Source organism: Haliotis asinina, chromosome 12, assembly GCF_037392515.1.
Source record: "Haliotis asinina isolate JCU_RB_2024 chromosome 12, JCU_Hal_asi_v2, whole genome shotgun sequence".
Lineage (NCBI taxonomy): Eukaryota > Metazoa > Mollusca > Gastropoda > Lepetellida > Haliotidae > Haliotis > Haliotis asinina.
In genome coordinates, this window is record NC_090291.1 from 3,066,816 (window position 1) to 3,138,904 (window position 72,089).

Consider the following 72,089-nt stretch of genomic DNA (forward strand, 5'->3'; position numbering starts at 1 on the left):
CCAACTTCTGCAGCACTTTTACAAAAGCGAAAATGTTAGGGTGAGCCCTTTGCACAGTCTTGTTGAGGTGGGAATGCCAACCCTCGAGATGGTAGTTGTTCCTCGGGCCTTGCGTCTCGTGGTGGTTCCATATTCCGGCTCGGAACTTGGCATGGTCATCAACCCCGGTGCTGGTGACGTAGTCGTGGAAGCCGTCCTTCTGTACAATAGTAGGGGCGTCGTTCATGATCTCTATCCATATCCATGTCTTGAACCATAATCTCTCTCTCAATAAATTGAACATTTCCTTCTCACTTTGTTCTATCCCTAAATATGTTGTCTACCCTTCAACCGTGTGAGATGGAGTATAACCTCCGCTAACTGCGCTTTGACCCTACTCCCCTAATCCCACCGTAGGCATTAGTGCACACTAACCGGTACAGTCCACGCGTGTGCAGGTAAGCGTATCGCTGTCACAACAATTTTTGTAGCTATTATTCACTGTAGCTATTTTTCCCCGTAGGCATTAGTAGACCAAACCCTACTGACATGTTTCACTGGGGGTTCCACGTCATGGAGGTTGTGAGTCAGTCTTTTCTGAAAAGTAGAGAGTTGGTAAGCATGGTTACATGTCGCAAGCAATATGCAAACAGTATCACAACGTGTAACACCAGAAATGGGCTTCACTATTGTACCCATGTAAGCATCTGAACCCGGGCTCTACGCTCTAACCGCTAGGTCACCCCACATAAGTGTAAACAAAAAAGCGACAAATAGTTTCCATAACCACAATGACGGCTTTGTGACACGCAGGCGGGTAGAAATCAGAAGCATATGGTGATGATGCCTCATAGAGATAAACAATATCGTGCCGAAATACATAAAGCGCTATAATGAATTTCTTTCGTTTTAGAAACAGGACCGTGGGTGGAAGACATCAATAAACATTCAATTACAATGTAATCACAACCCGTCCATTAACCTCTCAATCCTTGACAGGAATCGAAGGTGATTGTCAGGATGCACAAGTCTGAAGACGCAGATATCTATCTCCAACGCTTAACCCAGGCTTGGTAGGGAATTGACTACTACTGGACAAGGTTCTTTCTGTACAAAACCCTACCACCTGAACATATGACAAACAGTTCTGTAAGGAGAGTCAATTTCTTTCGCTGTTGTTACCCAGCCATTAATTTCTTTGCAAATTGTACGTATTAACTGAACAACTGATTAAACTTATACACTATTTGACACTAATCAAAATAAAGTTATTGGCACTTGCATACTTTCTCATTTCTGAACGCTTTTTACGAAGATAGAGAAATTTGGATCATTTCGCACCTTATTTAAACGTTAAAGCATGAAAACAGTTGGCGAAGATCCAGGACCAACACATAACCGTGCTACCGTATCAAATGCAATGCCATGAAATAGCCATTTTTGTTCATTTTTTGCATAATCACACATGGGTGAATACCTGGCCTCAGTATATATAGTTTATATAGTATATATTATTATTATATATATAGTTTATATGTATAGTATTTATAGTGACATATATTGTATGGTGACCCACATACAGCTCATGAACAGCTTCATTTACAGTTATTTTGCTGACGGAAGTCACTACTTTCTGAATCTACCGTTCACGCAAGCTGTCTGGTCTGTCGCCAGGAGTAGCGTCAATCTCGAGGGAGGAGCACACTTGGGGGAACACAGATATCGGTCATACGATGTAGGGTAGGGAGAACGTCACTAGGACACGGTACGTAAGGGTGAAATTGTCTCAGAGGCACGTAATACCACAGGCAATCTGTTGCGCTCGCTTCCCGAGCACACATGCCACCTTTAACGGCGGCAACAATGCAGCCTATCTGAGCATATGAACAGAGGGAGAATCGATGTCGAGGAGTGGCTGCGACAAAGAGCATTGCAGGACATACCTATAGTGTTGGACGGTGGCGGAGCAGTGTGCAGTTGATGCATGAACCTGGAAGCGACCACACTGGTGTTTGGTGGCAGCGTTTGGAATGTCCCGTTCCACAGACACGTGACAGAGCTGAGAGGATCGTTCGATATTCCCCTGCTGAGATACACGCACCGGAAGCAACGCGTTAGTCAGTGCGATAGTGTTTAGTTTTTGAGATTTTGGAGATAGTTGCTTCTTTTTGCACAGAAGTCAGACATGTGTCTGAGAGTGTGTGCCTAGGCTGCTGAAGGTAAGGCAGCTGTGGGATTAACGTGGGAGACGTTATGTGACAAGGCTGTGTATTAGGTTTGGAATTGCTTGTAAGTTGCCGTCTGATGTGTTGTGTTAATGAGGACCGTCACATTCTATACTGTGTGTCACTGTGACAAGAACAGATAGCATGAACCATGGCCAAGCTGTGTAGGTTTGTTAAGCTTAACGACCGGCTGAATGCTCAGGTCTTCACGTTCGTCTTGCCTGGAAGGATTGTCCGGGAATTTACGCCAGACTGTTACGCTAAAGACTTTGTGTATGGATTTCAAAAATGGAGTGTTAGTTTTGTTCGAAGTGACCGTCACATCGGGGTGTTTCTGAAGCTGCTGACGACCTCTCAAGGCATGAAATGTCGCCTTGATTTCACAGTGACGATACTCAATAGGGACCATTTCACCAAGAATGAACACTTCATTGAAAAGAGCTGCGAGTATACTACCGAGAATAATGTGTTCGGCAGGAAAACTTTCATTGAGATTGACGAACTTTTACAAAGAAACTTTATTCAAGAGACCGGGGATGTCATGTTTGAACTGGAAATGCGAAATGCAGTTTGTCAGTTTGAATGCTTCATGAAAATTCCGAAGGACACCCATGCGTCTAGACAAGGATATAGCGACAGATTAGAGTCAACCTATTACTCATTTGGTCTGTTTGACTGGAGTGTGTCCTTATTTCCTGACAGTAGTTCTATCGAAGCCGACGGCAGTATTGCGGTCCAACTGCAAAGACATACGAGTTTTGACCACCTGTGCAGTCTTAAGTACAGGGTCATTTTGGGAGAAGAAGGGACGTTCGATTCACGGGAACTGGTTCAAATCCTGGATACGTCTGGTATGGGCGAACCGTTCACTGTTGGTACCTCCATGTTCAGACTAGCCCAGGGAAGGTCCACGTTGCGTGTTAAGGTGGAGATGATTTCAGTGGTGTCCGTGAGTGAGGTCAACGTCCATGCCTTAAACAGAAATCGAAGTCGTGCCCACCTCTACGACCGAGACAAACAGGCCTGGATGCTGGAAGCAGACACCAGCGGAAAGTATCTCACTTTTAAACTGTATTACACGGATATTTCCCACGTGCCTCGAAAGTTTAGCCGCTACGTGGCCTGGAATGTGAGGATCTTGACAAAATCACAGTCCAAACCTCTTACCGCTTTGGACGGTCCGTTTGGCAAGTATTTCGTACAGCAGGACCTGGATGAGGGCTTTCAAATGCGAACAGACATCCCTGTAGATGAGGTGAGTAACCCTTGATTAATCACATCCATTACTTGGCAAAACGACTAATGGAGACCTCGGACGTAACAGTGTGATCGTGCAGTTCTATAACATACAGCAATCCTGATCTATCTCCTGATAAGCACTACCGAGAAGATCTAGCTTGAAGCTTGTCTTCAGGAACAAAGGCTTGTCTTAAGAGGCGACGCATGAGATCGGGGGATGAGACTCGCAAGCATAGTTGGTACATCGTATCGATGCTCATGTTGTCAATCACTGTATTGCCTGGAAAGAACTTGACACAGACACAATCGTCATGCAACTAGAATAATATTAGCAAGACGTTAAACAACAAAACAGGCAAGAAAAAAAAACTACATAAAAATGGTGATATTGCAGATGTATATTAACATATCTTTTTAGTTGAGATGAACACATTTTTAGGGACCAGAAATCCAACAATATGGACACAGTGAAACAAAATGAGGTTTACGTGTGGGTTCTCCTTTGAGACTAAAACAGCTGTCTTCACATTCACACTACATTGTTCACATAGGACTATAAATATATTTCAACTAACAAATATATTTCAGTTATAAACGCATTCATATACAGGTAGCAGCAAGAACATATAATCTTTGGGAGTCGAACCTCGGCCTTCTGTTCTCTAGGCAGACGCTCTGTCTACTACACCAAGAGAATCTTTTGATGAAAGAATCGCATATGAACTCATCTAAACTCGGAATGTGTGCCTGACTGAATGTCCTTCATTCACGAACACCCTGCTGTGTAGCACAATAGAACGACCTTGGTTGTACCTGCATTGCTCCCCAAGTAATTGAGTTGATAATGCATACACGGAACAGAGGCTATGGATTTGCAATAACATTACATCACATCATGCAGCGAACCCGGCTGTGACGGTCTATTTCCTTCGTTTCCTTATCAGCGAAATGTGGATAGTCTATACAATGTGTGTGTGGACTGAAGGACGACTTGATTGATTTCACACAATCCCAGGCAACTATCCCCCGTTGGCGGAGAATGGTTTTCTGTAGTGACTGATTGGAGAATGTTTCTTGTGATCAATTAGCGCATATAGTGTCCAGAGCAGTCACACCCCACAATCCACCCCACCCCACACCCCATCACAGATTACATCGGTCTACAGATGAGATGGAATTCCATGAAATGCATGAAGTTTATGAATGAAGTATATGAATTGTTGTTACACAAAACGAATCGAAATTGATGGCATTCTTAGTCATTTCACGAAATGCCTGATTTCAGAATCTGACTGTAACATGTACAGAGCAGTGTGTCCTCGATAGCCATTTCATGATTATAACATTTTTGCTACTTGCAATAGTTGTTCATGGTTGTAAATGTGCTACAGTGTTTGTGACGATAGACCCTGGTATTGTATATTTTGCAAAATGTGTTCAAACTGACATTATGAGCTATGCACTTAAAGAATCCTTAGTTATTCATGAATGACTGCAAAAGTGATATTGACACACGCAGAGACATTTGTTAAGCGTGAATTCAAGACTGCAAGGTTGCAGAACGCGTGTCAACAAGTATACACTTCAGCCTAATGCTATTGTGTGAATAGTCTCTGTGGAGCTTAATGGTCACAGCACGGGATTGATGGACTGTTCGTTGTGGAGCAGGGAGGTCATCTGGCAGAGAGGTCATTTAGCAAGGCAATCGGTACTGAGGTGTGATACAGTATCCAAACTGATAGTCCCATGCCATTAATAAAATCTAAGTAGGGGGAGCCTGGTGGTTAAAGTGTTTGCTCGTCTCACCTACACCGTGGTTCTGTTCCTATCATGCAGGAATTGTGACGGCCGAGATGTCAGTCCTCAAGTGACTCGGTGTTCAAGATCCTGTGTTGAATGATTGATAAGGAGATCTGACAGGAATACTGTTCGTTGACACATTAACCAATGTGATATGGTGTATTGTTTAATCAACATAACGACAGAATTGCAATGAATATTTTTGAAATCTAAATTATCATTTTGACGAAGTTGGTTTCCTGTTCGTTATTACTGTTTACGGACTGTAATCATTCGGTCTCATCTTCTACATACACTACGTGTAAATTTGGAGCATGGAACTTCAGGGCTAAGATGACAGTTCGTGCTGTGTGATGCAAAATGCTGAATAAGCATAATCTACTGTCCGCAAGAAGTCATATTCCGTCTGAATAACATTTAGAATGTTAATCAGACGGAAATAGTTGGCGTGCATGTGTATCATAACGGCAATATGTGAATATACAGAATGTATTATCAAGACGGATCTGTATGACATACAAACATAGTGCTGAATGTGGAATACGATATCATTAAAGCTCTTTGTTAAGTACATGCCTTATACTGAACGTGCAAAATGTGTTATTGTTGTCAACACTGTATGACGTAAACGTAATATGCCTAACATGGACATGTAGTGTCGATAAATCTGTATGTTTCTCTATCTGTGTGACAAACATACAAATGCTGAATCTGTAGACTATAATGACGGCAGATACTGGTGTATCAGTTAAATGCCAACAATAGTTAATTCATTCAATTTACATTAATGTGACCTTCATGCACGACCTCCAACACCTTGATACAAATACATTGGGAGCAGTGGATGCAGGGCGGAATGGCTTGTCACTCCCAAGACCTGGGTTAGATTCCTCACATGGGTGTCCCCCGCGGAGATAAAGCTGGAACATTGCTAAAAACCGGATTAAGCCAAAGTCAATCACTCACTCACAAAATACTCAAATTGACTTGAACACAAACAGCTATTTGTTGTCGTACTAAATCAAAATGTGTGTCTAAACGGATAGTTTATCCATGTGGATTCCGTTTCCCGCGTCATGTGTTATATGGACGTGCCTCTGTCCATCTATATTATATACAACAATACAATGTATTGCTCACACGCACTCGCCGCCCATGGGAACCCTCCCTCCAATGGAACTCTTCCTCCCATGTGTGCTCTGCAATCGATACAAGCACTTTGTTATATTTGATGCAAGGAAATACAAAAATGTCTGCATTCGGTCTTCTATACCATTTCAAGAATTAATGGAACGGGTAATAAATATCTTCAATGCCGTTGAGTAATAATTAGTTGTCAAGTATTGCAAGAATTGGCATCAATACATAATGTATGGGTAATTGTAATGGTGCTGTTGGTCGTCAGAAGTAGAACGTTACCAAAGATGATTTGACAGATGGGATAATCAGACTCGTGAAGTGTGTAGGATAAGTGGTTTAAGTTGCAGACTCAAACACATTTTGTTATCAGGGACGGACTGTGGAAACCATTGTACTGAATGTTACATGTGACTGGAACTCGGGATGACTTCGACCAGAGCCGAAGCCATGGGAAGGACAAGTCAACCATCCAGATTCACGTGGGTGACAGGCGCTCATCCAGTTTTCCGTGCCGAGTAGTAATATATCATCTTCCTTAAATCCGGATAATGTGTTTGTGGAAACCTAGAATTCTATTGGATTTGCTCCCGTCAGTGTCGATAACCATACAGGTGCTTATCAATTTGTAAATCTAAACAGGAGGTGTATGGTCCTGAGAATAGAGCTCAGGGCCCTGATTTTCAAAGCTCTTTTAGCGCTAAGATAGTCGCAAGTTAATGACAATGTATGGCACTTGCGACCGTCTTAGTTTTAAGAGAGCTTCGATAAACCAGGCCCAGGTCCCCAGTTGGGTGGGCGCAGAGTTCTTGGATGGGTGACCGTGCATGGCACCTTCACTCAAGAGGATTTCCAGGGATAAACCCCTTGGCCTAGATTTTTCGAAGCTCTCTTAGCACTAATCGAACCCGGTTCTTCGGCGTGATGAGCGAACACTTTAACCGTTAGTTAGGCTAACCCGCCACCCTGGCCATTTTCTGAAAGTAGTCTTGACTCGAATTGTTTTTTTTTCCTGTATTTAATCCGTGAGAAACATCGGTTTAACATTTGGAAAAGAGAGCTTCTCATGCCTGAACATATACGTATAATATGTGAAGTCTTACGACAGAAACATTCTTGGGTTGATTTCTAGTAAATATTTGATTGTCTCTAATGGAGATGAACACTCATATCCTGTCTTAACACGGTGATCTGCATAACAGAATAAGTAGGAATCTGTATCAGGTGTGTTGGATACGAGTATGACGACAGCTTCTGCATCACAGAATCAGTAGTCAGTATCCTGTCTTCCTTCAAATATTGACACGGCGTTTGTATAAAACATTGTCTATAATGGGCCATTGTAGACATATCAAAATTGGATGCCGTCTCTGGACACTTTGTCGTGTAACTTTCATGTACAAACACTGCCATCCTTGTGTAAATCATTCGCGATATATCGTGAATATTTGAAGACGTGCTGCGGACGAATACTGGGTTGGTGTGGAGGTTGCTTGGCAACCAGACGTTCTGTGTGCTCATGCTTCTTGTTAGGCACCGCCATAGTGGCAAATTTGATTGCATGATTCCACACAGTGGAACCGATGAAGAAACGAAAACACTACAGTCTCAACTGAACAAAAATGAAGCCATTTACCACTATTTAACACGATATGGTTTCTGTCAGTGTATCTCCTAATGTAACGCCGCTGAACAAATGCATTACAAACTGAAAACAGCTCACAGTTCGCATGGTGTATCTTTGTAATAACCGATTTTGAATGACATCAACGCATCATGTATGAGAAACATGGCTGGCGGTTGTATAACACTGTAACACTTAGCTATCTGACGTTATACGAAACACATTCGGATATTGATGTATTTCAAGGTTATGAATTAGGAACAAATAATCTAACTCGTTACCAGGAAAGGCGAGCAAAGCATACAGACACTTGTTTGGCGGTTTTGACTAAATATTGTTCGTTGTGGATGAATGGATGAAAGATTGAGTGGACATTGTTTGTTGTGATGGTGAGTGGGAATAGCTTGTTTTGGGGGCAGTGGATATTTTGTTTGTTATGCTGGTGAATGCATTGAATTCTCAAGACAGGTAAGTAAATACTTGAATACACATCACATATAGAAACTTGCTGAATAGAGTAAGAATGATATGGGGGTAACTCTGCCCTATCAGCAACTGAAAGTGATGTGGAGTACTAACGCTGTAGAGACGGACTCGACAGATGGCACTGCACAATTTCCATGATGTACATTACGTAAGGATAATCCAGGCCAAGGCGATGCATATTTTTAGCTTTGTGCAAATATAGAAAATCTGTTTCAGCTGCTTTGTAACGATGGATTCATTTTGATGGACCTTAACATCAGAGCATCCACTTTGTGAAAACATTTTTTCATCTTTACACACAACTTGTTCTGTCCGAAATCAGGGGCGTAGCCGTCTTTCCGGGTTCAGCTCCCTAAATCAGTACCTCTTAGTATCCTAACTCTCTGTGATATTGCAACGAACGGAAGATGATTGACTGGAATGCTAGCAGGGTCTTCAAGACAGGATAGTTTTCTCCCCTTCTCTTTTCCGCTGACTTTATTGTGTTCATTGATTGGATGTGTGTGTACACATTGTACGTTAATGGTGTGGTGTGAACTGACTTAGGAAGATGCCAGCATGGAAGCGGTCTGACACGCTCGGATAGTGTCTGCATTATGTATAGACTATATTCAGTAGTGGGAGCCTGCATGGTGTCTGGGAGTGGAAGAAGGCGTAGTGTGCGTGTCACAACATCCGGTGAAGTGCAGTTGTCAAACGTGATGGATACTGATACATTTACAAACACTGTTGCCGTGCGCCTGCACATTACTACACTGTACCGTGACACCGTGCATCAATATTTATGTCCCCCACCATGTTACAACAGCCACTACAACCTCTATAATAACCAGTACATCTGCACTATAATTATCACGCCAGTGGTACTATCACGACCGCATCCGTTAAGTGTTGTTTAGAACGTCCGCCTGGGGGGTCGCAGGTTCGATCCCCGGCCGCGTCAAAAGACGTTAAAATATGGTACTTGTTGGTCCCTGGCTGAGGTTCAGCATTATTGGTACACGGACGCGCTGGCTGTCTATGCACCTGCTACCTCTTCGGCCATTGCTGCTCAACAATTACTACTACACCTTCTGCTACTGCTGCTGCTATCACTGTTACTACCACCATCGCCACCACCACCATCGCCACCACCACCACCACCACCACCACCACCACTACTACTACTACTACTACTACTACTACTACTACTACTACTACTACTACTACTACTACTACTACTGTGTATTTTATTCATTGAGCTACCATCACTGTGTTTGCTTAACTCTACAATTGCTTTCAAACTATGTTATGCTCAATTGCTATTAAAACACGTGTCTGCCACAATGTAGATTATCACATTTACATCAATGCAGATTATCACATTTACTACAATGTAAATGATCACATTTACAACAATGTAAATGATCACATTCAATAGCACTATTTACATTATAGACATAACGTTGATCGTCTTCTGGAGGCGCACATCTCATTGTAACCAGGGAAGAAGACGATCTAGAGACACAGAACAATGCCCCAAGGGAACGCTCATTTGCAACTACCTACCATGCTTTTCTCGGTGCTCCTCTATCGATCTGGTCTAGGAATCAGATACAAGACTAGTCGCCCGAACTGCCTTACAGGCTATCATTAAACCATTAGCAAAGATAGCTTGGAGGGCGTGAAGCTTGATTTGCTTGAAATTGAACAGATCGGTGTCACGCGTCGCCTGAAAACACAACTGAGGACGACACTTGCGAGGAATAGGAACTGCAAAATCAGAAAACTTCAGCTGTAATAGTATTATCTCATTACACATGCTATGAGATCCCTATGCTTCAAGATATATGGGGCGCTATGACAACACGTTGTAAAGTGATATTAATACGTTATGAAAGGTGATATGCATACATTATGTAAAGCGATATTAATACGGTATTTTGTTACTGAACAGGACGCAGTAGAATCAGTACTGCTGACTGAAGGTTTCCGAAAAGGTTAGAAAAATACACCCAAATTACATAAAAATACATCTCCTCATTTCTCCAAGATAAAACCAACTTTAACATGTAATGGATCACATTTCCTAAGAGGATAATGCGAGATATCTTCATATATCGACTTAAGGTGTACCCTTTAAGCTTTACGTACACAAATGAACACAGAAAGAATTACACGCAGAATTGTACTGGAAGATTTGCATGGTGTTTTGCCAAAGTAATTGTTAAGTTACTGATGGGAGGTAATTTATTACGTGAAAACCGTTCTTGCCTTAACATATTGTAACTACAAAACAACGATCAGAACCAAGTTAATGCATTTATCCGCAGAGTAAACGAGATGAATTATTGAACGTGAACGATTTGTACAACTGCCCTGGAAGGAATGCACTAGCTGCTCCTGAAATAGAGTGTAAAAAGATCTTAGCTGTTAGTACATACATTTATGTGGAAGACACAGATACATGCATGCAAAGATACACGAGGGACACTTGAAGGATTCTCAGCTGTAAAGGATATATTGTTCACTGTTAATATTGAGGGTAGGGTCCCCCACTGCCCAGGACGGTTTATCTACATCACGGCCTGTCGGGTCGGGTTAAAATATAGGCATGTATAATTTTATGGAGATATTCATTATATTTCAGGATAATAAATCATTATTAATTCACTCGTTAAAAAATGATGAATTCCAGTTGGATGATAAACTACGGTGCTTGTAAATTATTTGCGAGCAGGTATGCTTTGGACAAGGCTGGCAAGTTTCATGTCTAACCAGCCTTGTGTTCTGGCTGCAACATTCATACTCTGCTGTAAACCCAAAACACAATGAGGCATCACAGGTCTGCATCACCAACCTGACCAGGTGTTTTCATTTGATGAAATGGCCAAAACAGGCTATTGTCCTTCATCATGTTCGAGAACGACAATATATGATGAAGACAACTGCCGTCAATAAAGAGCATGTTGGATAATAAAGTGGAAAGATTCATGGTATGATCATATGATCCAGGGTTAGGATCTGCCGTAGATATGCTGATTTATATCATTATTATTTTCTTCCCCACCATCAGACTACGTATCAGTCAAAGCTGTTAGAACTTCTAAAGTTCCCACCTCTTTAAAAGAAAGAATAATCTATGGTTGTGCCTTCAAATGGGATTTAATTTTTTTAAGAATCCTAATGGTGGAGTTTCGCCCAACTGGTTATTTCCATGATGTGACAAATGTATTAATCTGAGCAGGGAACGGCCAGTAAAGACAGCAATGGTGTATGATTACATGCTAGTTTGTAACCAGCATTAGTGATAGGCTAGATATTTTTCAGTCCTTTGACGGCTGGATATTATAGCAACAACATGTATTTACAGTATATCCAAAACGTTTGAAGTCATGATATGGCTTAAATACTACACACACACACACACACACACACACACACACACATACACACGTTGTATGTATAGCCACCAAAGGTTTATACACACACACACACACGTTGTATGTATAGCCACCAAAGGTTTACACACACACACGTTGTATGTATAGCCACCAAAGGTTTACACACACACACACACGTTGTATGTATAACCAAATCTACTCCTACTGAAATAAGACAGAATCAAAACTCCATTTTCCTAATGATATCCTGGCCACGGAAATGAGTTTGGTGTTACGTCAAGTATTATTAACGAGCTGCAGAAATCGGGATCTGATACTTTCTTACGAAGACTTCAATTGACGTGTTGCCTGAAATATTACTTCAGCCTTTTTCAACCACAGACATGATCAGCATTCTCCTCTGGTTCAACAGGCACGTCACACTGCAACTCAAATCATTGTTAACACTTTTCGTGACATTTTCGGGAGTCACAGATTTTAGTAATTGAGAGGGGCGCCGAAGTTCGTTACTTCTATTCTGCCAATGCAGATGGTCTTATCAATAAGCAAAGTGGCTGTACCAAATGGGAATTCTCGAATTGTAATATCAATATAGAACTAGGAGGGATTTTAGACTATGTTGGTGTTAAACCGTCGCCATTCTCCCTCGGGATTCTGTCTCATCACATATAGCTAATGGTGTTTTTATTTTTAGATGAAATCAAAATAGATTTTTATTTAACAGGAAAGGCGTCGCTTTGTGTTTCATTGAGATGAATGCATGCAATATTTAGAATGAGAAATTTTAGTTTTACGCCACTTATAGCAAGATTCCTGCAATATCACCACGGGGGACAACAAAATGGACTTTACACATTGTATCCATGTGGAACATCGAAACCGGGTCTTCGGGTGAAGAGCGAACCCTTTTTCTATTGGTCTGTCCCACCCCACAAGAATATGAAAGGGAATGACGTGCTGTTCAATTCAGGGTTGAAGATGATCATTTGTTATCCATGTTATCTAGTATGCTTGTCCTTCTTAATGGCTCAAAAGGCACAGTTATCTCACTTTTCGTTTACTTGAAATGTAAACTAAAACCAACCAAGTGTTTATATCAATTATTGCATTCTTTGTACAGATATACTGATATTCTCATATTCTTCTGTTCTTGCTGGACAGGCAGTTTGTAACAACCTTGTCAGTAGGGCAAAGTGCCTTAAGAGAAGAGAAGGGAGCCAAAGAGGCCGTGCGAATAATGCCATGGACAAATATTATCATCATCATCATTTGGTATGTTTGATAACGTGTTATCGTGCTCAGGTTTAACATGACATGGTTTCCCATGGTGCCTATACTATAAATGCTATTTCAGCGATAGACAACAGTCGCTCATAGCCACGAAGACGACAAATGAGACACAGGGTTTATCAAGTTTAAATAATATGTATGGTCCACCACGGAGGGACGGTTCAGTTTGGAGGACATATTTCCTTGTGCCCGCCATACTAAGTTTTTTTTATGACCCTTTATACATGCTGCATGTCATTTGCATGTTTTGATATAACTGACATCAAGCTATCAAAACAAACATACATTTGGAACATGTTGTATCAGGTTTGAAAATACACAGAAATCTATTTCAGCTGTCATTAGAAACGTGAAGTAAAATACACGATGATGTTCAGATGTCTCTTTATCATACGTCATCGTCATTTGGAACAAATGCCAAATGCCATGAAATGTTGGAATAAGATTCCTCAAATATTTCCAAATGTTGCGATAATGATTATCATGAATGAAATCAAGATCCCACATGTCTTATGCCCAATATGTTTGTAACAGATTAGTCTTGATTTATCAGTTTTCCTAATTAGCCTATGTTAAAAATGCCCTTTGTTCTTCCAAGGAGGAGTATTTGATAGCATATTAGCCAGGATGTTCCATAAGAGGAACTCATCAGCAGTGTTGACGTGTCTCTGAGGTAGTGGTCTGCAGCAACACATGTCAATTTGTATCAGTGTAAATACGGTTATTAGTCTTAATGAAACTGGTTCACTAAATCAATCAAACTGATCAGGTACAATGATTATACTTACAATGAAACGTTTGATGGAAAGATTATTCATGCTGACAGAAATGGCAAGGCATTAGCTGGCGTCTGTTTAATACAGAAGGCAAACGAGAAAAGTGCATTTCCGAATATAGCTACTCTTTTCAACCAGAGCATACCAGGTTTATACACGTCATGAAATATGAACTTTTCGTTTGTTCGAGCGTATTCAAGAATGGGAGCTTATTGTGTAGCTTGTTTTCTGGCCCGTTGTTTCAGTTTCAACACGTCATACATTCTGTTACAAATGATAATTTTATGTTCAGATTGTCAAAATGGAAATCCACCTAGCACTAAATGTAAGTAATTTGCACGTTCATGTCGCTCTAACAATGGAAAGTGGAGGACAATACACGTGCATTGATGCTTTTCACTCTTGTTCAGTGTTCGTGTAAGTGTTTGAAATCGCAGATTAAAAATAAGACATGTTTTGACACCAACAGGGTTTTGGGCCTCTTGGGATCGGGTCAAACTAAGTGGGTGGATACTGTCGTCCATTTATGGGGAGCTTTATAGAATATGGCACAAAATCAACGCTCATAGATGTTATCTGTCGGTGACGTTTAGCGTTTGAATCCTGGAGAATGGCAGAATTTCTGCAGGGAAAAACTATGATATGCAAAGAAAATTTATAAAAACATTTCATACTTTAGTATTGCTGGTATATCAACAGGAAATCACTTCTTATGAACAACGCTCATTGATGTTATCTGTCGGTGACGTTTAACGTTTGAATCCTTGAGAATGGCAGAATTTTTGCAGGGAAAAACTACGATATGCAAAGAAAATTTATAAAAACATTTCATACTTTAGTATTGCTGGTATATCAACAGGAAATCACTTCTTATGAACAACGCTCATTGATGTTATCTGTCGGTGACGTTTAACGTTTGAATCCTTGAGAATGGCAGAATTTTTGCAGGGAAAAACTATGATATGCAAAGATAATTTATAAAAACATGTTCATATTTCAGTATTGCTGGTATATCAACAGGGAATTACTTGTCACCTTGTCTTCCAAACATGTTTTATTAGAGGAGTTGTTGTTGCCATGTTTAACTGCGGTTAAACCATGTTATAAGCAGGGCTCTTTGTGGCCATGCTGTGAGAGTAGCTCCTTACAGTCCTACAGGCTACATGAGTATCGGGTTTTTATCCTGAGTAGCGGCTCTTTTACTCCCTCAGTACCTCCACCTTGGTTTTATTAAACATTAGGCCAAATCTCATTATCTTGATCTTGAATAAACATCAACATTAATATTGTCATATATACTATAACACTGGTGAGTGAGACAGAAGCCAAATTGCAAAGTTTCGGGATGAAATATGTGGTCGAGACGACGGGTATTAATATAATAAAGAATTATTACTCGTGAAAATTGGATCGCGATACTCGTCGATCAAGATTAATATCCATCATAGCATTAGACGGAGTATATATAGCGTTGGTGTTTAAGGAGGATCAGCTTACCAATATACCTAAGTCTTGCAAAGTGATTTTGTAGACCGTGAGTGTTATTTATTTTCTCTACGTTTTTTTCGTTTGAGTGGGAATGTTGCCAGAGTAAATATGTGCAGAATATGAAGAGTTTTCTGTCAGTGAATATCATCATTGGTGATGATCACCTGCGATCTAATCATAGAATTTTCACTGATACTTTTCCACCCAAGTTAATCTCTAACGACAGGTAATCGGGTAATCGACACCCATTGTTCCTTGATGTTAGCGCTCCATATTCAGTTCCGACTTTCTCTTTTAAAGCGGCAACAATCATATTTGACGGAATATTCGATAAAGGATAAAATTAAACTCTCTGATGCAAAGAATAGAACTGTTCATGTGAAAAACTGAAAGAGAATTCTGCCTTTAGAGACAATGAAGTTAGACTTTGATGATAGATTGCATTTAGGCTGAAAACACCTTGGACATTGGTTTACAATCTGAGCTTCAACATATGTACATGATGACGGTCATTGAGGAAAACAAATGATTGATATCAGTTGATATCACCTTCTGACTGCAGCGCATTACTCACTCTCTTCTATTATGTACATGCCAAGTGCATTAGAATTTACAGTCCCATTTACATGGATATTTTTACGACACTAACATGAGGCGAGGCAAACACTACCGAAAACCGATAATCACATGTTCATTCTCTTTGTAATATTGACGTTTCAGTAAGTAGTCATTTATATTTTCAGAAAGAAAAACGTTTAAGCCAATTCCTACATCGTCTTAATGGAAACAGATGCTTCATCATATGCAAAATGAACGGGTCTCTACCTTTTGTTGGGCTGTTGACTTCTAGTATCTACAGCTCATCGCCTGAAATTGTCATTGAACTGGTTCTCTTTTGTCACCGATATCAACTGAAACTCGACAGTTCTTGTAAAATGTCTTGGATAAGAACGTTTGAAATTGGGTGGAAGATTTAAGACTCGGATGATTTGGAACTGGCATTATAAGATTACGGTGTAGCATTATTTTATATACATAAAGAATGGAACACTTTGAGTAAATGAACAGAATAAACAATAATGGCGTGTCTACCAAGTCGGGGTAATGAGAGAAGACATTTTAAAGTGTCGTCCTCGTCGAAGAAGTTTTGTTTGCTCGTGTTCTCGTTGCCACATCAGACCACGTTGCAAGTCCCTGTTCCAAAATGTAGCAGACAACGTAGATAGACCCTCTTGTCACATCTACCATATTACGTTGCCAGACCCCCCACCCCAACCTCCTCCCTTACATCTAACACACCACATTGCCAGTCCTTCTGCTAATATCGGACGCTGCCAGACCCCCCACCCCAATCTTGCAGACCACATGGCCAGTCCTTCTTCTCACATAGGACGATGCTAGACTTTCTTTTCACATCTAGCCTACACGTTCTTAGACCTCATTCCAAAATCTAGCAACCCACGTGACATGTGTTTTCGATTATTTTATGCATATCAATATCCAATAAGTTCATTTGAATATTACTGTATAAACAGACCAGTCGTTCAGGACGTTTCAATATATTGCTGCCTAAGGCTATCTCCGACAGTTAAGATAAGCAACCACTACCATACTGTCCAGGACTGAAGTCACGTGCCTACATATGACGTATATGCTATGAAACGTGAGTTGCTGAAAGTAACTTTCAGATTTACTGACCGCCTCTGAAGTATGTTTGACATGTGCCTTTGATTCTGATATTTGAGAAAAATGGAAAAGAGGCTCGTCGACTGAATGCAGTGCTGAACAACAATGGATGTTATATTGAGATCGATCGATCAGGGAGTTTATTGCCCGTTCCAAGTGTTGTTTATGTCTGCCTGAAAGTCATCAATAACTAAGCAGCTTTATTGCACTTCTCAAGGACAGACGTAGTCATACTTTCAACATTTCAACTTAACGACATGTTTGGGCTGATTGCACAGCACCCAAGTATTACTAAGATCATTATTTAAATCGTCTTTGCCGTAAGTAATGGTATCATATAACATCTTATAATCAAAATGAAACGGACGCTAATCGAAAAAAATGAACACAAGTGCCAACATTAGCATTGCATGCCAATTCAACGAGTCATGGTATAGTGATCAACCATGACACTTGTCTTCGTGAACATACTTTTTCTTTGAGAGCCTCGTTACGGTCGTTATGTACAGCGTCGTATAATAGCTAAGATGGGTGAAATTATCACTAAAACGACCACACGTTATCAGAAATAAACGGGCCACTGAAACATGATAATGCCCGCAAAATGCTTGACGACTGGCCATTACCAAGCCCATTGTTATGTGACGTCATAAGTAGCTCAGCTGTTGTTGTTCAATCACTTACGGCTCTATTAAACTTGGGTTCATTATTGTGGATATTTCTGACCCACATGTATCTGTGCCGTTATGCACTTTCTTACCTGTGCCAACCATAACAATTTACCATAAATTACAACAATTACGAATGAAAATAGTAAAATGCTTCAAAACCGATGTCGTTGTTCTTATCCTTATTTAAATAAACGTTTAACCCATTTGCACTTAATGAAAGACCTCGGACTTCTGCAAATGATAATACGCTGGAAAACAGCGTTACCGCAACGAAGGCTCACATCTGATGCTTTTTCAGTATTGTTACTGAAGAAACCAATCAAACCCCTAGTTAAATATTTTAGAAATTGCGTTGCCTGTCACAAACATCGTGTATACTATACCAAACATCACAGATTTCCCTATAGTCCTATAAGAGGAACATCATGAAAATAATTATTGTATTGAGTTTCACGTGCATGTGTATGCACCGTCAGGTTAAAAGACAGTGGTGTAGATCGCTGTATACCACACATCAACATGCCAAGATTGTCAGCAGGGAGAGGGAAACGAGCCATTGAACCGTCAGTACGTACAAGGACCCGTGAAGATCCCGGTGTAGAGTAGGCCTTCAGTATCCCATGCTTGCCATAAAAGGAGACTGTGCTTGTCGTAAGAGGCGACTAACGGGATCGGGTGGTCAGGCTCGCTGACTTGGTTGACACATGTCATGGGTTCCTAATTGTGCAGATCGATGCTCATGCTGTTGATCGCTGGACTGACTGGTCCACACACGATTATTTACAGATCGCCGCCATATTGCTGGAGTATTGCTGGGTGCGGCGTAAAACTCACTCACTCACTCAACTGTACAAGGCAGACCATGATTAGAGTGATGAGACACATCAACCAGACTGACCATGCTTCTGGCGGTCACCTGAAGGCCGAGAGTGACCACCCACAGGATGTCCATTGTATGTGCATTCACCATCTGCATAATTTCACACCGCCTCAGCAGGAACACAGTGTTTTGACGACTTCGTGCTGTGGACATCCGAATCTGCTTCCAATTAAGCCTACGCCGTTAACCTGCCACCATCGACTGAATCGCTTACGTTGGGGCAGGAATATCACTCTAGCAACGCCGCAAATTTGTACTATATCAGTGGTGTTTTGGCAACAAGAACAACATGTTTGAATGTTTTTTACTTGCATTTTATAATCAAAGCACATTTCAAGCTATTTATGTTGATGTTTTTCAGAAAATTATCTTAAAACACCAAATATATGCCATCTTTTAAACTTCAGTGTATATTCGTTAATAAGGACATCACTTTACGTTATTTCTACATTTCTGATATGTGATATTTATTATTTAGTCGCTAACTCTAGGCACGCAAAAGCGCTGCATGGATACTGAGACGTGCTGATATAGAACGAATCTGCCACATATGAGGGTTGGCGTCACTTCTTCGTGCAACGGTGCACAATTAAATCTTTCCAACTTTAATCATGCTGTTTCAATCACTTTGTGCCTCTGGCAGTTACAAAAATACATAAAGGATTTTTATCAGTCAAGGACTGACGCTGAGTGTGGAAATGACATGAAAGTAATTTTGAAACGTAAAACACGACTGATCTGACAAATACCGCTGTGTGCCAGGCTGAGTTCATTAATATATCTCACGGGGATCTATTTACGGCCTTTACTAAGAAATTCCAGATTTGTAGGATGTACAAAAAAAGGTAAACATAATTATATATTTTATGAATTTTCAATGCTTATATTTGTTTTCTGGGCAGGATTGAGGCAATTTTGCTGATGTCAGCACTCTTTGAGGTGCATCTTCACAACCTACGGATCGTTTCTATTTTCTGTCTATGCCAACGTTGACGTTATCTTCTTTTCTTTCCCATCTAATTTAAAGAGTTTCAGTTTCAGCTAGAACATCAAAGTCTGAGCTTTTAGGTCAAAACGACAGATCGATGTGAGACAGACTGGGCAGTAATAACTGGCATTTAACTTTGTTATCCTACCTTGTCAACGGTACAAGAGATTATACCGAAACGTAGCATCATAAAATAATAAATAAGTTGTCATCAATAAAGTATCGGGTGTTCTTTGTTCTACCTGAAGATTTGTGGAGATCCATGTTGGATATAATGGCTCACAGGGGCAAATATAGTGTAGGGACGGGTGTTGCTGGGTTGAGGATTTGTAGATAGGAGGTTGCGTTTGGTTTATCGTATGATGAGGAAGGTAGATGGAAGTTACATGCTTCAGTCAGTAGGGAAATTTAACAAGTCTTAAAGTTTTCACTATCTACAGATCGTTTATATTTTCTGTGTATGTCAACTAACCCACCCGGCGTTAGTTTCAGATACCTGTTTATCCAACAGGAATACACAGTATCGAAGTTAAACTGTTTAAAGTTGGCGAATAGAACACAGAGCTCTCTTCTGGAACTGGGCTTATTTAACGACGTGAATATATAATATCTTCAAATATCACCCTCATTAGCCTCAATCCCACGGAGATTCAAAGGCTTCGACACAGGGTTTTCGTATAAGGGACTAGTGGAGCCGGTAGGACGGACAAGCTGTAGTGGAGGTAGTAGGACGGACAAGCTGTAGTGGAGCTAGTTGGACGGACAAGCTGTAGTGGAGCTGGTAGGACAAACTGTAGTGGAGCTAGTTGGACGGACAAGCTGTAGTGGAGCTGGTAGGACAAACTGTAGTGGAGCTGGTAGGACGGACAAGCTGTAGTGGAGTTGGTAGGACGGACAAACTAGTGGAGCTAATAGGACGGACAAGCTGTAGTGGAGGTAGTAGGACGGACAAGCTGTAGTGGAGGTAGTAGGACAAACTGTAGTGGAGCTAGTAGGACGGACAAGCTGTAGTGGAGCTAGTAGGACGGACAAACTAGTGGAGCTAATAGGACGGACAAGCGGTAGTGGAGCTAATAGGACGGACAAGCTGTAGTGGAGCTAATAGGACGGACAAGCTGTAGTGGAGCTAGTAGGACGGACAAGCTGTAGTGGAGCTAGTAGAACGGACAAGCTGTAGTGGAGCTAGTAGGACGGACAAACTGACATGGTTCATGGCGGCCATCGTGTCTGAGTTACACTTCTTCATCTTCTTGGGTTATGCAGCCAGATTCAATAAATCTCAAATTAACATTTCAGTTCCTTTCATGAGGATCGTTACACTCTCTCGTTACTGGTTGCTTTGATGCCCGACGGAGAACAACGCCGACAGACTTTGCAGAATTTACCGATAATTTGCTTTGCGGGGGACTATTTTGAGACTTAAGATACTGCTACAGGGACGTGCTAAATGTCTTCAGACACGTTTCAGGTTTGTGTCTGATGTCCAAAAACATTATCCTTTATATATTTTGCACTTATGGATGGGGAATCAGGGTCTCCAAGAACACATGCTTCTGGAATGGGGTGGCTTAATGGAGTGTCAGACTTGGATAGGTAGTTGAGAACATATAATCGTATCTCAGTTTACTTTGAACGACGCTTATGATATCAATCGCTTGATTGCCTGGTCGAGATTAGTTATACAAATAATTAATCGTTAAACAACAAATAGCAATTTTACCAAACTCACTAACTTAAATCTCTGTCTCATTTTTAAAAAATCCATTTTTAGTGAGTGGGTTTGAATTTACGTGGGTGTGAACAATATCCCAGCAATATCACCTCGGGTGACTCCAGAAATTGGCTTCACACGTTTTACCCAAATAGGTAATCGAACGGTCGTAATTAGCTACAGTTTCAACCACCAGGCTACCCCCCCCCCCAACACCACCCCTGATCCACTTAGAGACAAGGGGCTCCTTTCACAAAGCAACACTTACTGAAGTTAACCATAACTCCCATTCTTCAACACTGCACTAAGGTTACCTTAGACCCGAAAGGAGCCCAAGGAGTGTTACTTTGCTTTGCTTTCATCAGTCAGCCGTCTTGTCGTTCTCTCACGTCTGTGTTTAAGTGCTTCAGCAGAAATCATTATACACGGAAATTGACCAGGACGAGATTACGATTACCCAGGACTGACTTTTGTATGTTTTTGTCATTTACTATCGCTTCTAAAGCCCACGTGGTCTATGCTGACATCCACTGGGCGTCAGGGATCGCTTGCCACTTCTAATGGACGCGAGATAATCCCGAGGAGAAAGATGCCAAACTGACAAGTGTTACTGAATTCTGCAGCTTGGTGTTTGACAGCGTCTTCTCCATACTCTGGTCTCAGGCACATCACATCCGCCCTGTAAAGACCTGACCGCCCTGTAAAGACCTGACGCGGCGGGACATGTACATAATGGTCTCTCAGAACCATTAGTGTAGATTAGTTGAGGAAACGAAGAGTCTCTTTCCTCGGAGTCAATTTCTTAATACTCTCACCCCGTGCTTGGGTAATGCCGTCAAACAGTTCGGTGTTCACCTCTATCAGATCGAGCAGACGAACCATCACTTCTGAAAATCACCTTCTGGACGTTTAGCAGCAGAGATGAGGATCATGATAATTACTATTTCGCTACTGAACACACCTTCCGCTTAACTGTTTAATTCTCTTTTGTCAAACCTTCCTTCTGTGCATTTTGGGCCCAATAGGTTGTTTTGTTGTTTAACGCCCTACTCAGCATATTACAGGTAGATGATGGCGTTCTGTAAATGGAGTCTAGACCATACCGTCTACTGGACAATAGACTGAGGATTGAGCAACATGTCATAACATGTGCCAACCAAATGTGACCAACCAATCCCGTTAATCGCCTTTTTCGACAAACATGGGTTGCTAAAGACCAATTCTAACCTGGATCTTCACGGGGCCCAATAAGTCCATTTAAGGAGACATGTTTCTGGCAGGATGAACTCCAACACAGAACTTCTTGTGCTTCATGAGCCAAAATGAACTTCCGCATAGTGAAGGCATATGATTGTAGCCACCTCCTCAAGTTACTATGAAAAAAGATTTTTTTGAACGAAGTCGTTTTCGTCTGGAGACTAGATCGTTGGACGCAATCAAAAGCGACAAGGGTGAGTCCACACAGGTGTTTTAGTTATGCGATCCATCGTTTTAATAAGGTATGTCAATCAATGAAAGATTTTCTCAATAAGCGTTACTGGACGAACGTCTGTATAACTTTCGGTTAACAAAAGCTGAAGAAACATTGATAACAATAGAAACTAATTTCAGAGGGCACGACCCATTCTCTTGGAACATGATGTGAAACGTTGCGGAAATAAATAGCTTGACCTTTAACATTGATGATCCCGTTAGTTCCAGTTGTAGAGCAGGAATAGTGACTTTAGTTGTCACAATAAATTACCTATCGACCAAAAGCGTCTGTTCGCCATAGGCTAATACACTGGCAATTCTTGCAGGCAATTTCACCACAGGTTTCTCTGGTGACCTGCTGATTGTTGGATCAAATATGATATTGAACAGAATACGGCCATAACCCCTTTGTGTCATCATGATTGCCCAAACTGCCAATAAGCTAAGATGGAAACTGATAGATTTTTATTAACTTCAGCCAGGAACAATATAATACTCTTAGTATTACCGCCAAACATTGACGGCGGTCGTTGTTATAACACTAAACGCTTCATATAAACCCATAGACCACTGTGGTCGTTTAGAATAAAAGCGACCAAAACCTTTCCATGTTGATAAGAAATCCCTGTCTTGAAGCGAGTCGATAGCAGTTTTCCACTACCACATGAGAATGATATCTTTCCATCATTGCCGTCTAATGCTCATGCTCGGTATTTATGAAAAGGTGAGCGTATCAAAACCCACCCGCGATACCGGTTACACAAACGTGTAAAGGTAAGTCAGTAGTCCACCAAAAGGCACACACGAAATGCATAAGACTGTTTATTGCAGACGGGCTATATTTGTAATATTCTTCAAAGGTTCCCAATAAGTTTGTTTGAAGGTTGTAATTAGGCCTGCAACCTGTGATCAAAGAACTTGTGAACAAGGGCTGTATGGCACGCACTTAACTATTCATTGAAAGAGCACGTCCGCTTATACTTCAAACATTGTGAACTGCAAACACCAAAGACCGCATCTGCTGGTTCTTACAGCGCTGTGGAGACATGAGACACCGTCACAGCAGTGGCCAAATCTCTCCAGTGCATAACAGTGAAGTGTCCTGTGGAAATGAAACCATTTTCCATACATTCCTATATGTAATGCTATCTAATGCTGATATCATTTGACACAGGACCAGTACAATTTGAATATCGTCCTCAAGCAAATAATCGAATCATTGATGACGCTGAGTCAATCATTTCAGCTAATGAAATAGTATTTCCATAGGGTAGAGATAGCAATATCGTCGGTATCCTTTGCCAACTCTCAGGAGGCAATTAATCGCCGTTTGCCTGTCTTCTATTGATCGCGTGAACTTGCTACCGGTGTTGGTTGATCGTGTTGACACAGAATAAATATTACTAGTAAACTATGTCGGAGGTCAATATTGAATGGGGATGTGGGTCAAGGTAAGTGTTTACATTGTGTACTGTTATGCAGGTTCCCTGTTGCTCCATTGTCACACAAGGCTGTATCTGATCATGGTGATGGTAGTTCTGTAGTCACTAGGACTACTGATTGCTCGTTGCTCCAATGTCACACATGGCTGTATCTGATCATGGTGATGGTAGTTCTGTCGTCATTGGGACTACTGATTGCTCGTTGCTCCAATGTCACACATGGCTGTATCTGATCATGGTGATGGTAGTTCCGTCGTCATTGGGACTACTGATTCCCCGTTGCTCCAATGTCACACATGGCTGTATCTGATCATGATGGTGGTAGTTTATGTTGTCACTAGGACTACTTATTGCTCGTTGCTCCAATGTCACACATGGCTGTATCTGATCATGGTATTGATAGTTTATGTTGTCACTAGGACTACTTATTGCTCGTTGCTCCAATGTCACACATGGCTGTATCTGATCATGGTGATGGTAGTTCTGTCGTCATTGGGACTACTGATTCCCCGTTGCTCCAATGTCACCCATGGCTGTATCTGATCATGGTGATGGTAGTTCTGTCGTCACTAGGACTACTTATTGCTCGTTGCTCCAATGTCACACATGGCTGTATCTGATCATGATGGTGGTAGTTTATGTTGTCACTAGGACTACTTATTGCTCGTTGCTCCAATGTCACACATGGCCGTATCTGATCATGGTGATGGTAGTTCTGTCGTCATTGGGACCACTTATTGCTCGTTGCTCCAATGTCACACATGGCCGTATCTGATCATGGTGATGGTAGTTCTGTCGTCATTGGGACTACTTATTGCTCGTTGCTCCAATGTCACACATGGCCGTATCTGATCATGGTGATGGTAGTTCTGTCGTCACTAGGACTCCTGATTCCCCGTTGCTCCAATGTCACACATGGCCGTATCTGATCATGGTGATGGTAGTTCTGTCGTCATTGGGACTACTTATTCCCCGTTGCTCCAATATCACACATGGCCGTATCTGATCATGATGGTGGTAGTTTATGTTGTCACTAGGACTACTTATTGCTCGTTGCTCCAATGTCACACATGGCCGTATCTGATCATGGTGATCACAGCAACAACCATCGTTTCTGTCAACTTGTAAGTAGATACCATCCACAGCCTCTCACCAGATTCTTGTGTTTCATGTTCACCATGCAGTAGTCCAGAAATATTCGGCTGGGACTGTGAGTGAATGAGTTCAGCAATATTCCAAATATATGGCGACGATAGGTAAATAATCGAGGCCAGACGAGACAATCCAGTGATAATCAGCATGAGCATCGAGCAACGCAAACCAACTCAGAGAGTCTGACCACCCTATCCCATTAGTCGTCTTTTACGACAAGCGTTGGTTACAAAAGAAGCCGGATCTTCACGGGTCTTCAGAGACTGTGTTGAGTGTCCGAGATAATATTGCTTCTAGTTATCGTGTATACTTAACACTGATGAGTTTCCGAGTAGCACTTTTAATACAGACCTAGAGTGACATAAGAGGCACATGACCAAGGAGGCCAATGTCGGTGAGTATTCGGCTTGGTGGAAACCATGACCAGACCTGGCCGAGTAAAATCTCCTTGTAACATCACAACATATTTGTTTCTTGATGCCTAAATCTTATTTGAACATTTTTTCCCGAAGTTTCCGAAAACCAGGCCTGTGTATCAATGGCATACCAGTTGAACATTTTAGTCTCCAGAGCATTTCATACACACATTTGGTAACTAAACTAGCGTCCAAAGGAAACGCCACCAACTAATTTTCTGGTCGAAAACAAAACGATACTGAGGTGCCTTATCCAGAATTCGATAACCAATACAGAATCGTCTGGAAGCTTTTACCATTTTCTGGGCAGCACATATTGTTCAATGCCGGTTGTAGCCACCTCTAGCAAGGTTGCAGGGCCGAACCCGGGGTTGAACTGAATAGATGAGACTTCTTACGTCTTTATTAGGGGTCCGACGCCATTCCGTCAGCAGAGCAGCCCCCAAAGGGTTCCACGACAGTGACTGATTTTGGCGTTTCCAAATTCGACGTCCCAGTTATGTAAACACTTTCAAGAGCTGTCCCAAAGGTGTTCAAATGGGGACAGCTCTTGAAGCGCTAGAACTTGCTTTCGTCACAAAATTTCAGTCTTCACCAGCTTCGTTGCTGCCAGTGTGGCACAGTCTTGGTTCATCTCAATCTGGCACGTCAGTGTTTGCAGGTCAATGTCATGCCCTTAAAAAGTCGGATCGGCACAGAGACCATGAATGCGAAGTCGCTCTATGTCTGCTGACTGGATGTCCAACGTTGTTGACACTTGATGACGCCATAGTGACGCATCGGTTCCCCAAACGCAACACCCTTAAATACCGGTCTTCATGTTGGATAGAGATCTTCAGCCTATCACTCTTTGGCCTGCATGCATAAGTCAAAACACCGATTACACAAGTCTCGGTTCCTGTGAAGTGGGTTCCGTCCAGTAGCGCAACATAGCGTGGTAACCAGTCCAGACATTACAGCCTAATTCATTTAGCTGGATGCATAAATATTATAATCAATATGATCTGACACGTCTAATCATGTGTATCTTGCAACGCCTCGCTCCTTCTAATCCTTGCAAACACGCCGTACAGCGAGCTCTGACAAACAGAAACCTGGAAATCACGTATATCTCTGTCGCTTTGAAACATTGGGGGTCTGGTACGGAATTGATATATCAATCTCATTGTGCGTTACAGACATTTACTACACTAAATAAGCGCGAAAAAAACCCAGGTGTAACCAATGAGCCAGATGCATTGTGAATCATTTCTCAGTTAAGGAGCGCGGCCTAAACCTCAACATAAAACATAGAAATACCGTGTAATTAATGTTTAGAATTAAAATGCATTTGAAACAACATTGTCTTATGAAACAAGGAATTGGAATTCAGTGTAGCCAGAGTTGTTTGTGGTGTTTATTTTCATTTTCACTCAAGAAAATTCCGATCGGCCGAAAACACTGTCTGCATAGATTAATGAGACTCATGTTTCTGTATGTAATGCCAGTCTGTCGTAGACGTGTGACAAATCTTCCTATTGTGGGTTTGCAGGGTCCCATGACCCTAACCACATGCTCTTGTGTCTGTTCAGTCTGTAACAAACCGATTGCTTTCTCCCTCTGCACTGGTGTTAACCGAGGCATGTCCCTATTTGTCAGTCGATAAAAATGATGTAAGAGAATAAACCTGGTTAGCTTTTATACCCGAATTTGATTCCGGTAACCTTGTGCACAGTTTCCTTTTTATTCGAGTAAATTCTTTTTTTTTCACAAAATACGAATTGCAAGTGCAAATGTTTACTGGGAATATATTATGATGTGGTCGAGATATGTATTTTTAGCTTTAAAAAAACCCAAGTGACAATTATTTGGACAATTTTACAGTGGTTTGTATTTTAGTGGCATTTTGGGGCCGCTGGTTTAGGTGCATTTTCTGAAGCTACTGTGCCAACAAACGTCATGAAGTAATGATTTTAATTACTTTTATGCGCGTAACATGTTATATCTATGATGACATGTTATATCTATGATGATATGTTATATCTATGATGACATGTTATATCTATGATGACATGTTATATCTATGATGACATGTTATATCTATGATTACATGTTCTTAGTAAAGAGCAGCTTGTAGTTTTGTGATGCTGACTCCCATCTAGGAGTCTAACGCTCAGTCACCTACTCGCGCAATCAGCTCAGTTTTCGTGGGTTCCACTAAAACTGAAGGTCGGACAAATGTAGACCATGGAGTTGGTGTAACCACTCTGATGAGAGTAAACTGAAACGATTCCAACGGCCGACAGCTGTGAACACACAATGCCATTCAGAAAGTAGTTCATTGCGTCATATGGTATATTTAGGATTACACTCTCTTAGTAACAAATGTCCCAGAATCTGTTGCATGTAACTACTTTTAAATACCAGTGCGTTTTCATACAGTTATAGCTGTTTAACAAGAAAATAGTGTATAGAGCATGATACATCTATGGAATCACTTTATTTCAGCTGTCACTGGAATGAAAAATACTTCAAAACCTAATCTTCAATAAGATTTAATAAGAATACGATGTCTTGGCTTGTGCACATGAGAAGCAGGGGCTGTGGAGACACGTCAGCATAGCTGAACAGATGTAGGCATAGAGGGTAGGATAGAGTAGGTAGACACTTAGTCTACACAACCCACAGGCAATGTAAGTAGTGTACGGGTCTCGAGGGAGACATGGATCGATGTACCCTTGATGCTTGTTTATGAACAGAAACAAACTTCAAGAGTACATCAACCCATGGGCTCTGAGGAACCAGTGAACAACATATTTATCTCACCAAACAAATCAATATCAATTCTGAATTGTTTGAAGCACGAGCACAAATCCTTTTGTGGCTATCGTTATATTTTGCAGATAAAAAGAAAGGCAGATTTAGAGTTATCTCCCTTTCATCGATTTGCATTCGCAAGATTCGGTAATTTCCGTACATCATACGTGATTCAATGTGATTCGAGATAACAAATTACTGCCACCAACTGAGTCCGGCATTCCAAGCAGGGTATATAGAAATGTTACTCGTTTACAAGAAAGCGGGTACATTGAAAGTATTAGAAGAGCGCCCCGCCATTCAGAAAAAAAACATTTATGTGTGAGGTAGGATGACAAGTGATGTGCAGGACCACGAAGAATTCCAAGCGGGTTTTACCGCAGCTCTACAAGCACGCAAGGGTCATGCGTATTGTCGTATCCATCCTTAAAAACATGCTGGAAGGCGAGATAGCGTAGCTTTAGTAATAACATAAAGTACACATCTCACCAAGGTTTGACTGCCAATTACTTTGCAGAATGTATTTTGCTTGAAGTTTAGACACTATACATTGATTATCACGATATGAACGCATTATAAAATACATTCCTTAGTAGATGCACGATGGCAGTCATGAGGTCGCGACAGCACAAACTAACTTAATGAACTTGTTCTGCCGGTATTGGCTTTGCAGTTGAACTGTGTATTTCATTTGTGCCGCTTCCATACATGGAATCCGATGTATTTCATATGTGAAAGAAATACAATTATGAATATTGCTTTACACATGTCTCAAGGGAAATGTGATTTATTGCTTTTGTCGCATTAGCTTTATCATGTAGGACCGTTGTCTGCTTGGTCCAGCCGTTGACTAGGGTAGGATGGGGCAGTAATGGCTGAAGTATGTGAACATACCGACAGAAAGGCAGATCTGTGAATTAATGTTTGAGATGCAGTAGTTGTGTACATTTGTGATGGAAGTTTGATTATGTAACTTCTAACAAAGATTATTTGCAGTTGAGAACCTGTTGGGAATATTAACCAGTGCACTAGCTTTACAATCTTGGAACAATTAACCAAAAGACGTGCTTTCAGTAGGGTTCAACCATCAAATACATAAATACATACTGTTTTAACGCATGTGTTTATGAGTGAGCGTAGCGAGTGTGCGTGTGTGTGTGTGTGTGTGCGCGCGCGCGTGTGTGTGTGTGTGTGTGTGTGTGTGTGTGTGTGTGTGTGTGTGCTATCTTTAGGTGCAATTGCATGTAGATGTTATGTTGATATAATGTTTAGGTAATGTTTTAGGTAGGTGAAACATCGAACTTAAATAATAACATATACCACGTCACAGGGTTCAGCACCTCATTTGAAAAGCCTGCATGTTATGGTCTCGCCATAGGCTTTGGTCTTCCATAATTAGTATGGTCTGAACGAATATTCCATAAGTACTTCCCCTTACCATAACAACATCATAATCTTTTAACCACACATAGCTATTTATTTCGTTAATTTAAGAATTTTGAACATCTGAAGTGAAAAAAACAGTAATGCATCCGTGGACATGTTATAACAAAATGAATGATAAACATTTGCATGGCTTAGGTACTGTTTGAACGATTATAGAATATACAACGATCTATCTAGCAGAACCTTGTAAGACAAGCGGGATAAATAAACTATTGATCACCTCGTATTGTATTATAAATGAACTTGGTCTGATAAATTGTCCCTTCCATTGTGGCAATCACTCTTTACGACTGGATGACAAACACCAAAAGGGACACATCTCAATGCGAAACGTCGGTGACGTATGCATTCTGAATATTGATGAAAACTGCCGTTATTTGCCACCTCGTCGGAGCTTCCGGTTTGGGAGGATAATATTCTTTTATCACTATTTCTCAGCCCTTGGACAGTTTTTTTTCTGAAATTTCTAAAATGTGAGTGAATAAGTGGTTTAATTTTACGCAGCACTCAGGCATGTTGCAGCTTTACCGCTTCGGTCTGTATATACACTAATCTGGAACAGACAATCCAGTGATCGACAGTGTGAGCATCGGTTTGCACAATTCCTACGCAGCGAGCCTGACCACCCGATCCCGACAGTCGTATCTTATGACAAGCATGGGCCACAGGATCTTCGGATCGGATCTTCTAAAATATGAAGTCGATACTGTATGAAATTAAATCAGTTATCTAGTCTACGACCTGTTCGGATTATTACGATCTGGACTAGCTGCCATCTGAAGGAACTCAGCCGTGAGGAATACTTACACTGAGTGAGTGAGTTAAGTTGTACTCCGCACTCAGCATTATCCCAGCTATATGACGCCGATCTGTAAATAATCGAGTCTGAACCAGACAATCCAGTGATCATCGTAAGCAGTGATCTACTGGAATACGATGACATGTGTCAACATAATCACCAAGCGTGACCACCCGATCTCGTTATACGTCTCTTACGTATACAAGCTTGGGTTACTGAAGGTACAGTCTAACCCAGATTTTCACGGGTGAGAATTCCCACTCACTCACTCACTCACTCACTCACTCAGTGGATGATATCACTAAATTGATTGATTGATTGATTGATTAAATATGGCTGCCAAACAGCTGATCGCATTGAAATTTTAGACTTGAAGCATACAATTATGAGTATAAACAGAGCAATAAATTGTCGCCATAACTCCTATTTGTTTGTGTCAATAAAATATAAGCTAGAATGTTTCTGCATATCACTTCCGTTTATATAATAATAAAAACCTCAAATTCAATCATTTTGTCATATACCAAGCAATCAAAAGCTATCTGTTTTTGAGGTATCACGGACAAATAGTGGCGAAACATTTTGCGTCTCATTTTTTGGATCTCGTCTTTTGGTTATTTTCTGTTGGATGCTGGTTTTAAAGATACGCTAAATACAGAGATCTTAAGTGTAATACATTCGTCGCATGATGTGTTGAAACGGCATACATTTGTAAATTTCGTATTTCGATCCTGTGGCTGCGCTGCGAGGGTCTTTGAAAAAGGCTGTCGATAGCATCACATTTAGTGACCATATTAACCCCAGGCAATGAGGCCAGTGTGACCTACCTTATGACCTACGTCCAAGAGTACATGCACTGGCATTACGTGTCAGTTCATTGCCATACGACATCCTTGATGAATGCTGATCGCTTCTAGTGCACTTTGAATGGGTTGGCTCATTAGCTGAGTTGGCAAGTGCGATAGGCCTCGATTCGCGACTCTTTGTCATTACGTCTGCTAAGCCTGTTCGTATCCTGGTAATCTCACCAACGCCCGAGAAGATCAGGAGAATTATCGATCCTGAAGCGGCTACAGCTGTGTTTGTAGGAATAAACAGACCACTTGCCGCTCAGTTACAAATAAAGATCTTATTGTTTTAGATGCAGCATTATATTCGGGTAATATATCACAGATACAGAAGCAGTACAGAAAATGCTTCAGACATGTTGTATCTGAGGACTGTCTGATAGACACTGTCTCTCCAGAGCAGAGGCCATGTTCTTTATGTGTATCAGTGTATCAATGTGGTGTACAAATTACATCAGTTGTTCCAATCCATTTTATATAAAGTTTTTGTAGCTCAGCGACACCACCTTCCAATATAGAGCAATGGAGCACTCTTTATCAGTATTGATATTTTAGAGGAGGCAGTTTGTAATGTTTTAAGAATTTCTTGGTGTCGATGAAAACAAAGTGATATACTTCATGTATCCCCGGTGGACATGTTTTCTCAGAAATGTTGTAAAATGGTAATTACAATGTAAACCGTTTCCATAGTTTCCAGGTAAAGTGAACCAGTCGACTCTTGTAATCAATTGCACCCAGTGGCACAACCCAACAACCTTACAATTGAACCCGTTAATACCTTCTCAGAATCATGTTAAAGCACATCAACACAAATGGTCCTATTGTTTTGCTGAAGATCCTCATCGTATGTGAAGGACATCCGCCAAGTTGGACAAAGAATGTACGCATTTGCTGTAAACGAATGGACTTGCATACTCTCTGTATTTTATTCCCAGTCTTAATTACCGTGGCAGGGTATTGATTAAGACGTAAGTGGCACATATTGTATGTCCAGCTGTTGTGCTACATTCATGGATATAGTCACGTGATTATGGCCTTGTGACACACGAGTGACACATGCCTTTGTAAAGAACGTCACATATCCAAAATAGCTGCAAGATTCAAAATCTAAATATTTCAATAAAAGTTTGTCTACTTAAGTATACATCTATATTCTTACGGTTAAAAATTTGCCATGACAAAGGGTGTAAGACATTTTCCCAGAACTAGTAACATATAACACAGTCAAGTCTAAAACATTCAATATTTTTGTATTGAGCAGATCGCAATAGAGGTTTCATGTACAATGCACCTGAGTCAAATCTGAAATATTTGGTAACAAATATAATATCAACTAAACAACGTCTTTGCTTCAGAGTGAGAAAAAGTTATACTGAATGTAACACGGCGGCGGTTATGTAGGTCAAGCGCTGACAGAGAGGCAGGCAGATATATTTACTCCAGTTAATCTGTGTGTGTCGGTGTCGTCAGCACGACAGCCAGCCTTTATACAAAGTCACTGATTCCTGAACATTCGGGTACAATACGACCATCGCCATTAACTTAGAACCTTTTCGCAGTCTTCCGGAAGTACGCACAACTAAATAAATAAAAACGCATACTCAAGGAGAGGTAACTCTAAAACGCAACGTTAAAGCCTGTTGCGAAAGTACGAAACCACTGAACATTTATGATACAAAATGCGATCCATAACGACAATCACCCAAAACATTTAACATTGTGACCCAATAATAATTATCACATAATCAATTTCACAATTTACAGATAATACACTCTCGTAACAATATCAACCACATGGTTCAGGTGCCAATATTTGTACATATTAACAGTGATTTTCGTGAACACCTGGTGTCATTTTTTATATTCGATGATGTATTATGGTATATTTTAACCAACTTTTTGCCTTAAACGTCAAACGGCCTGAGTCAAAGCTTTAAAGAGATTGATGATGTGTCAGAACTTTGAAAAAACAACAACATGAAGTAGTTAGAAAATACTCGAAGTAACGGGGGATTGGTCGAAGCAAAGGCAAATCAGTCGAAACAAGGAAATAATATCAGTTTTTCGAGAAAATAATCGAAGTTGCAAGAAAATAATTGAAATAACGTGTAAATAGTCCCAATCATCAACAAAATAAAGAAAACGAGATAATGCTTTATACTACAAAAATGTTATAATTAGCATTGGGCTTCTATACACATGTCCACTCCCGATGAAGAAAGCCAGTCACTGTACTAAAAGGACTGGAAAGAATATTCGTAAACAGGGACACTTCAAACATCAAAGTAAAAAACACTCAGTGACGTGGTATGGCTTGGCGTCGTTTTGCAGCAATATTCCAGCAATATGGGGCCGGTCACACATTGTACCCATCTTTGGAATCAATGCCGGGTCTTTGGCGTGACTAGCAAACGCTTTAACCACTAGGCTGCCCCAAAGTCACATAGACAAGAACACTGGTAGATATACTGACCTTGCACCCAAAGAAAAACAGAGTCTGATTAAACGGACCAGTAAATTATATTCTGGTTCTCCTATAAACATATTTTCAAGTATTGCCATGTACTTATCAGCTACTACCTCCTCCGTGATGATCGTTAACTGACATAGCCTCTGTTTACTGCACTAGACAAACCCCTCTTTGTCCAAAAGATGATGGACTATTCATTATCTTCCGCAGCTCACGGATCCAGACAGCAGCCTCCTGGATCCAGAAGACCGGAAGTTGACGGTCCACATAGACTGGATCGACTCCCATCTGCTGGTACTTCCCAACTACAACAGCCTTGATGACGTCACGCGTCTGCACAAACAGCAGATGTGGTGAGTGGTTGATGACGCACGCCGGGATTGCGCACTACACTACACACATCTCCACTGACGCAATTCAATGTTTTTTGTTACATGGTTTAGATCATTGTGCATTTGTACGATATAAACTTATTTTTACGCATGTGAAAGTAATCTTAGTTCAGCTGTACATTTATGTCAGAATATATTTCAACCGTCTCACAAATCAATTCAGATCAATATCAATATTTAGTTGGAGACATTTTCAAACTACATGTACCAACAGGCTGCCTATTCTTCCTAGCTCTAAGATTTCCTAAGTTTGATAGTAACTAATGTCTCAATATTAAAGCAAACTCATCACGTCCTCTAAAAAGGATAACTACAGTAACATGAGTTATAGCAATACGAAAGCGCCGGTTGTTCTTAAACTTATCAAATAGTACATTCACGTAATACCCATATGTCTCAGTAGTCAACGCAAGGGTATAATTCGGAACACTGAACAGAAATGTATCATTTACTCTAACAAAAAAATACATATTTTCCATTTCCGCCTGAAATATTTCTTACATCTTTATGACAGTTACAAAACTTTGTTTGAGATATAAAATAAGATATGCTCTTGCTCTCTCTCACAAAATACATGTTCCTGCTCTCTCTTACAAATGGCTTTTCAAATGGATGGAAGAATTGCTTCAGGAGACTTCGATTTTTCATCAGTGCCAAGTAGTTTTTTACGCCAGGTTTTCAATGACACTAAAAACGCTGATTGTGTTATGTTCCCTTAGAGATGCTGTTGGTGGATGTGGAAGCCCATCTATGCTAAAGAGTGGCCTGTCATCTACAGAAATCTCTCACACAAACATAACTAATAACCACTAAATATTGATGACAAATATCAATGCCAAACGCCAACAAACAGGTCTTAGTCCGCCTGATCTTATCGGTGTAAGCTACAAAATAAATATGCAAAGACTAAAATTCCTCAGGTTATGCAGTCAGCTTCAACAAATCTCACATTAACATTTTAGTCACTCACACGCTGAACGCTTCGCTGTCCTTTTTCTGATTCTTTGATGACTGATAGAGAATAACGTCAGTAGATGTTGCAGATTTCACAGAATATTTGTATAAATTCTGCAAGCATTCACAGCTACCCTATAGGTGGAATGGTGCAGGGTGAGGCGTACGGCTAAACTCACACCCACCCACATACAAACATAATCAGAATAATTATATAACGATTATAAAGCGCACAATAACACTATAGAAATATTCATTTCAATGCATCCGTGAGTATTATGAAGTTAATAATGTTAGCATACGTAGAACTGTTTGAAGTATCCTGACACTAAAAATATTTGTACAGCAACATTACTCAGGTGCAATATGTAGAAAGCATGTCATGGATCTTGCTACTTATATGAACTCCAATAATATTTGTCGAAGAGTTAGCTATAATAATGCAATCCCCAAATTTAGAAACTGTGAGCTTCAGTCTAGCTGTAGCAAAGACATGATACCAACTGCAGCTGTGACACCAAAGTTACCCCATCTTCTGAAGATAAACGGCAGCTGTAATAAATAGTCATCCTCTTTTCGAAAGAACGTGTTTTTATGGCAGAACTGCACAGAGATACTGCTAATCCCTGTGACACAGGCCAAGTCACTTAATACGTAGGCTAATCTCTAGAACATCATAAACGTTATACCAGACACGATGTAATTATCTGCGCACAATACGAATGATTTGCTTGCCCCTCGTCTCTCCTTACTCGCTAATATGTTGACATTAACATCTGATAGGGCTTATGACCATCAAAGAGAATAAACGAAGTTTTAAATGAACATTTGCTGGCCTATTTACAGGAGAGAGATTATGGCCCTCCAAGCTGAAAATTACGCCCTTGAGAAGCAGTTGTACAGTTACCAGCAGAGCATTGCCAAGACCAACTCTAGGGGAAGATACGATGTCGACCAGTTGAAACCACAGCAGTCTATATGATGGGGCACAACAACATCACCGATAGGATTCAAGGCACAACAGTGATTTTCTCGAGATACACGACGTTCTGTGATACGATACACCACAAGTCACGACTTCGATTGAAACGACAGTTTTTTTTAACTCTCCATGATATGAAGTACAAGAGTGTGAACTCTCCATAATCTGAAATACAACAGTCCTAATTATTTGTAAGATGGAATACAACATTTTGAACAGTTTGTAAAACAACGTTGTTAGTACGCAGTTAGGACAATGAGTTTTTAACTTTCCATATCATAGAAAGGAGTTATTGCTATCATATTGAGCAGCTGGCATGCTGGCTGACACTATGATGCCTTCTCATATGAGAGGGTGTGGTTTACTTATATAGCTGAGTACAATGTCAGTCTGAAAACTTATAACTTTGAAAATCGTTCATATGTGATGTTTACAGGAACGGAAGTAGGCACTTCACGATTTTACATGTGAATAGAAAATGTAAATGCTGTTAACAGAAACAAAAATGGGCACTTCACAATTTTACATGTGGATGGAAAATGTAAATGATGTTCCCAGGAACGGAAGTAGACACTTCATAATTCTACATGTGATCAACTGAATCTAAATGATGTTTACAGGAACAGAGATAGACACTTTTATTTACAGGAAGGGAAAGTATGCTTGTGAAAGTGTGAATACTGTTTACAGGAACGAAAAGTATCCATGTGAAAGTGTGAATGCCGTTTCCAGGAACGGATGATAGTGTATGTTTCTGTATGAGTGAGTTTAGTTTTACGCCGCACTCACCAGTTATATGGCGACTGTTTGCAAATAAAGGAGTCTGGACCAGACAAGCCAGTGATCAACAGCATGAGCATCGATATGGGCAACTGCGAACCGATGACATGTGTCCACCAAGTCAGATCCCTGACCACCCGATCCCATTAGTAGCCACTTACGAAAGGGATAGCATGAGTTGCTGAAGGTCTATTCTACCCCGGATCTTCACGGGTCGCATGTTTCTATATATGGACCAAACGTATAAAATGGTCTTAACGGAAACCGAAGGTCCAAAGTACATAACGGCACACAGGAGATGCGTGTGTCAGTAATGTGTGCATTAAGATGGAGCGTTAGTGACGTTCTTATAGTGAGGATTCCATTCTAATGATCAGCATTGTTATAATTTCACCCGCATATGGCGCCATTGCAAGTCGAGACCCAATCCTGATTGTGCTGTTTGTGACATGCGTGATACACGACAGTATTTAATGCCCGCACATCAACGACCAGGCCATGAGTATGACACACATTGAGTCACCCCCGTGAAGGACCTCAGCCAAACGTGATCACATTGTAGACTTACCCATGACAACTGTCCAGTGTGATTTTCAAGAGACCTATTTACGAATATGTACATTGTTTTGGTTTCATATGCCGCCTGCGGATATGTGGAGACACAGCTATGTGTGTTGTGTGGTTCTTCCTATGCAGTTTTCCCCATTATTTGTTCGTGAGTGTCACACAAGTTGTAAATGAAGATGTCCTATCAGAGCTCTATGATATATGTCTTGTTCTTATTGTGCTACAATGACATTGTCTCAATGACACTATTGTATCTTGAACAGAATTTAGCTTGGCGTTTTTTTCCACGCCTAACTCCTATCACTGAAAATTGTTTCAATTTTCCTGTATGTAGATACTCACTGGAACGACAGCTTTGGAAGTCTGTTCTGTTCAATTTGACTTCGTAATTGTTCCAATAGATACAACTGAAACACGTTCCTCATGAGCAATCAATGGGAACAGTCGATAAGTCGTCACTTACCCTGTAATGCTTGTATAATTCATACAGAATATATATTTTAAACTACCTACATTCAGATAGGATTTCAGAAGCGTTACTTATTGCTTCGTAAGATCTGAATGGGAAAGGTGAGATGTTGTTAATTTATAAATCCAACCAGGCTTAGTTGCTTAAACGCATTTCGTGTTGAAACTACATTTAAAACTTATCACTTTCAGTTCTCTATATGATGAATTTTCTAAATGTCATTTCATGGCACCTCCTGTCTGTTAGACTTCACGTGAAGTCCGTTCGGCAGCAACTTCCAGTATAAAGCAGCTGAAAACTGACACAAAAGTAGCCCACTGACCGCCATGGAACATGAGTCGACACATTTCCGCCATTCTACTACATTCTGTCAAAGCAAGATATACCAAAAGGTCAATTTATAAAGTTTTTTTTCTATCGTTGGATTTAGAGTACCGGCCGAAGTAGCCCAGGATCTGCAAATTTCTTTGGATCTTTGACCCGTTATTCCCGTGGGCTTCAGTGAAAGCTTACGTCCTTTTCTAAGGTGCATCCCCCATACAAATAACGTGCTGACAGGTAAGGTAAGTATCAGCTGAACTGTCCATTATTGGACATATTATTGGTGCATATGAATGATATACGGACGTCCTGTATTGAGAATGGCAATGATCAGTTATGCAATTGGTGGAGAGTGTAATTGTATGTAGACCTAGCGTTCATTCCACCAGATACGTTTTCCTTATTTGGTGGAGAGTGTAATTGTATGTCAAATATATCTGAGAAAGAAACTGTTGAACAATCCACCAGATATGAATTCTTCAATAATCAATTAGTAACGACCAAATTCTTATTAATTTAAGCTTTCCTCAACTCCATATTCATTAATATTACAACAATATGTCCGCTTGTGTAGATTTCTTTTCGTAAGTGACCGTGATGTACATAGTGATTACTGCACTCGGGCCTCGAGTACCATTTATCTAACAACGAGTTGTTTCAAAACTCATCAAATAAGTAAAGACAAAACACACACGTGTGCAGTAATTTGTTCCTTACAGATCCTCAAATCTCACCGTTTTGAAATCGAATCGAAAAGTCACATATTTCGTCTGTTCTCATGATCACAGTTGCGCATTAATATATAGAACAACATTTGTGACGTCATCAAATTACGTAATACTCATAGTCAGTGTTATGCTCCACTGCAACGTGTCGTTATACCTATACTAGAAGCTAGATACGACCACAGAAGATGTAATCGTATTGTAATGCCATAAATTTTCAACACAGACAGAAACGTATCAGTACATAACAATCTGTACTTAATCATTGCGTATCCATCCACGGACCTTGACTGTTTCCAAAACACACGTTTAATACCAAATATCTCACAGTGGTTTCTCATCCTTAGGCGTGTAACCCATGTTATTCTGGAACTGCATTCACCGACTTGAGTATGACTTTGACGCAATAGTTTATGTAGCATTATGATGTTTTAGTGTTCACTGAGTGTTCTGATAATGTTTTGCAATGTTTTCACATCCATATTTCAAACGGATGTTTTCATTTTTTTATTGTTTGAACATTTGATACAGCATAGGTTATTTTAAAATGGATTTTATAATACTCCTCGTTTATAATACAGTTAGATTATGCTGTTGTTTCTCTCCCAATAGTCTTTTATGACATGTTTATGTGATAACCAGTTTTGTTGATTCCAGCAGACACATGATGTAATGGTTGTGAATGTGACACAATAAATGTTTCTTTACGTAAATAGCATTTGTTTTTTGTTCCGAATTCTTTATGAAATGAAGAAAAACAACAAGTTCTTTGGATTCAACCTCTTTATTGCAATGAGTGCGACGTGTCGATGTAGATGCTAACACTGTTATCAAGCATGTATCACAAAGTGTCTACACCCAAACATCGCACTCATTGTAATAAAGATGTTGACTATCTATAGAACTTGGACTTCCTCCACCTTTACAACTAAATGACTCTCAAAGACGTTCTCGTGCAATCTTCCACACGCCCATTCCGTATAAAAATGGAGCCTGGTGCAATTCCTTATTTTGATTTGCACAAGACGTTCCCTGACCTATTCTAGTGTATTTGATTTACCATTGTATGCCATCGTTATAGGTGTTTACCACTGTTGCAGAGTATGCCCATGCTTTGGCTAGGAATTTGCGTCACAGTTGCCGAATGCTGATTCATAATCATATGCTCATGTTTCAGTCGGAATCGAACAACTGACTCTTGTAAAGCAATCTTATGTATAGGGCTTTGTAATTTCGGGGCCCCTAACCATATAAGTGCGACTCCCAAAGCTACAGAGAACAACCCATACTGTATTGTTCTCTTGCATGTCCCACCATGTATCTACGACTCCCAGAGCTACGGAGAACAACCATACTGCATTGTTCTCTTGCATGTCCCACCATGTAAGTGCGACCCCTAGAGGTACAGGGAACAACAGATACTGCATTGTTCTCTTTCTGGTCCCGCCATGTCAGTACGACTCCCAGAGGTACAGGGAACAACCCATACTGCATTGTTGTCTTACGTCTCCTATCCGGGTCACGATACGTATGAGCACTTCTTTAACGTCACAATACATGAGTTGAACGATTCCCATGATGTCTTTTCAGAAACATTAATCCCACGATATACCACTCTCGTATTCCAAATTACTCTGTATTTCAACTGTTCTTGCCGAAAGCTGAACAGTTTTCATCTTTCCTGGGTAAGGGTGAATTCGACTCAGACAATACGATCTGAACTTAAATCCTCAGCACGTGACACATATCACGTTTCCAATTGAAATTGCTGCGTCCATATTTCCTTCTTCAGCCCTTGTCCAGTGTTTCTAACTGAGAAGAGAAAATCATTTATAAGCTGGAAAATTCAGCTCTTGGGAATGAATGACAGGAATGTGATGGATACTATTTACACAGCTGGACGATATACAATGATTAATGACACCGTATAGCCTATACTGTAGGGATTTGCTTGGTAAAGATGTAGACTCGTCCCACAGATCATGGGCATTACTTCCTTGTTCCTCGTGCACTTTCACTCATATGATTGTTTAAACAGTCTCTTTTCCGAGGCTTAAAAATCACAGAGGCATAAGTTACATAAGGTGCATGTGTTTTGTCTGTGGACAAACTGCTTAAAACTTATATACATTTAATAATTTCACTAAACATTTTAAATCTATTAAATGTGATTCCCCTTAGCCGACTTCCAACGCGACACACTATCCAATCACTGAAATATACAATTCAAGGACCTTAAAGGCCGTAAACTCTTTCAGTTGTGAAAAAAAAAACCCAATTCGTCTTGAAAACTCTTATGTGACATTCAAAATGACGCCGTATGGCTTCCGTGCTCCTTGTTACTGACAATTTGAGTTATGCATAATTCAGTGACGTAGACAGCAACTCACAATTCGATACACTCTTCCCACGAATCGATGACACTGACACAGTACAAGGTCCAAACATACTAAAATAGCAATAAAGAGGCACTAATTTTGTCAAACGAAACGACTGTGTGGACAAATCAATACAGATTAAATAGACAAATTAGATTTGGAGTAGGGAGGCAATAAGTGTGAGAAATCTAGGTCCTTTACCTTTATCTGAAGTATGCAATCCTATTAATGAACTCCATCTGTCTCTTGGATTTTCCAAATACCTTGACTGAAACAGTAAACAACGACATGTGATTGAGATATTAAAAACCTCTGCGATACTGTCAGTGCCAGTTCTTTCTCTCTGCGAAAACTGCAGCTTTAGTTTCAATGTTTTAAAGAACCGTTAAGTATTCCATTATGATGCTGGGTCGGGATTAATGCCAGAACAACGCTATAGGTTTCGCAACCCAACCTCTTGACAAGAGGATGCAATGGCTGTGAGCATCATCCAAATGTAAATGCCATGTCCATGCTTGTTTACGTAAAGGTATCAGTTGTACTGTTTGTGTTTGGTAGCCTTCAACAAAGCTCCCTTCCTCACTCACTTTATGATCCGTTGGACATCTAGTGACTGAGAGCTTCATGTGGGTTATAAGCTGTTAGTTGTTGTCAACCATAGACCTAAGGTAGATCTGTAAAGCAGTCAGATTGTGGGTGACAGACATTGCTGTAAGGTGTTTGTTGTTGTCTGCAACAGAGACAAGGTACGGCCGTAAAGAAGTCAGACTGCGGTCGCGACCGCCATTGTACCACGTGGAGGTATTTCTGGACCAGGTGAGGGTTGGATGTGATGTTGACAAATGGGTAAAACACGGTGTGTACAGAGATAAATACACCTTTATGTCAAATATCAGCAATTTAGAAAAACGGCAAATGCGTGTCACCGATGATGTGACAACTCCAGCAACACAACGGAGGTTGTGCGTTAGCATTTAGCATATCATTTGTGAGAAATATATCACTTCCAAAGAATAACGGGGGATGAAAAGGAGGGAATCCGATCTCGTGGGGTCTCCATGTATTTGTAAAACAAGGCCGAGAATTTCGCGGATCAGATATTCTTAAGTCGTTCATCAGCAATTCTACCTCACAATACACCCCTGATCAAACAGACACGCAGACAAAACAACACCTCTCTTTTCCCCACAATACTCTAAAGAATTATGCGACTAAAATTACGAAACGAGACCATGGCCTTAACCTGGTTAAACATAACATACTTTTGAGAACTACAAGTCCATGGGTCAGTAGAACGAAGTACCAAATCTGACTATCAAGTGTTCCATTCAAAATGTTCTTGTTGATTCTCCTTTGATGTGAAAATACTGTTTGCTCTTTAGTTGCACAGCTGAGAATTGTAAAATCTGTGGTTACTTCTTTTCTTTCCTCTCTTTGGTGTATTTTAAGGTGAGAACAGAATATCTGGACATCACCGTCTATATCTGCTATAAGGATGTCTGTGGTGTGTCAATGTGGACAAATCCTGTGGTAATTACGACATGGTTCAGACGGAGATTAGTGTCCAGAACATAGCGGATGTCCCCGTGACATTCTGCAGCAAGAGAGACCAATGAGAGTCAGGTCTTTAACGATCACAAACTTGAAGTTCCTTGGCGTGCTCTGTAACAGGTGACAGGAGACTAGAAATGATACTAAATATCAAAACTTTTATCTACACTCGGTGAGATTCCACCGCAATCTACTGTAACGTATGTGAAATTTCTGGAAACGTCCCAAGAGCTGTCGGGATATTTTAAAGCACAAATTTATGCAATTTAACATGTTCTCAATATATCCAGCAGTGTCAACATCTATCATCGTGACATCATTATTAATTTTAATACCGATTGCTGTATTTGATATAACTGATATAGATATTGCCGTTTTCAGTTGTCTATGTCACATGGATTAGAAGACATATTTTGTATATGCGTACTGTATATAATTAGTTATCAGACTGTCAATGTTTTTGCTGATATATCTGTAGTGGGCATAATAGTAATTAGAGATTAAATTCTGTATCAAATGGAGATATCTTTCTTCTTTACGCTACGAAAGGGCGGAAATATTGTTCACGGCAACTAACTATAAACACTGACCACTTCAGGAATAGACCTGTGTCTGTAGTTTCAAGTTTCTATCCTAAGTTTATGGATATGGACGTAACAACACATTTTACATGATTGACATGGCCTTTTGAAACTCAGTTTGGTTTCTTAAAATACGTTTTGCTTAATTTATATTCATGCTGCTACCAAGTTGAATAGACTTCGTTTATGACATTTAGAAGTGATACTCACTGGAGAGAATATATTGACGTTAGCTTTCCACGTTGTACACATTTTGGAGGGTTATGCTGGCACCATAATGAAGATATTGACTTAAACATATTGCTCCCAGACGGTTTAGATGATCCATGTCCACAAATAACTTAGATTATATTTTATGTTCGCTTCATCAGTTGTGATCCCTTCGACATATGAGAGAGTGCGTGAGAAATTCAAAGTAGCTTTGGCAATATGTCAGCCATATCGTGACTAATTGAAGTTTTAGTTTAATAATTGAAATAAAGTTGTATACGCATCTATAGATAACACAACTAGAAAATCACAGATACAAATATAAAACTAGCAATAAAAATCTAAAACATTTTAGCTATGCATGTCAATTTACAGATAACCTGTAGATTGCCAACAGCTGACTTACGTACCCTCTCAGGAGGAGACCCGACGAGGTCCCGGGGTAGAATAGGCCTTCAGCAACCCATGCTTGCCATAAAGGCAACTATGCTTGTCGTAAGAGGCGACTAACGGGATCGGGTGGTCAGACGGGCTGACTTGGTGGACACGTCATCGGTTTCCAATAGCGCAGATCGATGCTCGTGTTGTTGATCACTGAATTGTCTGGTCCAGACTCGATTACAGACCGTCGCCATAAAGCTGGAATATTTCTAAGTGCGTTATAAAACTAAACTCATTCACTCACTCATTCACTCACTCTCAGGAGGACCCTTCGAACATGTGGTTGCTGATTAAGGCCACGGTCAGCTCAGTTTGAGACATACATTCTGGCGCTTACACAAAGTCCCTACCTTTTATTCCTGAAGCACACAAAGTCCCTACCCTTTATTCCTGAAGCACACAAAGTCCCTACCCTTTATTCCTGAAGCACACAAAGTCATCTCATGTTAGGATATGCTCTGCAAAACACCAATTGCAAGGTGTAACTGATGATTAAGTTGAGTGAGTGAGGGGACATATACAACTCTATACTTTACTACCATAGAAAGTGAGTGAGTTTGCTTTTACGTCGAACACAGCAATACTCCAGCAATATCCTGGCGAGGGACACTGGAAATGGGCTTCACATTATCCTATCCATGTGGGGGAATTGCACCCGCGTCCTCGGCTTAACGTGTAAACGCTTTAATCAAGTCACACTCACTCCTATTACTATTACAAACTGATAAACTGGAATCATAATCAGGGTGGGAAATGCAGACAGTCAATACCGAATATTAGGTGAAAGACACTATAGCCAACTGATAGTGTCGAGAGAGATGAAGGCGGAACAGAGGTGGCAGAGACCACGGGGATGGCTGATGTGTGGTATCTGTGTTGTCCAGCTATAGTCATTTTTACTCCCGGTGCTTTCAGTTTATTGGCCACAATAATGAACACAATAAACCTTCATTGCCTAAATGCTTGTGTACGTTTTTGAACAACCTTCATTACTTGGTACCATACCTAGTAACTGAGAATAACAGGTTTTGTGGTCGAATGAGGATATGTTAAAATGGATTTATGCCTTAATGTTTCCTTGGCCTATTAAACCCATTTTCAAGATTAAATTTCAGTTTCACACCAGGAAAGTCAGTATCTCGAACGACGCCTCGCGAGTGACTGTTTATTGGCAGTTCTCATGTTTTTCAGCGAACTCAGCAGCTTGACTGGGGGCATTCTTTTACGTCTTTGAGAGATGTTCTTTCGTTAAGCTTCAGCATAAAGTTGCCCTAATGTCATGTATGGGTTTCCAGACTATTCTTTCTTTCATGCTGTTGCTATCTTCATCCGCCCAGGAATAGAAACAGAAAATATCTAAGCGTGGTAATTATGCCTGTGTAAAACTACTTTTTATATTATTTCGTCCAAAACTACAAAAAAGTTTACAATTGTTGTTGTTTTTTTTAAATGGAGTTATCCCCCTTTGTCCTTAAAACGTTATAAGGATGCCGGTGTATGATGTTCGTCACAGACCTCATCGAGTTTAACAGCGTTAACGCCGTCACTGCAGACAGCGTCATGAGTAGCACAAAACTGTGACATCCAGCATGATGTTTTGTTGGACTATTCACTACCCAGAATGGCAGATGTCAAGGGTACCTGCGACACATGTCTCCAAACTGTCGAAAACAAGTCGCTTGTAAATTGATAAACTAATCTTGTTGGATTCACGCATCGTAAATCTCAGACAGGCACCTTTTCAATTAGCCATTCCTGATTCAATTTACCGTTATGATACTAAAAGCAATTTTTAGCATTATTACTCCTTAGAATAACTTGTTATGATAAACACGTTAGCCACTGTCGTCATTAGAATAGATCAATATGTCCGATTTTCTCTGCGTTTCATCCGAAAAATCGCAAGCAGTACTTTTTTCGTTCAGACAGTACACTAGATGTGAATTTTGCATGTGTACGATTTAGATAGGTAGGCCTCCAACTTTTGAGGCATCGCAAATGAACTGGCATCAGGAATTCCGCTGATGACGTAATCCCAATAAGTGTATTTTCCCAACATATGAGCAGTCAGGTAAGGGGGTTTCCTCATATTTCCATAACATTACATGACTAAAACTGCAGAGAAGCTGTGACTTTGATGGAATATCATTTATAATATGTTTCTGCGCTTGTCTGTACATAACATGCTATAAAATAACATACATTTATAAATTTCATTCTCAGATCGAGCAAAATGACAAGAAAAAGACTTCAGTGATGTCTTATGCAAAAGATTTAAGGCTACACCCAGATGTTTCCAAAAGTCTTGTAAAAATTGAAATTGCCCAGATATTTCATGTGACTCGATTTGGTTTGGTTCACGTCAACAGAGTGAGTGAGTTTAGGTTTACGCCGCACTGAGCAATAATTCAGTTATATGGCGTCAGTCTGTACAAAATCGAGTCTGGACCAGACAATCCACTGATAAACAGTATGATCACCAAGTCAGCGAGCCTGACCAAGCGATCCCGTTAGTCGCCTGTTACAAGCTCAGTCGTCTTTTATGGCAAGGATGGGTATCTGAAGGCCTGTTCTACCCCGGGACCTTCACGGGTATCTTATCTATGTGGAATTCGTAATGCCTGGGTGTATAAGAGTGAGTGAGTGAGTGAGTGAGTGAGTGAGTGAGTGAGTGAGTGAGTGAGTGAGTGAGTGAGTGAGTGAGTGAGTGAGTGAGTGAGTGAGTGAGTGAGTGAGTTGATATTCAGCGTCACATCGGCAATATTTCAGCCACATCGTGACGAGAACATTCAACACTGAAACAGATCATATGTACATTATAAAACCTGTCAACGAAGGACAGTAAAACAAGTAGAATATCACAAATGAAATTAAAACTAGCGTGTTAAGTTAAAACTAATATCACTATTCGAACAATACAATATAAAAACGGCTATTGAATGCCAACAACTGAAGGTAGATCATACTAGGGACCATGGGGACTTACAGTACCTTTGCTATCTGCATGGACCCTAGATGGATTTACACCATCCCTTCAGATGTTACCAATTTAGTCACATCTAGTCACAAATTAAATATTCACATATACTACGATTAAAAACAGTGGAAAGTCTAAATGTACTTTGAACGTTTTGGGACTTACGTAACCTCTCAGGAGGACAATAATTTTACAATACTTCAGCCCCCTTTGAGGGTACAGCCACTAACAATTCAAGTTACTAATTTAAACTACCAAAAATTCAAATACATCTATTTACAGACAATATTACTCAAAGTTCAACCAAAAAATCAATTTCTTTAAACCAAAATAATAATTAAATGAGAATTAACAGTGGTAAAAAGCTCCTTGATAGTTTTGACATTGAAATACTTATCCCTTGTGATGGAGAATTCAACACAGTCAAGCGGGATATGCTTGACTGTGATTCTTTCATCACAAGGGATGCAAAACGGAGGATCCTCACCCTTAAGCAAATATTTATGTGTATATCTTCTGTGGCCAATACGACATCGTCGTAAACTAACATCTTCAAATCTGGACTGACAGGTGTAACCAATATACGGTTTTATTTCATGTAGTTTATTTACATCTACCTGAGTGTCCCACTTCTCATAAGATCGTGGATGTAAGTTCTAATGCTAACTTTATAATCAGAGTATGGAATAAGAAGTGGTGTCACAGGTTTGTTAAGTGCTGCCTTAGCATCAAGGTCGGTCATTGTGTTCCCAGAAATGCCTACGTGGCTGGGTAACCAACAAAAGACAATGTCGCACTGGCCAGTAGCAAGATCATTATAAAGTTAAAAAATTTCTGTTAAAAGTGGATGTTTACAAGAGATGTTTTTGATAGCCTGAAGACAAGAAAGCGAGTCAGAATAAATAATATATTGTTTATGTTTTGGATGTCTTTGAAGAGATGGTTCTGGATCCAATGACCACCACCCTTGGACCCATCTGTAAATAATGGACATATTTACTATTTAATTGACGATATTCCTGTTTATATTGTAATTCATGAGGTTCTGATTTTTTAAACTGTGTGAGAGTCAGGTCAACCTGTGGCCTAACCATCTGCCAAGGAGGAGAAGACAGTAAACGCAAAGGAGCTATATTTTCCAGCTCAATGCCGGCATCAAAAAGGAATGGTTTAATTCTATGCCCAAGAGGTGGAACAAGAGAAGATTGCTTGTTGTATAAATCCTCGTAGTGGGGGCTACAGACACAGTTGAAAGCAGGGTTAGACTTGTTAGAATATAACTTTGTAATATATTGTAAGGATAGTTTTATACGGCGCTGTTCAAGAGATGGTTCATCTGCCTCAACGTAGAGACTGTCAACGGGAGAAGTTCTAAAGGCACCAAGACAAAGTCTTAGACCTTGGTGATGGATAGAATCTAACAGTTTAAGGTTGCTTTTGCAGGCTCCACCATATACAATGGAGCCATAATCAAGTTTGGAACGAATGAGTGATCTATATAGATCAAGGAGAGTAGTTTGATCCCCTCCCCACTTTGAATTGGAAACAACCTTTAACAAATCGAGTGCCTTCAGGCATTTAGCTTTTAGTGACTTAATATGTGGCAGGAAGGTTAAATGTGAATCGAAATTAAGACCCAAGAACTTAGCCTCCTTGACAACTTTGATAGGGTTACCATTTAGATATAGTTCAGGATCTTTATGTGGTTTGTATTTACTGCAGAAATGGATACAATTTGTTTTGGATTTAGAAAATTTAAAGCCGTTTTCAAGACACTAATTATTTATTTAATAATGTATGTTATCAGCTCCTGAAGCAGTATCGTGAGCCTGGTCAAGAGCGGTATAAAGCTCGTGTATGGAAAAGGTTTCATTGTAATCTTCCCAAATCGGAACTGAAATTAATAGCTTTCTTTTCTTGTTGTAGTTTGTATTTTTGGAACTTAGGTTCATAATTTGACGAGGAAGAATGTTTTGCTAAAGTTTCACCAAGTTTATTTGCAATGTCGGGCTTACTAGTTAACAACTGGTTTCCATCTTTAAGATGGTGAATGCTAGATTTGGAGCCCTTACCTTTGATTTTTTGGATCATGTTCCAGACTTTAGACATTGGCGTACGCGCATTAATGTTCGATACATAATTTTGCCAGGATTGGCGTTTACTTTGCTTAAAAGTACGCCGTGCTTTAGCATTTAAAATTTAAAATTTATTTAAATTATGCACCATGGGGTGTCGACGGAAATAGTGTTCCGCCTCTTTCCGATCCTTTCTGGCCTGTTTGCAATTATTGTTGAACCATGGTTTCCGAACATGTGGAATAGCAGAGGACTGTGGTATACATTCGTCAGCAATGATATTCAGTTCATCAGAAAAACGTTGTATAGCATCAGGAATATTGATAAAAAGTTCAGGTTTAAGCTTGTCTGCACACAACATTTCATATAAAGCCCAGTTAGCCTTTTTGAAGTTCCATCTGGATGATGAAGAAACATCGGATGGGGTTACAGGTTTTAATAGTGTTGGAAAATGGTCACTACCACACAAGTCATCATGGACTGACCATTCAAATTCATTTAATAGGTTTGGGTCTGTAATTGAAAGATCGAGGGCTGAATATGTTCCTGTGCCGGGATGTAAAAACGTGTTTGAACAGTCATTATAAATGCACAAATCATTATTTAAAATAAAAGCTTCCAGTACTGTGCCTTTATTGTTTGTAGCTGAACCACCCCAGAGCGGGTTGTGGCCATTTAGATCACCCATAATAATGCAGGGTTTAGGAAGTTCATCATAAAGAGCTTGTAGATCATTCGGTTGAAGAGCAGAAGCGGGTGGTATATATAGAGAACATAATGTGAAAGTAACGTGCAACAGCTTGGAGATTAGTTCTGAGAGTAACAGGGCTGTGAATATTGTAAGTCCCCATGGTCCCTAGTGTGGTGATCTACCTCCAGTTGTTGGCGATCTATAACCTGTTTTTATATTGCATTGTCCATATATTGATATCTGTTTTAACTTTCCATGCTAGGTTTAATGCTGTTTGTGATATTCTGGTTGTTTCACTGTCCCTCGTTGACAGGTTTTATAATGTACATGTGGTCCTTTTCATTGTTGAATGTTCTCATCACGATATGACTGAAATATTGCCGATGTGACGTTAAATATTAACTCACTCACTCACCCAAGTTTGGGTTACACAATCCTCAAAGTCATTGTCCCAGCTAAACTTAAAACACACATCAGGAGAGTGTGGATATGGTGGTTCAGTTTCAAAGTGTTTATTGCATGAAAGGCCATTGGACTATATATAAACCACAGATACAATATGTGAGTCGCCCGTGTGGACCCCGGGATAGAATGTGTCCAAGAGGCGACTAAATTGGGCAACCTGTTTGCCGTGGTTTGCGTCCCGGGTTGGTGGAGGACGGGATCCTGGTGGTTGAGGGCATCGGTTCCAGGAACAGCATTCCTTTGCTTAACACTTTGGCCCTTACTTCGCCTAGACGGGTAGTAAAACTGGCCCGGTTCTATCAATCGGCTGGTCACGACATGCCGTGCGCATGGAAACTGTTTTTAGAATTTTGATGTTTTGAACAAGTTTGACCGTTTTGATGTGGGCGTTTAATTATTTGATTAAATTACATTGCCTAGAGTCCTGTGCCAGACGGCGGTGGCTCATGGGCCAATCTAGTGATATGGATCTCTGAATTCTGAGTATCTTGAGACTAATGTCATGGGCCGATCGAACTTGGCATTTGATCTTTTAGATTTCTTAGCTATTCATGTCTGTATTTCTGGAGTATAGCCTCCCTGTAGCCCTGGTGTTGCTGTCTGGTTTCCACTGCAACATCGTGTTTTTGACACACGATGGCGGGTGGGGGGCAGGTTTGCCGAAAATTATTCTTCTACTGTGGCAGAAAACACACATTCTGGTTCGTCTAAAACATATAAACGGAGACATCTTTCTTCTTCATCTGATGAAGAGGCATCCCCTTCATTTCCAGACTCCTGGCCAAGATTTCTGGTTATCACAACTGATGATTAAATATCAATCCATTTGCCGTTTCAAAGAGCATCCAAGGTGTTTGCGGTGAGGGGAAGAATGTCACCCGCCTCCGAAATGGTTCACTTTTGGTAGAATGTATAAGGAGACAGCAATCAGTCAATCTGCTGGGATTACAGCATTTTGTAAACAAACAGGTTGTTGTCTCAGTGCATAAGACATTAAACACTTGCAGAGGTATTGTGGGAGACAGGTCTGGTTGTTTATCAGGCATGGATGAAGACGAGATTGTGGCAGAGTTAAAGGACCAAGGCGTTATTACTGTAAAGCGTTTTACCAGAAAACAGGACTCAAACATTTTGAAAACAAACACATATCTTCTCACATTTGGTATGACAACACGTCCAAAATCCATTAAGACTGGATACTGTAACATCGGAGTGAAGGTATATGTACCAAATCCACTCAGGTGTTATAAGTGCCAGAAGTTTGGAAATGGTGCAAGATCTTGTATCGGCAAATCTGTCTGCTCTCGTTGCAGTGGAATTCACGAGAGTACTGACTGTAGTGATCCCATACAATATGCTAGCTGTGGTGGTAGTCATCTCGCGTCTTCTAAATCTTTTCCAAAGTTTGAGTACGAGGCCAAAGTCCTCAAAATTAAATGTACTAATAACATTTCATACGTTGAAGCAAAAAAAGTGGTCAATGCACAGTCAACATCTTGTACAAAACCAACATATTCAGCACAGTTTCTTCTTTGCTGACACCTGTTCCAAAGTCTCCACCAGTTTCAACTCCTTGCCAAACTGTTATATCTTGGGTAAATGATGATCAGATAGCCTTCAAAGACACTGATCCTACATCAAAAGATTGTCGACGATCATCAGCCTCCCAGACTGAAGAAATACCAGAAGACAATCATATTTCAACTCAGGCAAAATCAGGTGGTTCCCACCTTTCAAGAAAAGAAAACATACAGTCAAAAAGAAAGAACAGAACACTACAGCATTTGGAAGAATCTCCCTCCGTGAGCATTCCTGTGGTGGTTCAAAATTCATTTGAACCAATTGACATGGAGATTGCGCCTTCACACGCAGCGTGTAGGAATGACGGCTCCTTGAACTATCGATCTCCAGTGAAACCGCCATAAATAGTTTTTTATGACCATAATCCAATGGAATTGCAGGGGCCTTAGGAACAATTTTCAGGGTCTACAATTATTATTGCAGGATAACAAACCATCTGTGTTTAGTCTACAAGAGACATATCTGAAAGATACAGACAAATTTGAATTTCGTCAGTACAACTCATTCAATTCGTTTTCACCTCCAGGTGATAAAGCCACCGGTGGAGCTTCTATTTTGGTGAAGCAGGGTGTGATTCATAGCCCTGTCCCCCTTAAAAGTCCTCTTCAGGCTGTTGCTGTCCACATTTCCATACAAATAACCTTCACTCTTTGCTCCTTGTATCTTTCTCCATCCTCAGCTCGCCAGCAGTCTGATATTCAAGACTTATTTGACCAGCTTCCCAAGCCATGTATTATCATGGGTGATCTTAACGGTCATAACCCTTTGTGGGGTAGTAGCGATACTAACATTTAAGGTAAAATTCTCGAAGATTTCAGTTCTAATAACGATCTCTGCATTTTTAATGATGGAACAGCCACGTATTTACACCCTGACAGAGGAACATATTCTGCTCTAGATATGTCAATAACAGACGCAAATATTTATAACGAATTCGCATGGTCAGTTCATGATGACCTGTGTGGAAGTGATCATTTCACCACAATACTTACAGCTGTAAACCCCACTGATAATCCTCTCACAGCAAGGCTAAATTTTGATAAGGCTAACTGGTCGTTATTTCAGACACTTTGTACTAACGAACTGAAGTTTGATGTTTTTGTCGATGCTTTAAATCCTATTCAGTTGTTCTCAGATAAACTGAATAAAAATGCTGATCACACTATTCCTAAGTACTCTGCAACACCCAACATTCGTAAACCATGGTTTACTGAAGAATTCAAACAGGCCAGAAGGAAAAGGAAGAAGGCAGAGAAATACTTTCGTCGACATCCTACAGTTCACAATTTTAACACCGTTAAAATAAATAATGCCAAAGCTCGACGTGCCTTCAAACAGAATAAGCATCAGTCTTGGAGAAATTATGTCTCCAAGATAAATTCACGCACACCAATTTCAAAAGTGTATAACATGATTCAACGAATAAAGGGCAAAGGTTCCAAATCTGCTGGCCACCATCTCAAGGATGGTGATAGTTTATTAACTGATAAGTCTGACATTGCCAATAAGCTTGGTGAAACTCTCGCGAAACATTCTTCTTCGTCAAACTACGTGCCAGCTTTTCAAACATATCAGAAGCAGCAAGAGAAAAAGAGAATAAATTTTAAATCAGACAATGGCGAAGACTATAATGAATTATTTTCATTACATGAGCTCCACACTGCCCTTCAGCAAGCACATGATTCAGCAACAGGAGCGGATAACATACACTATCAGCTCTTGAAGCATTTACCGGAATCATGTTTGGAAACACTTCTAAACATATTTGTGATCACACATGGATTTCAGGGAATTTCCCACCTTCGTGGTGTAATGCCATCGTAGTGCCCATTTCAAAACCTGGCAGGGATTATACTGATCCATCTAATTATAGACCAATCTCTTTAACCATTTGTGTCTGTAAAACCGAATGGTAAATAATAGATTAACATGGTATCTTGAAACCAATAACCTCATTACCAATATTCAATGTGATTTCAGGAAAAATCGAAGTACCATTGATCATTTGGTGCGTTTAGAATCCTTTGTCAAAAATGCAATAGTAACTAAACAACATGCAGTATCAAATTCCTCAAAGGCATTTAGAAGTTGGATGACAACTTCTTTAATTCTTGCAACATCCACCTGACGAAGGGGCAAGAATTAGCCTTGAAGCGTCGTGTTAAAAGAATTAAAAAAAAGTTGTCATCCATAATAGAAGTTGTCATCCATAATAGTGTCTTGTATAACATGCAGTATCGATGATCTTTGATCTTGAGAAAGCATACGATACTACCTGGAAGCATGGCATTTTGAGGGATTTACATGATTTTGGTTTAAGGGGTCGTTTAGCTCTTTTCAATTTTTAAAAGACAGGCAATTTCATGTCCGTGTGGGTTCCACCCTGTCTGACCATTACAATCAGGATCAGGGTGTTCCACAAGGCAGTATCTTGTCTGTCACCTTATTTAATATCAACATCAACAGTTTATCCAAGGTTTTAAACGATTCGATCGATGGATCACTTTTTGTGGATGATTTTAATATTTTTTGTCGTGCTAAGAATATGCAAACTATTGAACGACAACTGCAGTTATGTTTAAACAAAATAAATCAATGGTGTCTTGAAAACGGCTTTTCTAAATAAAAAAAATAACTGCATACATTTCTGCCGTAAATATAAACCAAATAAGGACCCGGAACTGTTTTTAAATGGTATCAACGTTGTCAAGGAGGCCAAATTCTTAGGTGTGATTTTCGACTCACTTTTTCGACTTAACTTTTCTTCCGCATATTAAAGCCCTAAAAACTAAATGCCTGAAAGCGCTCGACTTATTGAAGGTCGTGTCTAATTCAAAGTGGGGAGGAGATCAAGCTACCCTCCTACACCTATATAGATCACTTGTCCGTTCGAAGACTGATTATGGCTCCATTGTATATGGCGGAGCTGCAAAAGCAACCTAAAGATATTAGATTCTGTCCATCACCAGGATCTCATCTGAGACTTTGTCTTGGATCCTTCAGCACGTCATTATCATTACAATATAAGCTGTATTCTAACGAGTCAAACCCTGCATTTAACTGTGTTTTTAATTCACCCTATGAGGATTTGTACAACAAAAAGTCTTCGCTTGTTCCACCTCTTGGGCTCAGAATTAAATCATCCCTTCCTGCTGCCGGCATTGAGCTGGAAAATATAGCTCCCTCCCGTCTTCTTTCTTCTTCTTCTTGGCAATTGGTTCGGCCAAAAGTTGACCTGACATTAACATCATTTAAAAAGTCAGCCACTTATGAATGACAATATAAACAAGAATATAATCAATTAAAACATAAATACAGCAATTATAAATCCGTATTTACAGATCGGTCCAAGGATGGTGGTGCAGTGGCTTGTGCCACTGTCATTGGATCTAGGACAATATCTACTAGAATACCGGATAACAGTTCTATTTTCACTGCAGAGGCGCTTAAATGTGTTCAAAGACACCCTAAACATAAACAATATATAATCTATTCCGACTCTCTCCCTTGCCTTCAGGCTATTAAAAATCTTTCTTGTAAACATCCACTTTTAATAGAAACTATTGAATTGTATAATGATCTTGCTACTGGCCAAAACGACATTGTCTTTTGTTGGTTACCCAGCCACGTAGGCATTTCTGTGACACCACTTTCATTCCATACACTGATTATAAAGCTACCATTAGATCCTATATACGTAATCTGATGCAAAGGAGGTGGGACATCCAGGTAGGTATCAATAAATTACACGAAATAAAACCCTATATCGGTTATACCTACTTGGATTGTCAGTCCAGGTTTGAAGAGGTCATTATGAGACGATGTCGTCTTGGTCACACCAGATATACACATAAATACCTATTGAAAGGTGAGGATCCTCCGTTTTGTATCCCTTGTGATGAAAGAATCACGGTCAAGCATGTCTGCCACAGAGAAAGCTCAATATCTGGTTTGTAGACACCTATATGTCTGCCAGCCTGACAATATGCAATACACAGTTTCAATCATTGACCACGTGCAATTTGAACTTAACACAAATTAGCCATCAACAAAATAAATTGATTTATGACTCGTGCACCGTTTTTATGTCTGTGGGTTGTAAACAAACTACATCCATTTTTCTCTGATGACTGGATCTGACGGAAACTGGTGCAAACTCTTGACAGTTTCAAGTCCTGGTTTGTATTTGGACGAATGACAGTTTCCAGGCACGCAGTAGTTCACCATCTCTACTGAGATGACTTTGGATTGGATCCAACGCAAATTCAGAGAACATACACATTCTTTATGGATAACAACTTCTTCTAGTGTATATGATTTTGTTTGACAACGGTATATGAAAGTAGGGAGAAATTCATCTGCTATACACATTCAATAGCATTCCTGAACCAAGCAATAGCATTCCTGAACCAAACAAAAGAAATTCCTACAGGCTCAGCCTTAAAGAATGTAGGTTCATTACATTGTGAATGACATTCCATAGGCTCAGTTGTTACAACAAAAGAAAATTCCTACAGGCTCAACCTTCAAAAATGTATGAATGGTTCAAGAATGTCATCATACACTCCTTCTATACAAAACTAAAGTCAAAAGACATTCCCACAGCTGTTCCCAGGTGCATACAGGTGCGCTAACTCACATTCCATAGGTGTAACATTTAGACAGTACACATTCCTTTAGACATGTCATAGGTACAACATTTACACAAGACACATTCTTTCTATACAATATCCAATTCTTATAGTTTTCTTTGTTTTATGTAAAAATAATCTTTTCAAGTTGTTTTACACTCCATGTAATCATGCTCACTTCAAATCAGTTTTACATGTAGACAAGAGAGACGTAACTATGCGGTGAAAGGGTTAATCGTGCTTATTCACACGTGACAAACTCTCCCGTGAACACATCATGTTTACATAACGATAAAATACAGCCCGTCTCATCTCTCTGTCTGAACATTTCAGACTGTCTCCCCATTGTGGCAATATCACTGTGTCCCAACATATTGGATGAAGATAACTCTTCAATTTGTTTTATGCTCTGCAAATCATTTAACCCTGTAACAGTTTTAATCATGTTCATTATAGATCATTTTAAAATATACACAACACCTAACTGCGTAGGCAAAAGGGTTAATCATGTTAAAATCAACACATTACAGTCTCCTGTCAGCTATGCCCACATCGTGTTATGGCATGTTTACATAACGTTGTAATGTAGGTCGCTTTGTCACTCATGCAGAGTATCGTTATATAACTGATAAACTGGTCAACTGTATATATTTTTCAAAAGTAGTCTGCAAAGTAAATAGGGTCTATGCGATACAGGGAGTGAATTGAAAGAAGTGTAAATATCCAACACTTACTGAACCGAAAACTAGACTTGCAAAGTCCTTAACATTGATAAAACGTTCATCACTTTTAGTTTAAAATACTGCTTTCATAGAAAAGAAAACAAATAATTGTTGCTTAATGAACATATTATAAATTTACCCACATGATGGGAAACATCCATCTCCTCCTCCCGATGAGAACATTCCATTCCCTCCTCCTCATGGGTACATCCACGCCCCTCCTTCTTCTCCTCCTCCTCCTCCTAATAGACACACCAACTCCCTCCCTCTCTTGATGGGAACATCCACCCTCTATACACTTGCATATGCATACTCTGAGGACTGAAACAGTCTTGTGCATGTCAAAAGAAATAATAAAACCTCACTGGTATCCAGCAAAGAGACAGTTTTATGCTTTCTGCTTAGAGAAAGTACATATTGTTGAACCATGAGGACAAATTCAACAGATGATATATTTGGACACATATCATCACAGAGAAGGAAAGCAAAATCATGTAAAAGAGAATATGGGAGAAAAGAAAAGATAATTTAATCTACAAGAAAAAGAAGAGGAACATGATAAACAAGATAGGAACAAAGCCTCCACAGAAAATACTGCCTGTGAAGATAAAATATGTTTCTACAACACAAGCTGTGTTGCAACGAGCCAAAACTAAATTGAAACGAGCTCAACCAAAATTGACACATACCAAGATGGTTGGTGGGTATAAAAGACTGCTTCAGACCTATAAACCTGCTCATTTGTAGTTGGAACACCATGGAAATGATCACCTGTCCTGAATGTGGTAAGACATTTACAAGAAGCGATAACCTACAGAGACATCTGAAGCAATTTCATAGGTCAACACAATTCTTTACTCCTCCGCCTACTCATAATGGCAACATAAACACTCCTCCTCCTGATCAGAACACTCAACCTCCTCCTGCCCCTAGGAATGTATGCCCACACCAGGAGAAAGAATTCAAATTTGTAATTCCTTCAAATGTTCTTGTTGTTGGACCAAGCTCTTGTGGGAAATCAATGTTCAGATATCCTCTTCTACGAGATGGTTTGATTGAACCTCCTCCAGATCGTATTGTTTGGTGTTATATGCAATGGCAACCCTTACATCAAACTATTAGTGAACAACTACCCCAAAAAGTTACTTTTGTCAAAGACCTACCCTATGATATCAATGATGATAACTACTTTGTTGCAAATTTGAGGAATGTTTTGGTATTGGACGATGTTTTGGCTCAGTCAAAAGTTGACAGGAAAATATATAAACTGTTCACTCAAACTTCTCATCACAAGAATGTACTAATTCTTCTTCTTGTTCAAAATCTGTTTCCAAGAGGACGAGAATCCAGAGACATTGCACTGAACGCTCATTATGTCACCCTGCTTCATTCACCAGTTGACAAACAACAAATTAAACTCTTTGCTCGTAGAATCTTTCCTGAAAATATGGATAACTTTTTGTCTACGTATGAAAAGATTACAGAAAAGCCATATGGTCAGCTTGTCATTGATTTAAAACATACCACAAAAGACAGGGACCGACTGCATGTGAACATCATTAAAGAAACAGATGAGGGAGCAAATGCTCAGTGTGAAGATGAACGTCTAGGAAGCAGATCATTGTCAGTCCCAGCAAAACAAGAGCCTCACATGATAAACCTGTCCAGGCAAGCAGCAAAACTGAAGGACATAGCAGAGCTGATCATTACTCCTGTACAGAAACAGATTCAAACACGGATAGCGAGTCAAGTCCTTTCACTATGGCTATTGCTTGTGCTCACTGTGGAGTGTTGATGGATAATGTAACAGATCTGCAAAACCATAAAGCAGTTAGGAAACGAACCAAATGGTCTGAAATCAAGAATGTTAGTGATGATGATGATGATGATGATGATGATGATGATGATGATGATGATGATGGCAATGACTCATCCTCTCAGAATGGTGTAGGACCCGTTCCCAAGCGTCGTCGACGTCAGATACTGCTCACCAACATGGAAGCTGAGGAGTGGCAAAATGTGGGCTTACAACACATCTGGAAGCGGACGTATGACTTGTATCATGAGAATATTCATCTAAAAAGATAAAGGTATAAAAAGAATGGTCGAACCGATGAATGGATTGACAGAAAGATGAAACAACTGTGGGAAAATCAATTGACTAGCAGTCTAAACAGCGTTATAGAATACACCCAATACTTTAAACAGGCACCACTGTTTCAAACGCTTCTAGACAGCCTAGAAGAAATGAATCCTTCTACAGATCAAACCATCATCCAAAGTAAGATCAAACTCTTTCTTAAACCGAAAATGAAAGAGATAATGACTCGTATAGATATGCCGGACATGGAGAGTGATGCTGAATCTGACATGGTTACATAGGAAGAACAGGAGGATGGTGATGATGACCAGAGTGAGCAAGAATGAAATGTATACGTGTTCAGGCTATTTTCTTTGCCATTTGAATCCATGACATTGAAGGAGAAAGATGGAACCTAAACCTAGATCCAGCTTGATTCGTATTTTGAAAAACATTCATAGCCAGAAACGGGGTCATGTTAGACAAAGGAAAAAGAAGATTTCACTCTATGTGAGAGGACTTGTGAAGCTGGGACCTCCTGGAGTGACATCATTAAGAAAAATCTCTGATAGCAAATAACACACTTTTCACAAGGAAATGATGTGTTCTTGTCATTCAGACATGTTGTTTAAAATTGGACATTTTCATTTTATTTGTAGCAGAGAAAGATTTTATGACACAATTGCTACTTGTACATGTTCATGTAATCAATGATTTTGTGTCTTTGGAAATCTATAAATATGCTTCATGTCAAGGTTTCAATAAAGCTTGAATGCAAGCTCTCCTTGTTTGTTTGTTTATCTTGTGTCAGAGGGTGTGTGCCCAACTCATTCTTTGTATCAATAATGAATTTAAGTACACCCTCAGCAACTAATGTATACAAGAACATAAAACAAACGCTTGACTTCAACTAAACTAATCTTTCATTTCTTTTTCAAAAACTTTTCTGTATATGTATACGATAATTGATGCATACATAAACACATAAATACTTGTTGTCACATAGTTACACACTATGTATTATACTCAACCCATACACAAAGGATACCAGTATTTAGAATAACAACAAGTATATAAGCTCTGACATAACAATCGACAACATTAATAAAACTCCATCTTGATTTCAATTTGTTTTGTTATCTTGAGGTTCACCAACCATCTGAATGTAATCACAATGAGGAGAATGAAATGTTCACTCGTGGAATCATCTTCTGGTATCTATCGAGATGCACGAAGTTTACACTTGAAGCAGTTCAATTTATCAGATTGTCCTGTGTAAATAACTCCTGCTTCGGCCATTGCTTTAGGTGACTGTTTCATCTGAATGGGCCAAGTCTTGAACGAAGCCAGTCTATCAGTAAACTTTTGTCCATCAGGGGAATCATGTCACACCAACACAATCTGACTCAAAATCATTAAAGCGTCCACAAACATCCATAGCTCTGTTCAGTTCAGAGGTTGAAAACGAAATGATGTATCACATGCATGTATGTGCATATTTAAATCACACTAAGTTATTTCTGAGGGTAGGTAGACTGTACACATCCCATCATCAGTAAATATGTTGGTCCGTAAACGTCCATACTGTTCATCAGCATAAGGTGATACATCTATGACAAGATAACCATATTTCTTTCCTCCAACTGCATCTTGAATCGATTCAGCGAAATACCTAGCTTGTCCTGGAAATATCTGAGATGCTAAAATCTTATATTCATGTGCTGAACGTGGATTAGACAACAAGACAAAGTACTGTGTGTTCAATGACATTGTAATTCCTAAATGATGCGATAATGTGGTATACAGATCTGAAAACAAAGAACTTTTACAAATTTGTTGCTTTATCCCGTACAAGTAAACATTTTTGTCCGATTCATGAGAATAAGATTTCAGTTCCTCTTCAGTAGGCACGCGATCTTGAAATCTAATATTGGAAACGCTATTTTCAAGCTCTGAATAAATGTCTTGCCATACAACATAACAGTAAACAATCAAGCGAAGTGGCGGATCAAACATGGTATTCGCTTGTTTTTTGAGACGTGCAGTCCGAACACTTTTACCACTAGAGGATCCTCCAGCTACAGAAATTGTAGTAGGTGTATGAAAGGGTAACAGACATAACCTTTCTTCCATGGTGACTTGCATGCTTCACTGGTGTATTGTACTAGTGAGGTAAAACCTCACATGACTTACAAAGAACAACCACAGGATTTAAACTAAGCTACTTTTTATTAAAGTTTTCTTTCAATGCAACTATGACACATATTTCATTGACAACCAAAACAGGGTGGAGTACAATATTTAAAATAGTGACAAATATATCGAGATACAAACATAGCATTCCAATTGAATGTTTTTAGATCAAACTGATAATAAAAGTGGTGAAAAGTCCAGTTAGCTTTAAATGTCCACAACAGATAATACAGACAATACTATCCACACACATTCGAACCTACTGATTGTAAAGGTATGCTACTGTAGGTGTAGAATTGAACATATGACTTTAGATAGTCAACAAATTCTTTGCTAACAGGCTCAGCTAGACTGTCAAACAGTTCTGATTTATTGCCTTTCAGATGCATGACAATCCAATGGCGACCATCTTTACTTCTCACATCAGTATTAACAATAAGCCCAACACCTCTCATCAACATTGAAGATGTAATCACAGGTAGAGTGTCTCTAGCATACACGCCAAAGACATGGTTCTTAAGCACAGGATCACATTGAATAGCGCATAACAATTCTATTCTGTAGCTTACATCTCCTTCACTTGACATACACATTCCTAGCTTGGGCAATTTCTATGAGCGAGGTCCTTTCAGTCATGACAATGCAACTCAGTGTTTTGGTTAAGGCAGAATTGAACTGAATATCTAGTGATACATTTCCCCGTCTTACTAGACTGAGATGTTCAGTCCCAGTTTCATTCAGTTCCAAGAACAAAAAGGGCGCTTCCATGTAAAAATTCATTTCTGCTGATGAAGTTCCCTTTACTTTTTCTCTTTACATTCACACCATCAAATAGATTCAGATAGGTATCTACATCATCTGCATTGGATGCTCTCCCTGGAAGACTGACATCATTTACATTCAGAGTAACCTTTTTGATCATACTCGATTGAAAGTTGTATGGGTTCTTCTGCAAAGGACCTGACATAGTGCTGCTCTCAACAAACGCAACTGTGTATCGATGGGCGACAGGATTTGAGATATTCTCAATAGTAAATGATTCAGCAGATACAGGAATAGTAGTTGATTTGACTTCTGTCTTCACATAGCGATACAGTGCATTGTTTTGCTTTCCCGTTTGTCTTTTCTTCAAACAATGTGTTATGAGCCAGAATTAAAGCTGGGTTCACTTTCAAATAACAAACTTTAAGTGTCGCATTTAAACTGTTTATTTTATATTCAGTAATAGCAACCCCACTCATGACACAAAACTGAGGATCAGCTCTATACAAGGTTACAATTCAATTTTACCCCACTGATCAAATGTCGATCCATATTGAAAACATCTTCAAACAAATTGCCAACCATTGTCAACTCTTGACTTTTGGCAATGAAGTCTCCACGTTTCAACAATCCATCATTACCACCAGAAACTGCATTAGTTGATTCAATGTCATCATTGCTCAATCCTATATCTTTATAGAACAACTCTTGGCATCTTCTCCATAATCCAACAATGTCTTAAACATGCTTTTATAGGGATAGTGATTATTTGCACTGGATGCCAATTGATTTCCTCGAGAAACAGAAATTTGGGAGAACAGAGACTGTAAGAACAAGTTGACCGGTCTCACCTTCTCAGTGTCAGCCAGTGAAGATGATGTAGCATCATCATGCACCACTTTAAGTTTCACATGTAGTCTTGTTCTCTTCAAATCAATGTACTCACAACCCTGATTAGGAATGGCAAATTCCAACAGTGACAAGTGATCGATTTTGCTCAATGGACGTACATTGTTGAAATAGAACATCTCTGTGGTTGTTGTGTAACTTGGAAGTGAAAAAATGGAGTAAGATTCCGGGAGATGTTCCGAAAAGTTGCTGCTGGACAACGGAAGTGTGAACGGAATATATCGTTTCCTGCAACTGGTGTGCACTTCAAAACTTTTGCTGTCTTAGAAGGAGTAGTGTTGTCTGTCTGATGTATCCTCTTGGAAGTGATGATCTGTTCACCTGCAGCTCTTTGTAATGACTTACGACGTCTCCCTTTGGCATCCGCTTTCTCTACTGTGCTCTGAGCCTGTGATGTCATGTGCAATTCAACTGAAGGTCCTTCTTATTTTCTATTGGTTGTATGCGATGGTATTACTTTAGTTGACAATTTTCCATTGTGGTATTGTTGGTAACTTGTGCTCAGTTTCTTGAAGTAATGTTTCCAATTTTCATAGTGGGGTATATAAAGAGGATAGTCTTCCATCTTAACTTGCAAATGGATATCGTTGTAAGTGAAGTGTTGCAGTGGTCTCGCTTAAGAATGACAAGGTCACTTCATCACTGGGCTTTATGACAATTTCTATGACAGGTGATTCTTTCAATACCACATGAATATTGTATTCGTTTGCAAAGGTGAAGTTAGGTCCCAACCTCAAGTCAATACATCTCAACAATGGTAACTGAGCATCTCCTACCAGTGAACTATCACGCAAGTTGCACAGTATGTTTACATATGGATCTTGGATTTTGTCCACATCAGTAAGTTTCCTAAAATTCAACTCTGTTAATGAAACAATCCAAAATCCACCAAACACCAGTCTTTGATTCACTTTCACGCGAAAATGATAGGGGTTGTTGTCCCTAAAATATTTTTTCTTTTGAATCTGATGACTTAAGGAAAATATATTTCTCCATCGCAAATTTTTCAACTGGCGTTCTTCCACATAAGAATCAAATGAAGTTGGCCATCCTAACCATCGCGCAAGAACATAGGTTTTACCTCCTCTACGTTGTCGTTTCAGGATTTTTTCCACCTGCCATTCAATGTCCTCACCTTTGTTTACTTTTTGAAGTTCTTGAGTAAAAAACGATCCTTTGATTGGTTGATCATGAAAGTCTTTAATTCTGTACAAAGGTACTTCCTGCCTTTTGTAGCGATGAGCTGTTTTGAACAATTCCCGAGTCCAGCGTAAATCAAGTTCTTTACTGAATGCTCTCCTCAGATCTGGAATGCGAACAATATCTCCAACCATATATTGAAATCTTTGATTTTAACTTTCTTGTGCAATGGATTCACATACAAATGTTCCCATACTTTCAATTCATTGCTCACCTGAGCTGGTGATAAATTGGGTAGAGATGAATGTAAAGTGTGATTGTAATTCTGTACCAGTAGAGGTAATACAGAAAGGTATTCTTTGGTGTTGTAATGTGTCATGTAACGCGTGATGAGCGACTTTAAAGTTCTGTTGAATCTTTCCACATAATTGCTTTTAATGTTCTCATTACGTGTGATGATGTGGGTTATGTTTTCCTTTTTAAAAAATGATTCAAATTCTCCACGAAACTCAGATCCTGCATCAGTACGAACTTTCTTTGGTCGTCTTGATTTGAGTATTTCTTTGAACGATTTCACCACTGTAAGAGGTCTCTTATTCTACAAAAGTGAGACAAAAGCATAACGTGAAAGAATGTCCACAACAACCCACAGATATCTGACCCCATCATTCCATTTCATATACCTTGACATATCTGCTAAATCTGCGTCAGACATTTCATTCATTGCATTAACTCTTACTTTCATCCTTTTAAGTCTGTGTCTTACTGGTTTGTGTAAACTGTAAGCATCTTGCTCATTCACAAACCGTTTCACATTCCTCAACCTGATATTGTGTTGCTTGTTTTTCTTCAATTCATCACGTAGTTTAGATGGTCCATAGAAAGTACCTGGGTTTGTGGATTGAAATAATACTTTTCCAATGCTTTGCTCTGCTTTAAATCACTGTTCTTCTTTTGAGATCTCTTGATGAATTGAAGAAAGTTGACATACACTTAAATATATACAACAAAATTAAAGGAAATGAACAGAATTTTATTTCACCAAAGAACATTCTATACGTAACAGTTGAACATAGCAATTGCCAAACACAACAAGATAAGCACCAATGATAGTCATCTCAGTCATATGTCTTCTGTTGGAATGCAACAACTTATACTGAGAGGATATGTCCATGAAAGTCTTGAGATATCATACAGTTCATCAGATCCATACAACACACATGACACTGAACTTGACCACTATGACAACTCACATGTTGCAACATATTATTATGTCGACATATACTGCAGTTCTTTTGAAGAGGAGTCAGTTTGTGGTCTTCATAAGGATCATCCTCTACTGAATTTGACTCTTGGTGGAATTAGGTAGAACACAGTGTCGTGTAACACAGGTATTCACTTACTTTGCTTTCTTGATACTCTGCTTCTTTGAAATCTTCTCCTTCTTTGGTTTCTTCACATAAGGTTGGAACAGATCATGCTCCATTGTTTTTCTGCTTCTCTTCTTTTTCTTAAGAGCAACTGTTTTCTGTGCTGTTCCACTCTCTAAAGTTCGGTCCTCAGCAGCAGCAGAGGAGAAAGATCCTATGAGATCAGTGTAATCCGTCAACCATTTCAAGAAAGGAGGTGACATTGGTTGAAGCTTGCCTTCTAAGGCTTTGGTCTTCTCCATCATGTCCGTATAAATGGTTTTGTACAACACACTCGATCTCATCATAATTTCATGCAGATAAACTTGACTATCCAGAATATCCTTCACTTTCAGAAATGTATCATCAAATCTCTCCACTGAGGAGAGAGCAACATGTTTCACATCTACACATTTCTGCGTCATTGTGAATATGTAAGAGATGGACGATTTTCAACACCTTCCTGCTCCATGTTGGTGATTTGAAATAGCTAAAGCGTTTGAGGTGTATGACAAAATTGTTTGGAAGGAATTGTCTGATTGGATGCATTTAATACACATTTAGTTTTATTGGATAAGAGGATAGGAATTTGCTGAAATAGATGCAAAAATTTAAAAAGCTGTGTCATTATTCTGTTATAAACAAGTCTTTGATAATATTTAAAATATACTAAGATAAAAAATTGTTATTGTATAGAATCTTTTCAATTTAGTACTGTATAGAAAGAATGTGTATTGTGTAAATACTATACCTATGACATGTCTAAAGGAATGTGTACTGTCTAAATGTTACACCTATGGAATGGGAGATAGCGCATCTGTATGCACCTGGGAACACCTGTGGGAATGTCTTTTGACTTTAGTTTTGTTGTAACAACTGAACCTATGGAATGTCATTCATAATGTAATGAACCCACATTCTTTAAGGCTGAGCCTGTAGGAATTTCTTTTGTTTGGTTCTGGAATGCTATTGTTTGGTTCAGGAATGCTATTGTTTGGTTCAGGAATGCTATTGAATGTGTATGACAGATTAATTTCTCCCTACTTATGAATCCATACTGAAACGATGCGTCAAGTACAACAAAAGAAGTTGTTATCCATAGCAATAACAATAAGAATTTGACTTTCTTGTGGCTCGTCATACTTCTAAATTGCTTATTAAAGAGATCATCTTGCTGTACACACAATGAGACCTCAGCGTATCAGCAAATGAACCTGCCAATCAGTCGAAGCCGTCGTTTACACTTGAGTGCACACCCACCAGCTCTCACAAGGTTCGGTCTCCCAAGGGCTTCGTTTCGGGGGAAGTAAGCCCAAGTACAAAATATTGCACTTTTGAATCGCGATTGTGCTCTTGTGTTTTTGTGTATTTGGTTTTTTTTACAAGCAGGTATGTATATTATATGTCACGAATAAGTGATAACAGTGTTTTAAATATGTTTGATTTTTTGGCTATATGTGACCTTTAACAAGTTTATCACATGGAAAACGTTCGATATGTATACAATGATTCGTAAAGTCATAGCAATCCATATGAAGTGATGCTTGCCATAACAGGCGTGTCGTAAGAAGCGACTAACGGGATCGGGTGGTCAGGCTCGCTGACTTGGTTGACGCATGTCATCGGTTCCCAGTTGCGCAGATCGATGCTCATGTTGTTGATCACTGGATTGTCTGGTCCAGACTCGATTATTTACACACCGCCGCCATATAGCTGTAATATTGCTGAGTGCGGCGTAAAAGTAAACTCACTCACTCACTCCTATATGAAGTGCCGATAAGATGGTGCCATCGACAAAATCTAAGCTAAACCCTGTTCGTGCATTCAAATCTCCTCAGTACATCAGTTAGGTCATCTTGAAACATGTAAGGGGACATGACTCTACACTAGCATGGTACCAGAAGACATGTAGGGGGACATGATTCTACACTAGCATGGTACCAGAAGAAATGTAGGGGGACATGACTCTACACTAGCATGTACAGAAGACATGTAAGGGGACATGATTCTACACTAGCATGGTACCAGAAGACATGTAAGGGGACATGATTGTACACTAGCATGGTACAGAAGACATGTAGGGGGACATGACTCTACACTAGCATGGTACAGAAGACATGTAGGGGGACATGATTCTACACTAGCATGTACAGAAGACATGTAAGGGGACATGATTCTACACTAGCATGGTACAGAAGACATGTAAGGGGACATGACTCTACACTAGCATGGTACCAGAAGACATGCAGGGGGACATGACTCTACACTAGCATGGAACAGAAGACATGTAAGGGGACATGATTCTACACTAGCATGGTACAGAAGACATGTAAGGGGACATGATTCTACACTAGCGTGGTACCAGAAGACATGTAAGGGGACATGATTCTACACTACCATGGAACAGAAGACATGTTGGGGGACATGATTCTACACTAGCATGGTACAGAAGACATGTAAGGGGACATGATTCTACACTAGCATGGTACAGAAGACATGTAAGGGGACATGACTCTACACTAGCATGGTACAGAAGACATGTAGGGGGACATGATTCTACACTAGCATGGTACAGAAGACATGTAAGGGGACATGATTCTACACTAGCATGGAACAGAAGACATGTAAGGGGACATGATTCTACACTAGCATGGTACAGAAGACATGTAAGGGGACATGATTCTACACTAGCATGGTACAGAAGACATGTAAGGGGACATGATTCTACACTAGCATGGAACAGAAAACATGTAGGGGGGCATGATTCTACACTAGCATGGTACCAGAAGACATGTAGGGGGACATGACTCTACACTAGCATGGAACAGAAGACATGTAAGGAGACATGATTCTACACTAGCATGGTACCAGAAGACATGTAGGGGGACATGACTCTACACTAGCATGGTACAGGAAGACATGCAAGGGGACATGACTCTACAGTAACATGGTATAGAAGACATGTAGGGGGACATGATTCTACACTAGCATGGTACAGAACACATGTAAGGGGACATGACTCTATACTAGCATGGTACAGAAGACATGTAAGGGGACATGACTCTACACTAGCATGGTACCAGAAGACATGCAGGGGGACATGACTCTACACTAGCATGGAACAGAAGATATGTAAGGGGACATGATTCTACACTAGCATGGTACAGAAGACATGTAGGGGGACATGACTCTACACTAGCATGGTACAGAAGACATGTAAGGGGACATGATTCTACACTAGCATGGTACAGAAGACATGTAAGGGGACATGACTCTACACTAGCATGGTACCAGAAGACATGCAGGGGGACATGACTCTACACTAGCATGGAACAGAAGATATGTAAGGGGACATGATTCTACACTAGCATGGTACAGAAGACATGTAAGGGGACATGATTCTACACTAGCGTGGTACCAGAAGACATGTAGGGGGACATGATTCTACACTACCATGGAACAGAAGACATGTAAGGGGACATGATTCTACACTAGCATGGTACAGAAGACATGTAAGGGGACATGATTCTACACTAGCATGGTGCAGAAGACATGTAGGGGGACATGAATCTACACTAGCATGGTACAGAAGACATGTAAATTGACATGATTCTACACTAGCATGGAACAGAAGACATGTAGGGGGACATGACTCTACACTAACATGGTACCAGAAGACATGTAGGGGGACATGACTCTACACTAGCATGGTACAGAAGACATGTAAGGGGACATGACTCTACACTAGCATGGTACAGAAGACATGTAGGGGGACATGACTCTACACTAGCATGGAACAGAAGACATGTAGGGGGACATGACTCTACACTAGCATGGTACAGAAGACATGTAGGGGGACATGACTCTACACTAGCATGGTACCAGAAGACATGTAGGGGGACATGATTCTACACTAGCATGGTACAGAACACATGTAAGGGGACATGATTCTAAACTAGCATGGAACAGAAGACATGTAAGGGGACATGACTCTACACTAGCATGGTACAGGAGACATGTAGGGGGACATGACTCTACACTAGCATGGTACAGAAGACATGTAGGGGGACATGACTCTACACTAGCATGGAACAGAAGACATTTAGGGGGACATGACTCTACACTAGCATGGTACAGAAGACATGTAGGGGGACATGACTCTACACTAGCATGGTACCAGAAGACATGTAGGGGGACATGATTCTACACTAGCATGGTACAGAACACATGTAAGGGGACATGACTCTACACTAGCATGGTACAGAAGACATGTAAGGGGACATGACTCTACACTAGCATGGTACCAGAAGACATGTAAGTGGACATGACTCTACACTAGCATGGTACCAGAAGACATGTAGGGGGACATGATTCTACACTAGCATGGTACCAGAAGACATGTAAGGGGACATGATTCTACACTAGCATGGAACAGAAGACATGTAGGGTGACATGACTCTACACTAGCATGGTACCAGAAGACATGTAGGGGGACATGATTCTACACTAGCATGGTACCAGAAGACATGTAAGGGGACATGATTCTACACTAGCATGGAACAGAAGACATGTATGGGGACATGACTCTACACTAGCATGTACAGAAGACATGTAAGGGGACATGATTCTACACTAGCATGTACAGAAGACATGTAAGGGGACATGATTCTAAACTAGCATGGTACAGAAGACATGTAAGGGGACATGATTCTACACTAGCATGGTACAGAAGACATGTAAGGGGACATCATTCTACACTAGCACGGTACCAGAAGACATGTAGGGGGACATGATTCTACACTAGCATGGTACAGAAGACATGTAAGGGGACATGATTCTACACTAGCATGGTACCAGAAGACATGCAGGGGGACATGACTCTACACTAGCATGGAACAGAAGACATGTAAGGAGACATGATTCTACACTAGCATGGTACAGAAGACATGTAAGGGGACATGTTTCTACACTAGCGTGGTACCAGAAGACATGTAGGGGGACATGATTCTACACTACCATGGAACAGAAGACATGTAAGGGGACATGATTCTACACTAGCATGGTACAGAAGACATGTAAGGGGACATGATTCTACACTAGCATGGTACAGAAGACATGTAAGGGGACATGATTGTACACTAGCATGGTACAGAAGACATGTAAGGGGACATGATTCAACACTAGCATGGTACAGGAGACATGTAAGGGGACATGATTCTACACTAGCATGGTACAGAAGACATGTAAGGGGACATGATTCTACACTAGCAAGGTACAGAAGACATGTAAGGGGACATGATTTTACACTAGGATGGTGCAGAAGACATGTAAGGGGACATGATTCTACACTAGCATGGTACAGAAGACATGTAAATTGACATGATTCTACACTAGCATGGAACAGAAGACATGTAGGGGGACATGACTCTACACTAACATGGTACCAGAAGACATGTAGGGGGACATGACTCTACACTAGCATGGTACAGAAGACATGTAGGGGGACATGACTCTACACTAGCATGGTACAGAAGACATGTAGGGGGACATGACTCTACACTAGCATGGAACAGAAGACATGTAAGGGGACATGATTCTACACTAGCATGGTACAGAAGACATGTAGGGGGACATGACTCTACACTAGCATGGTACCAGAAGACATGTAGGGGGACATGATTCTACACTAGCATGGTACAGAACACATGTAAGGGGACATGATTCTAAACTAGCATGGAACAGAAGACATGTAAGGGGACATGACTCTACACTAGCATGGTACAGAAGACATGTAGGGGGACATGACTCTACACTAGCATGGTACAGAAGACATGTAGGGGGACATGACTCTACACTAGCATGGAACAGAAGACATGTAGGGGGACATGACTCTACACT

General features: G+C 40.1%; 1 protein-coding gene across 1 annotated transcript; it reads left to right on the forward strand.

Annotated features, from left to right (window-relative positions):
• The first annotated feature begins 2,158 nt into the window (after positions 1 to 2,158).
• LOC137258967 (uncharacterized) lies at positions 2,159 to 37,217 on the forward strand. Its single transcript, XM_067796662.1, has 3 exons — positions 2,159 to 3,459; positions 34,416 to 34,558; positions 36,398 to 37,217. Exons 1-3 carry the CDS (start codon positions 2,356 to 2,358, stop codon positions 36,531 to 36,533), a joined length of 1,383 nt encoding a protein of 460 aa, XP_067652763.1. The 5' UTR covers positions 2,159 to 2,355; the 3' UTR covers positions 36,534 to 37,217.
• Positions 37,218 to 72,089: the final 34,872 nt, after the last annotated feature.

Excerpts from the sequence above, each read along its gene's own strand:
- LOC137258967 (XM_067796662.1), top strand. The coding sequence starts at position 2,356 with ATGGCCAAGCTGTGTAGGTTTGTTAAGCTTAACGACCGGCTGAATGCT. Across the intron at positions 3,460-34,415 it reads CAGACATCCCTGTAGATGAG|CTCACGGATCCAGACAGCAG; the intron begins GTGAGTAACCCT and ends TATCTTCCGCAG. Across the intron at positions 34,559-36,397 it reads CTGCACAAACAGCAGATGTG|GAGAGAGATTATGGCCCTCC; the intron begins GTGAGTGGTTGA and ends GCCTATTTACAG.